General features: G+C 53.2%; 1 protein-coding gene across 1 annotated transcript; it reads right to left on the bottom strand.

Moving 5' to 3' along the window:
* Nucleotides 1–10,812: 10,812 nt before the first annotated feature.
* AKNA (AT-hook transcription factor) lies at nucleotides 10,813–52,637 on the bottom strand. The gene is made up of 21 exons (XM_065418910.1): nucleotides 52,286–52,637; nucleotides 47,226–48,460; nucleotides 46,352–46,426; nucleotides 35,140–35,296; nucleotides 34,109–34,260; nucleotides 33,799–33,858; nucleotides 32,203–32,330; nucleotides 30,666–30,882; nucleotides 30,047–30,201; nucleotides 28,999–29,172; nucleotides 26,238–26,505; nucleotides 25,513–25,619; nucleotides 24,737–24,987; nucleotides 23,456–23,606; nucleotides 16,444–16,614; nucleotides 15,476–15,588; nucleotides 14,494–14,604; nucleotides 14,141–14,239; nucleotides 12,700–12,825; nucleotides 11,857–12,022; nucleotides 10,813–11,104 (listed from the first exon to the last, which is right to left on the bottom strand). The coding sequence occupies exons 1-21, from the start codon at nucleotides 52,635–52,637 to the stop codon at nucleotides 10,813–10,815; spliced, it is 4,560 nt and encodes a 1,519-aa protein (XP_065274982.1).
* Nucleotides 52,638–56,799: the final 4,162 nt, after the last annotated feature.

Genomic DNA, 56,799 nt, shown 5'->3' with positions numbered 1-56,799 from the left:
AACCAAACGCATTTTCAAATAACCCATTTATGCATCGCTAAAGAAGAATTTTCCAAGCGTTTTTCCAGGCTGGATGGATGCACATGAATTATTTACAGCTATGTGATCTTGTACCTAACCCAGATGCAAACACAACTGCTCCATGTAGGGATTTGCTCGAATGTGGACTTGGTAGAGTTCTTTCCGTTACTGCTGTCATTGGGGTTTTTTCTCAGCTTTTTTGGGGGGGGAGGAGGGGTGTATGTGATTCTTAAAGGTGTAGTTATTTTGTGTTTCATGGAGGAATATGTTAAATTGGGGATTACCCATGATTCCAGCAAACCTGTCCTCAAATCTTCTGAGGCATCCTCTGCTGACAGATGTTGACCAGCCCTCCCCTCTCCCCCAGCAAGGTTCAGATGAGCACATCTGGACAGATCAATCAGATTGCTGCTGGAGGGGTGACCTTTCGCTTTGCATGTGTAGGCGGGGCTTCTGAGAACAGCCAATCAGGACTTTGTTTGGGAGGTGGGGGTTAGATGTGCACTGACCAATCAGCTCGTTGGTCTATCTAGTCTGGTAGGCTGACGCTGAAGGTGGCCAATGCTTGATGTTTCAGAGGAAGGGGTAAAAGCCAAACAGTGCAATGCTCTAATTGCGTGCGAGTCGGGGGCAGAGCTGGGGGAAACGGCTGAGCTCCGTTCAATGATTGGCCGGTTGTGACCAGAAACCAGCCCCCCCGCTTTAAATTGGGATCCTAGAGCTATTTTTGCAGGCAGAAAGAAGGGATATTTTAGCACTACCTCTCACCACAGAATATCGCCCACTAGAGGCGGAGCCCAAACCTGCAGGTGCCCAGACATCCTTGCTATACTATACTGCTGCCCATCCACATCCTTTCTCCAATGGTTTAACCCTTTTCATACCCAGCCTCAGTTTGGCATATTCCTTAAAGAAAAAAAAAAATATATATATATATATAGGGACATATTTTTTTTAAATGTGTGGGGTCAAAAAAAATCTCTCTTTGCTTGCAAAAAAATTAATGAAACCAAGGCCGTTTATATCTCTGCATTGAACTTAAGTTAAAAAAAAAAAAGAATAAAAAAATAAGCTAGAGGCCGTCACCTCCTCGGTTTCCTCTTGAGATCCCTTCCGCGCTGGCCCTAGTAGTGTCTCCCCCGTTCGTTTCTGCTGTTGTCGTCCAGTAGTGAAATGTTCATGACTGTGGAAATCGCCCAAACTCTCCCAACCCGGCCTCCCCGTGTCCCTCTTTCACAGCGGACTGTGTGTATATTAGTTACGGTGTCTTGTGATGTTCTTACAAGCTTGGCGTATAGTGGTTAAACTAGACCTTGTTACTTTTCTTTAAATTATTTCCTCTTCCTTCTCCCACCACCACTGCATTGCGATAGTTTAGGGGTCCTTTCCCCCCCGCAAGGACTTGAACTCCACTCCCTCCTCCCACCCTGCCCTTCCCAAATAGATCTCTCGGTTTCATAGGTGTTTCAATTTTTTCCTTGTCATCGCCCCTGTTCCTGGCCCAGAACATTAGATAAGGGCAAAGTCTGTAAACATTTGCACTGATATTTGTTAGTTATTCCTTGCCCCTTCCCCTCCTTTTAAATTTTTTTTTAAATTAGCGTTGTACCTGATTCAGGATCTTGTCTGTTGGACATTTATTGCTTTTTTCTGTTACAGTTATTTATATAAACAAATAATTTATCAAAAAGGAAACATTTTAAAAGCATCTCGTCTTGGAACTTGTTTACCTAGAAACTTACTGGAATCTAAGTGTTTGAAAAGTGTTGAAGCACAAACATATATCATCTCTGTATATCTGTTCTTCTGTACGAAAGCACTCAAGTCAATAAATAAATACGCTCCCATACATGGTGCAAAAGGCTGCCTAGCGGGTCTTCTGTTGGGGGTGGGTGGGAAGGAAGGTTGGTTAGAACATTAAGAGAGGGCCCCCCCCGAGCCCCATGCTCAGAAACGGATCTGGTTGCAAAACAGAGGCTGGAAAATATTGCAACTTTTTTTTGGTTCATTTCTTCCCCCTTTTTTTGGAGGTTGAAATTTTGATCCACTTTCATCAATTTCAATGAATCCACAGCCGATAAAAAAAATAGGTAAAAATTTCACAAATATCATCAATCCCCCCAGACCTGAAGAAGAATCATAGAATATCAGGGTTGGAAGGGACCTCAGGAGGTCATCTAGTCCCACCCCCTGCTCAAGGCAGGACCAACACCAACTAAATCATCCCAGCCAGGGCTTTGTCAAGACGGGCCTTAAAAACCTCTAAGGAAGGAGATTCCACCACCTCCCTAGGTAACCCATTCCAGTGCTTCACCACCCTCCTAGTGAAATAGTGTTTCCTAATATCCATGTAGCACCAAAGCTTGTCTCTCTCACCAGGAGAAGTTGGTCCAATAAAATATATTACCTCACTCCCTTGTCTCTAATATCCTGGGACTGACACGGCTACACCAACACTGCACCCGTCAGTCCCCCGTCTCACTCCCTCACTTGCCCCAGCCCACCTCCTGCCTCCCCATTGTCTGTGAAAGTCAAAATGTTGACAGAATAACATGGAGACTTGCAGCAGCTCTATGCTTCGCAGAATTTTCTACTTGGAGTGCAGGATTGGTCACACTGGGTAAGACCCATCACGGTTGGTACCCAGCCCCCAATCAATGCTTTAATAATAATAATACCTTGCTCTTTTATAGGACCTTGCCTCAATAGATCTCAAAGTGCTGCACGAGGGAGGTCAGTATCAGGTGGGGAAACTGGGACAGAGAGGGACCGTGACCTGCCAAGGTCACCCAGCAGGCCAGTGGCCAGCCAAGCCTAGAATCGATGTCCCCCAAGTCGCAGTCCAGTGCTCTAGCCACTAGGTCACACTGCCTCACCTTCCCATAAGGACACCAAGCCTTTGTTACAGTGCTGAATGTCTGGTAGGGACTAGAGGACAAATTTCTTCCGCTCCCTGCGGACAAAGAGCAACGGACACAGAACTGCGTAGCGGCTGAGTTGTGAGGAGCCCATTTGTTGCAATGGGGCTGGGGAGGCCTCCCTGGGGTGGGGAGTGTGGTGGTGTTTCTGCCCCCCACCCCATTCTGCTTCCCTCCCCTCAATCTCCCCTCGCAACACTCATTGTGCTCATCTGCACATGCCCAGAGACCTCGCGCTGGTCGCCACAGAGGGGGCGGGAGTGGGCAGCCGGGAAGCTTGGAGGGGTATCTGCAGGGGTTCTGGGGCAGGGGGATGCTTGCGGTAGCTGGGTGCAATGGGGTTGAGCATCTGAAGGAACAGGGCCTACAACCAGTATCGGGGTCCTTCCAACAGGGGCTGCTGGTGCTGCCACCTCCTCACTGCTGCCACTGGCCGGCTCTGAGCTAGCAGGGAGAGCCGTGAAATGGAAGGCAGAGGGCCTTCGAGCTGCCCGTTCAGCTGGCACCACAGTGGCACCAGTCCCCGTGGCGGCGCAATGGCCAGGTAATGGCTGCTGTGTGCCCGGGTGTGGGAGAGCAGGTGGGCAGGAGTGACAGGGGAGTGTCCAATGCCATGCCTGACACTGGGGCCAGGCCAGCACTCGGAGAGACACTGTGCGCTGCTAGCAGGCAGCCCACACGGCGTTAGTCATTACACACCTGATCAAGTCATTGGGAGCTTTGCTGAATTCATCAGGCTCATGCCCTCTGCTATTTACAATGGAGGCCTGCTCCATCCCTCACAGAAGGGACATTGCCGTAAGCACATAGCTGAAATCAGTTTCCTCACCTCAAGTAAACCACCACACCCACACACACGCTCAGGGGCACTGGGCTCCGTGCACAGGTTTGTTTGATAAAGAGCATGACAGTGTTTGCTATGGGAAAGAGTTAAAGAAACGCACCGTGTGCGAACAGATGCACGGAGTGGGGAAATGCAGAGGTCGTGGAGCGTGTCTCGGTAGCCGTTCCAGAGCTCCCCAGGGCAGAGCTGTTATATGGCGAGTCCTAGCTCCCATCTGCGTGAGTGCCAGAACTCCCAGGGCCTGGTAAGTCTTTTGTCTCTGCACACGCGATCCGCTAGCTAGAGGGCTCCCCGCACCACCTTCCTGCCTGCCCCCTGTGCTGCGGTGAGGCCAGTTCATCTTATTAGAGCTGGTTGGAAAAATTGATAAACAAAGTTTTGATTACAAAATGTAAGGCAAATTTTGCCATTTTCCCTGCCTCCCCGTCACCATTTTCCAGCCAATCCCCTATGGTTTAACAGGCAGAAGGGCCTGGGGGATCAACACACACTGGGGTTGTGGTAGTTTCTGATCCGAGATGAGGTCAGGATGGGCTTAGCTGTCTAATACAAGCCCCTGGTGCTGGGGGAAGGGATCTGTGGAATCTTTCCAGCTGTACGATAGGGACTGGACGTCTTGGCCACGTGCTGCAGAATTAGGCCCCTTTATCCATTTGCCAAGGTGTTCCCCTAATGTGCTGAGGAGCTGGTGTGCCCCAGGCAAGCACCCATGCAGATGAGCAGGATATTGGTCCAGACTGAGGGAATCATAGTGCAAGCAGGGCATGGCAGCTTAGCCCTCGTGCCTGCACATTTCAAGGTATTGGCAGAGCTGGTGGAAGCCTCACACCACCCTTGCAGCTATCCTAATGTACGATGAGACCAAGGGACATTGCCACCCCACGCTCTCAGCATCCATAAACCTCTGAGTGCCAGAAGCTGGGACTGGACCACAGGGGATGGATCACTCAATCATTGCCCTGTTCTGTTCATTCCCTCTGAAGCACCTGGCACCAACCACTATTGGAAGATGGGATATTGGTCTGGATGGACCATTGGTCTGACCCAGCATGACCATTTTCAGGTTCTTCTACAGCTGCATAGGGGAACCTTCCACAGCTCCTGGCTGCCCCACATTTCCAGGCATTGCTATTGTTGGGTTACAGTCCAAACACACCATATCCTGGCTCTCCTGAACATCTGCAGGTTTCTATGCCCTCAGCGACCTCTGGATAATCAGGGTGGCCTGGTGTCCTTTTCCATCCCTTTATCTCAAGGGAGCATGGTTAGTTTTGAAACAGTGGCTGCATGGAGGATGTTGGGAGCGATGGAAAAGTCTGCACCAGAGTACCTCCAATCCCATCCAGGAACCTACATACCATAGGCTTGCCTTTGCTTGCGCTGTCTCTTTAAGAGATACCAGCCTTGCAAAGGTGACTGGGTGGCTCAGATTCTGATCTCAGCAGCAACGGGGAGAATTGGAACAAATCAAGAATGGCCCCTTGGCCCGCAATCAGGAGTCGGAAGCAAAGTAGCCTTTCCACTGGTGACTCCAAACTGAAGCTAAAGCTTGGAAGAGAGGTAGCATGGTCTAGTGGTCAGGGCATGGACTACACGCCAGATTTTTAAAAGTACTAGTGAGATTTTCAAAAACATCTAGGCATCTACTTCCCATTGGAGTAAAGTGCCTAGATGCTTTTTAAAATCCTAGTCGGTATCTATTTGCTTCCTTAAGCACCTAAATACCATGAAAAAGTTGGGCCCTTAGATTCAGGAGCTCTGGGATCTATTCTCAGTTCTGTGGCTGACTTGCTGGGTGGCCTTGGACAGTCACTTCTCCTCGCTGTTTCTCTCGTTTCCCTCCCACCCACTGTTTGTCTTAGCTATTTAGGTCTTTGAGGCAGGACTGTTTCTAACTATCTGTATGTACAGCCCCAAGCACAATGGGGCCTCCCAGCCACTGTGGTAATATATAAGTAATAGCTAGCTGGGAAGGCTGGGTTCCCTGAAGCTCAGGGCTGTATCCAAAACACACAAGAGAGACTTGGTTTGAAAAACAAACACATTTATTTCATTAAAAAATAGGCAATTATTTCATTACAAAATACTGTCAAATGGCTCTGCTAGTTCATTACAAAACCGGGAGACGCTGCAAATGTAACCGTCACTTCTTGTTATTGCAGTTCCGAGAATTAAATACACACACGCACACACCTGGACTTCTTGTGTTCTCCCAGCGAGGATGCATTAACCACAGTGTCCTGGTTTCAAGAGCTCGGGGGCTCTCGGCCACAGTACAGCCAGCTTTGCGATAAGAAAACAAGTACCTGTGCAAAATTCAAAGCTGTGTGTGCAATTCCTTTATAAGTCAATGGCATTGCACCCTTAAAAACCAGGCCTGAATTTGGTCCATCAAATGGAAGCCTCTTCGAGCAGTCTTTAAAAAAAAAAAAAAAAAAAACCCTCACACAGAACAACTTCATTCTAAGCAAAACTTTCACATTTCAATATTGCTCAGTGAGATGGGGCCTCTCTTTATCCCTCACTATATAGCCGAGGTTGTTGTCAGTGGGTTCCGCTGTCTATATGGACAGAGGTTCTCACACAAACACACTTTTAAGAAGTTAATCTTAAGAGACTGCCCCCAAAATATCCCCCACTGAACAAAGCTCAGTTCTGCCCTCCATCTTTAGTAGAAGACCAGCTCTGTTAAGCTACTCCATTTTTTGTCAGCGGTTGTTTGAGATGAGTTTCACGATGCAAGCTCTGAAGCTTTATGGATCGACCACAGCTTCCCCTTGTTCCAGGGCTCGGTCTGTGATGGGACATAATTTCAGTGGCTCTGTGAGGTCCCTGAGAGTGAGACCCGATAACTTGCCTTGTGCATTAAAAACAGCCACAACCCGATTATAATAATATTTAAAAAAATGAAGCAATAAATAATTTTTTAAAATGGGGCACTTGGGGTAGGTCCTACATATAAACAAAGTCACACATGCAGGATCAATTCCAGAAACCCTTTACGTCATGATTTTTCTCAGATTAACCCTCTCCCCCAAGAATGTTCCGATTGAAGTCAATGGGAGTTTGGTCTTCAGCAGGGATTCTGAGATATGGCCTGATGACAGATGGTTTGTGTGCACAGTTACATTTGTGACATGGAGAGAGGTACAGACCCTAAGCGGAGATGGGGAAAGACGAGGTTATTACCTCACAGAGGCTAAAATGTTGACTCTTTCTGTACGCTGTAGCCCAGAGGCTAAGGCCTGGGTCAAGATTTGGAAAAGCAACTAGTGCTTAGGAGTGCCTTAAGTTTGGGATGTTCAGCTTGAGCCATCTGAAAGGGGGCTGATTTTTGGAGGTGCTGATAACCTGCCCTCTGACATTCAGCCGTCTTTAAAGGGTCTCAAGTTGAGCACCAAAAATCACTAGTCACTGTTGAAAATCTTGTCTGCACCCAAGCCTGCACTGGTTTGATTAAAGGTGTGATTTTAAACTAAGGCAAGGGTGTGCATGTACACACACACACACACTCTTCTAATCGGGTTACAACTTATTGTGATTTACCTGGCACCTCTAATTTACCAATACAAGCCTGGTTCAAAATCAATGAGTGTCCACATAGGGATTTAGTTTTATCTAAAGGGGGTTCCAAAGAGGATGGAGCTCGGCTGTTCTGTGGTGGCAGATGACAGAACAAGGAGTAATGGTCTCAAGTTGCAGTGGGGGAGGTCTAGGTTGGATATTAGGAAAAACTATTTCACTAGGAGGGTGGTGAAGCACTGGAATGGGTTATCTAGGAAGGTGGTGGGTGGGTCAGCTTTTGTGGCCTGCATCATGCGGGAGGTCAGACTAGATGATCATAATGGTCCCTTCTGACCTTAAAGTCTCTGAGTCTATGAGTGGTGGAATCTCCTTCCTTAGAGGTTTTTAAGGTCAGGCTTGACAAAGCCCTGGCTGGGATGATTTAGTTGGGGATTGTGGTCCTGCTTTGAGCAGGGGGTTGGACTAGATGACCTCCTGAGGTCCCTTCCAACCCTGATATTCTATGATTCTATGGTGTTAAACCAGTGCAACGTCTGTGTGCGGACAAGCCTCAAGTGATCTTAACTCCCACGCCCAGGCTCCATCTCCTCGTGGGCTTTAGATGGCACTTGAGGGTCAGACAGTTCAGTGTTTAAAGTGATGGTCAAACTCTCCCTACACTGCTGATTTGGAAACTAGAGTAAGTACCACTCTTGCTGGGAGAGTTTGATTGACCCATTCAAGAAACAGCCATCCAAGCTGGAATAAGGAAAAGGCCCTGCTAGGACAGCCTTTGAGAGTTAAATCTAGTCTGTGGACAGCCAGCTCCATTTTAAATTCGACAGCATGACGTACCATAGGGAGCAATGTCGGGATGTACCTTCTCTTCAAAGTTTTCCTCCTCTGTCCAAGCACGTGCTTTGATCCATGCTACCTTGCAATAGGATACAGCCTCAACAGTACCTGTGCTATATTCTCCTTCTGATCAAGTCCTATTATCAGATCAGCAACTGGCTGCTACTGCACTGTAGACGGAGCCTGTTCCTACCTTTACCAAGGAGGCTTGATTGGTTGGGTGACCCTCTGACCCCAGCCCATATGCACCATTTGCACAGACAAGGACCATTGTAGGCTGGAGAGGAATTTGCTCACTACCCCTCGCAGATTTAAAAGCACACACACACTGGGAACAGTTTTAAAAAAAACAATAAATTACATGTAAAAAGTGAAATGCCCTAAGGATTATGTTGAAAAAATAATTATTTTATATATGTGTATATATACACACACACACACACACACAACCAAAACCTGAAGAGAGAGTGATTTAGCCACTCATCAGCTACCACAATGAGAAATGTTCCATTACAAATATCAACATGCAAACAGGCGCTTCTTTAAGGGGATCAAACAGCTTGATAAAAGCCAAACCCTAAACCTAAGTTGGCAGAAAGGTCTGTGGTTTTAAAGGGACAGTGTCCAATTTTGGCTCAAACTTTTTTTTTTTTTTTTAAGAGGGGATTTACAAACCTAGATGACAATCCTGAAATCAGATGATAGTTAGATAGAGAGATGGTTATTATGGGAATGGACGGACAGACTGATGGACAGAAAGACAGACTCCTACACCCATGCAAAAACCTTACTGATGTCAATAGAGTGGCTGAAATTTTTTCATCTGAATTTTTATTCCAATGAAAAAATCACCTTCTCCCCCTCCCCCCCCCAAAAACTGAACATTTTTGCAGATATGTGGTGGTTGTAATTTTCCAACTTTTGAACAAGATTTTTTTTTTGCTTAAAAATTTTCAATTATTGATCCCTCTAGCGCTTGCTTTCTTTTTTCCTTCCTCCTCTGCCTCTTCAGTGGCAACACAGAAAGAAGGAGAAAGAAAGAGGGAAGAACCAAAAACTGAAAGATTTCCGGCTGTAGATTTTTTCCAGTGAAAAGTGGGAAAATGTTGACATTTTTCACTAAAAAATGTCGAGAAAATGAACACTTGCGTGACACGTACTTACATATTTTTCTACCAGCTCTTGTCACGGGGGGGGAAGGGAGGAGGGGGCTGCACCCTAGTGGATCTGATTGCAGGTTCGGGTGTTCATCTCCATAGAAATGGTTGTGAGAGTTCAAAATAAGTGCCAATGAAAACAAGGTTAAAACAAAAACTAACGCCGCATTGGCCAGCTCCCGGACCAGCAGCATTGGGCTAGCCCAGGAGAATCAGTGCGGGGACCTAACCGCGCGGCTGACCTTCAAGAGGTGCTGAGCTCCTGTGGCTTCTCTCAAATTCAAGGAGAAGCAAGAGTGCTCGATGCCTCTCAGGATCAGGCCTTAGAAACAGAAAAGGAAACTGACCGTTTGTGCTTCCTCTGCCCTCCCAGCAAAGCCAGAAACGGCAGACAGGGAGGAGAGATGATAGAGAAAGAGGAGAAGGTGAACAAGCCTCTTGAATCCCCAGCCAAGCTGAGTTCCAGACTGCGGAAACAAAGCCCTTTCGATTCTCCCGTCCCCTCCGATGCCAACATAACACCAGCAACAACAGCCAGAAAAACAATAAAATTCCACATAAACACCTGATCCTCCTCTATTCCCCTTTGCGATGAACGTAGAAAAATAGAGATCTGTACCCTGCCCGTGGCACAAGCACTCTGAGGTAACCTTTGCTGCAAAGGGAGCTCCACCCTTATTCTGATAGGGCCTACACAAAACAAGAGCGACGCTAGAAAAGACTCGGCTTGTAAACAGAGCTTGTCCCAGCTAGGCTGTGCCACAGCAGCCCTGTGACGTGGTGTATTGGGACAGAGCCGCAGGGAAATGGATTGATTTAGCAACGCAAGGTGGGGTAAGGCCCAAGTGGGAATTTCTGCAAGGGCTAGGGGAGGGAACTCACAGTGCGATGGTAAGCCATTGGCCGGGGTCCATCTCCAAGCTGGCCAATGGGGAGAAGGGGAAGGGGAGTTAAAACGTTACTTAAAAGTAGAGCGCTCTCTAGGGACGAGGCCGGGGGGATTCTAAAGTGCGAGTCTCAGGGCCCTGGGAGGCCAGGGCAGCTGCCTAGTCACGTGTCCCAAGGTTTTCTCTGTCTTCCTTCATCTTCAAATTTGATCCTTTAAGAAAACCAACAACCACCGAAAGCTACTGGCCAAGCAGAGAGGGGCAGGTGAGATCCCCAGTGCAACCGCAGCTCTGGTCCTGCTGAGCAGAGAGGCTTGAGGCTTAAGGCAACTGTAACATGCGGGCTGAGGGGGCTCTGGAGAAGGGTGGAGAGACTCTGCAGGTTTAGCTTCCAACGCGGATCCCGCGTGGAGACTCCAGTGTGTCACAGGCTCCTCAGGCGCCGGCGGACGGCTCTGCAGCCCCACGGGAAGGAGGGGGAAGCTGAGGGACAGTCTAGTCATTCTTTGGCAAATCAGTTCCCCAGATGTTTGCTGGGGGGCTTATCTCCAGATGTTTGGAGAGGCTCAGCCTGCCGGCTCAAACTGTTCCCGCCAGGCCCCAGAGGAAGCCGCCCCCAGGTTCTGTCAGAAGAGGCAGGATCCTCTCAGGCACCTGGCCTTGCTCAGTTCAGAGGTCAGCGACCTGTTCATTTGCTTGGTGGTGAACTTCATGCTCTTGGCGGCTTCCATGGCCCGGCTCAGGGACCAGTTGAGGTCCTCCAGGTCGTCAAAGTCAAGCATCAGGGAGTGGTGGTGACCATGGGCTTGCTGCCGGGTGGCCCAGGGCTTCAGCTCCGCCACTCTGTACGGGCTGGAGTAATGGGCAGGCAGGCCATCTGGGCCAGGGACTGAGGTAGGTGCTGGTGGAGAACAGTAGCTGGAAAAAAACAACAACAAAGACTAAAGACAGTGCGCTGAGGGAGGAACAAGCAAACCTAGATCATCCCTGACAGGCGTTTGTCCAACCTGTTCTCCAAACCCTGGGGGTTCCATAACCTGTTCCAGAGCTGAACTACCCTCAGAGTTAGAAAGTTTTGCCTAATATCTAACCTGAATCTTCCATGCTGGAAACTAAGCTGACTACTTGTTGTCCTACCCTCAGTGGACCTGGAGAACAATTGATCACTGTCCTCTTTATAACAACTTTTTCCATATTGGAAGGCTTATGCCCCCCTCAACCTTCTCTTCTCTAGACTTAACGTGCCCCCTTTTGTATCCTTTCCTCAGAGGTCAGGTTTTCCAAACCTATCACTTCTGTTCTCTCTCCAGTTTGTCCACATCTTTCTTAGAATGTGGTGCCCAAAAGGGGACACACCGCTCCAGATGAAGCTCCTAAGTGCCTAAATCACTTAGGCTTGGCAACGCTGCGTGGAGCAATACCTAAATAGCTTTAAAAATCTGGGCCTAAGTGATTTGACCAAGGTCACGCAGGATATCTGTGGAAGAGCAGGGAACCAAAACCATTCTCCCAAGTCCCAACTTAGCGCCCTAACCGCTGGACTATCTTTCCCCTCCACAGGCTCTGCTTTGGCCCTAGAGATCCTAGGCTGCCTCCCACAATCCCAGAAGGAAACTCTGAACACCCCTCCCCATGGTAACCCCAACCAACGTGGCGTGGGCCGCTCTTACAGCACAGAGGGCGAGTAAGGCACCAGGGGCACTGTTGGGATGTAGTTGACAGCTGTGCCAGGGGGTGGGGCCGCCAGGTACCAGAGGCCAGGCTGCTGCGGCTTCTCGGGTTTGTGACTGAGGCCGGAGCCTTGAGGTGAGGCGCTCTCTGTGCCGCGGCCTGTCGCTGTGGAGAAGAACGACACACGGTAAGAGACACCCTGGTATTCGGCATGAATGGACAGGAAACCCACGAGGCTACTTCCATCCCTGGTGCTATGCTACTGACTCCAGGGGCGAGTTTGGCCTGAGGACAAAGAGAGGGCAGGGGATGCACCCCTCAATCTACTGGAATAACTCCCTGGGATGAATCACACCTGCAAGCCGCTGTGCTGGAAAACCCTGCCCTGGGATCTGCAACTGCAGCAAGTGTCAGGCCCTCCACTGTCAGTGCTCCAGTCCTTACGCGGACGCCTCTGAGCTCTCCCAGACAGCACTCCATTCCCTCCCAGCCACTGCAGCAGCTGTGAGATACAGCCAGCGTGCCAATACTATTACCTACAGTGACTCCTACTGGCAGAGGCTGGCGCTGCAGCAGCTGTGCGCCATAGCCAGCACTCCAATTCCATTACCTATAGCAACTCCAGCTGGCTGAACCTGGAACTAGCGTGGCTGGGAGCTTCTCTACTGCTATCCTCTGCAGACACTCCTTTTTGGAACGGCAGAGTTTTGAATTCAGCTTTCAGTGTGGCCTTGGCCAGTATGTCCCTCTGCTAGATGGGAACCATTCACCAGGGTCACTCCTCACGCAGAGCAGCTCGTCATGGAACAGAAACATTCAAACAGAGCAAACTGGTCACCCACCATGTGCTGCTTTGTCCCTGGTTTTAGAAACAGGGGTGCTCCTGGTCCCGTTGCAGGTTGGACAGTGCGTCTTCCTTGGAGTGCTATGCTGAGCGGGTCTCACGGTGTCCCCGGATGATGCATTGCCTAAAAAACACAGAGGACAAACAGTGAGTAAAGTAACTCCACAAAGATCTAAACTCCAAACGGCAGTAGAAGTACATAGGAGGTTTCAGGCTGTTTGGATTAAGGCAATTTGCAGAAAGTAAAACTTAAAAAAAAAAAAAAAAAGTTGATTGCAAAGAATGCTGGGTCACAACATGCAAATGGAACCGTACCCCTTTAGCTCAGCTGTGGGGTCCTATCAGCGACAGGACTGCGCCCTCAGCAGCTGCAGGGAAACAGCCTCGGATGTGCAAAAATTCAGGCAAAGCACCTGAGGGGATCACAACTTGCATGCAATGTACTCAAAATGCTGGGTGCTAAATGCAAGTTAATCTTTAGCCAAGTTAAATGGTTCAATACAGGCGGCTGCTAGTCCGGAAAGCTGGTCATTTCTTTATGGGCCGTCTGCTGCTAGCATTGGGAAACAAGACGAACAAAGCAGGTTATAACACAGAGCTTGCGAACCATAACAACTGGCTTTGGCACAATGGGAAAACTGCAAGATTGTAACAAAGGCCAGAAAAATCCAAGGATTAAGGCTGATCTGACAGCCTCATCTTGACTAGGGTGACCAGATGTCCCATTTTTAAAGGCACAGTCCCGTTTTTGGGGACTTTTTCTTATATAGGCGCCTATTACTCCCCACCCCCGTCCCGTTTTTTCACAGGGGCTATCTGGTCACCCTAATCTTGGCAATGTCACCCATCCTGTCGATTATGTGGGGTGCTTCCGTAATAATGAACAACATCCACAGGGTCACATGTAACAAAGGAGAGAGCAAGCGACATATGTGCAACTGGGCTGAGTTAACAGTCCAGCAGTGTAGGACGCCGCATGCTTTGATCTGTACTAGCCTGCTCTCTTGTGGTAGGGATACAGCCTAACCCAATATCTGCAAATCTCACGGTCAGAGTGGCTACTGGCCAGTCCTGCTTCTGCACAATCAGCAGAGGGAGCCGGCTCCTACCTTTTCCAGTACGAAGGAGGTCCCTCCACCCCGAGGTTGGCTCTGAGTCCCTCTCACCACTCTCAGAGCGCATTCCACCCAAAACACATCTGCATGATCTCTGCAGCTCTCTCATCAGGGTGGTGTGAGGCTTCGTTATTTCATTGGTTCAGGCCTTAAGTAACTAATGGTTTCGTTAGTGGGTATTTGCGAAGCCCTCAGAAATCTCAGGGAGCAGACACTAATGAAGTGCAAAATCTTGTTATTTTACAGGTTGTAAATACTAAGTAAAGCAGCTCCGAGGTGTGATTCCTTGGGGTCTGGCCCAAGATGAGCAGATGGGATATTTACCAGCTTGTGTCCTGGTCCCTTGGCAATGGAGGCAGGAAGTGGGGCCCATGTCTTCCCTCCGTTCTGGGGACACAGGGGCCGATAAGTGGTAGCGCGTCCCTGCAGAATGCAACAAGAGCTGGCTCAGCACCCTTCGCGGAGGGCACCCAGCTGGGAAGAGGGAGAGGGGGGACTGAGCGGTGGCGCTCACATGGCTGGGAGAGGAAGCTCCCTCCTGCCTGGTAAGCACAACATCAAGTCAGCGTGTGCATGGGGCAGAGAGCGGAGATCCAGTTTAAGAACACAGGGTGGCCCATGGTGTTACCAGAGAGGCGGCACCAAGGCCGAGCAGGGCCTGGTTCGTGCTCACCCACCTGTGTAATGGCCCTTGAATGTCAGCGGCCTCGGAGAGCTTTGCCTGGAGGAGAAACTTGTCCTGGGCTTCCCATCCCGAGCCCGCGGCGGGGGGCAGTCTGACTCCGACGCTGCAGAACACCGAGAACACCCGATTAGACGGTCAGTCACGTCTGCTAGACACCTCCCTAGTGAGTTTCTAACCAGCGAGTGCATTGCCCTGCGTGCTGGGGGTGCTGCTCCGTGCGCCTGTTCTCTAGGCACTATGGGATAGCTGACTCTCTGTTGTATCAAGCAGGCAAGGTACTAACAAGCTTCAACAGGACTTTATTTTTACAGTGGAAACCTCTTTTCCAAGCTGCTGCTGCACACTCTGTAACCCTCACTCAGCCTCCTCCACTCCTCCCCCCTGTTGTATCATCCTTTCAGACTCCCAACAGCCAGTGCTCCCAGTTCTAATAATACAAGCAGCATCTAAACACCACACTCTCCCAGCATGCACTGGTACAAGAGCTATTAGGGGGCGGGGTAGGTGTGGTGCCATGGTGCGAACCCGACTCAAGCGTGTGTTGTCATCACCAGGTCAGAGGAGGGAGTCGCAGGCGGGTCGCGCAACCACAGTTGCGCTTGTAGCAACCACCGGCCCTCGTGTGAATGAAACGCCACAGGATCTAGGGTAATGACCGTGAAGAGCTGGGCACAAGTTTGGATCCAGGTCCAGACTCCAGCTTTCCGAAAGGTCAGGAGGGCTGGATCTGGGCGTGAGCCTGCCTGTCACGAACGTTCCCAGGGTGCTGGTATCAGTGCCCACTTGTGTGCACCACAGAGTGCCCATTCTCACCTCCTGCACGCATAGGAAGGGCGCCTGAAAATCCCTTTTAGGAGGGGGAATTCAAAGACAGAAAAGCAGATCCTGCTGCCTCTGCAGTCTGCTGCCCCCAAGTAATTGCTCCTGGATCTGGGTTGATCCCAGAGGGGGTAGGTTCCAACGGGTCTACTTACTGAGGTCCCGTTCAGGCCCATCCCGAGGGAGCGATGCCGACCTCACCCGCCTCGCTGGCTTGATCACTGGAGCCGGCTCCCCAAACTCACCTGGGCTCCTCTCCGCGGATTCGCTGGGAAAGGGACAGACACAGAGTGAAGTCGAGGGCTCAGCACCCCGGTTCTGGGTGCAGGGGGTTTTAACCACCCCCTCCACCCGGCCCTACGGGGGCTCTGCTTGCACCGAGTGACAGTCACCGCCTCTGCCTTGAAGCATGGAGAGGACGAGCTGCCATGTGCTTAGCAGCCTGCAGACGGGGTCCGTGGGGAGACTGGCAGGACTGCTGGGGGGACTCAGGGCACTAACGCAATCATCTGTCACCCTCTGCGGCTCTGGCTGTCCGTGTGGCTCTGCACATGGGTGAAATGAGCCTGGCCCACTCCTAGGATCCAGGGGAAGCTTGTCAGTCTCCCAGAAAGCTGCATGGGAAAAGGCCCACACCCCACCTGGCCCCTGTCAGAGCTACTGGCCCGTCACCGTGCGATAAAGGGCCCGATTCGGTCAGCATTACACGAGCCTAACTCCCACTAGCTTCGACAGGAGCTATACGGCCCCTGTGTCCCCAAAAGCGCCAGCCGAGGCTGGGACCCCCCCTGTGCTGTCTCACACCTGGGGTTCCCTACTCCCCACTTCCACCTGCCTGGCACTACTTCCTCTCCAACCTGTCACACCCCCTCACCACTGCTGGAGCAAGAGCCTTCTCCTCACTCAGCTCCCACCGGCTGGAACAGCCTCCCTGTAATGTCTGCAAGTCTCAGCAGAAAACAGGTCAGTTCCACCGGGGGGCAGAAATCTCCCTGGGCACCGGGGAGAACCGGAGAAGGAGGCAGCTGTCGGCCAGCCTATGTCACTGAACTCCCGCTGGCAGAGTTTGCAGGAAAGGCACAATAGGCAACAAGGCCACGTTATGCCGCACACTGGCACCTACCCAAAGGGGCCTGAGTTCCGGACTGAGGGGCCGTTCCCCACGGGCTGCTTCCTGCTCCTAGCGGTGCGTGGGGATGACTTTCCCTCTGGGTAGCTGCGGGATCGGTGCAAACTCTCCTCCAGCCGCTGCCGAAGCCGCGAGACCTCGTCCTGCAGAGCCCGGATGGCCTGGCTGGGACAGGAAGGGGAAAAAAGGATTAATAAGTGCAGGTTACAAGAAAAATGTCCGATCCAGAAGGAAAATGGGGAACACTCCATTCTCTCCGCCTGTCTGAAATCACATGGCCAGTCCCATCTCTGCTCCTCAGACTCTTGCAGAAGGGACACCATTGCTCATCCCCCTGGAGACTCGAGAGTTAAAAGTAACCACATCTATAGGCATGTCTCCCAAGAGGTGTGACTGCAGCGCGTAGACACACCGAAGCTAGCTTTAATGTAGATCGAAGCTAGCGTGAGTAACAACAGCAGTGACGCAGTGGCAGCATGGACTAGCCCCACCCACCCAGGACCTGGGGTAAATACTCAAGCAGCTGACATGGCTTCCCAGCTATTGGCACCCAAGCTAGCTGGTGCCCCTGTAAAATGCCACAGATGGTACTGGACATGGCGAATGCAGGCTGCAATCAAATAAACCGGTAGCCAGTTACAGCCTAGAGGGGCACGGGATTGCCCTTCCAAAGGAACTCTGGAAAGGTGGCGAAACCATGAGGGGTCAACAGCATTTGCTAAGAGACGGAACTCCGAACTTAAACCTGCATCCATGTGTGTCGCTCTCCTCGTTACAATTCTGCACCAGTACGCGCATGGCTCGCGTGGATGAGAGAGTGGGACAGGAACTGCGCACACATTTTCCACTAGAATCTAATCCCAGTGCAGCTTGAGTCAGCAACGCAACTCCGATCCGAAGTGCTGGACCAGCCTGTGCTAGGGGACGTGCACGTTGACCCAGTCCTGGAGATCAACCACGCTCTTCTCAGGTCCGTGGAGAAGTTTTGCTACCTAAGGAGTACGCTGTCACAGAATGCCATAATTGAGCGTGGGATTCCCCATCGCACAGCCCACGCCAGTTCTGCATTGGGAATGCCGTCACACTGCCTCTGTCGAGGGACGCACCAAACTAAATAGCTATCGGGCAGTCATGCTTACGATGCTTACCCAAGGCCAGATTTTATAGCCAGCTAAAGCAAAGCACTGTTCTCCTGGTGACCAGTACAAACGATATAAAGACACACTGAAGTCAAACTTGGAAGCCTGTCAGGTTGACCCCAGCCGCTGGAAAGCAACAGCCCACAGCAGAGCAAGGTGGCAGCAGATTTGTCCTGTCACTGTTAACTGTTGTGAAGCAAGATGCAGCCTGCAATGGTCATGGACAATCTTGTCTGTCCCACATGTAACTGTGTTTGTGGTTCTCGCATTGGTCTGACCTCGCGTATCCGTAGTCACCTTTAGTGTTGACTGAATTCTCATATGTCAACATTGACGTGAGACTCCATCGGCATCAGACATACCCTAGAAGGTACTTTCAGGATGCACCAACAGCGGCAGCGGCCGCACCCAAGTTGTCTCCCTTCAGAGGCTTCTGCTGTTTGACTACAGGGCAAGCTAATGGTGCCACAGCTACGTGACCCAGCGTGGCGGCCCAATCCCAATGAGCCCCGTCTTCCACGTCAGAGGCTCCCAAGGCATTTCACAGTCTAAAATGGATATGCAGGAGTCACTGATGTGCAGCCATCCCTGGTGCAGGACAAGACATGAGGAAGACTCCTGTATTCAACTGAGACCATGGGGGAATTTATGGAAGCAGAAGGTACTTGGCTACTCTGGAAACAGGCCAGGAGATGGGGTAACACGCCTCCTCCTGTGAAAAGAGCCATGGGGCCTAATTGTTTAGAGGTGCTAAGCACCTAAGCTAAGGGGGGGAGGGATAGCTCAGTGGATTGAGCACTGGCCTGCTAAACCCAGGGTTGAGAGTTCAATCCTTGAGGGGGCCACTTAGGGATCTGGGGCAAAATCAGTACTTTGGTCCTGCTAGTGAAGGCAGGGGGCTGGACTCGATGACCTTTCTGGGTCCCTTCCAGTTCTAGGAGATAGGATATCTCCATTTAAAAAAAAAACCCAGCTGAAGTTAACTGGAGCTCTGGGAGCTCAATCGCCTCCAGCAATTAGGCCCCGTGGAAGCTGCAATGACCACGAATGGTCAGGAGAAGGACATGGTGAGTCTCGGGGAAGCAGCATCCATCTCACACTGACCCCATCAGCAGGAGGGAGTGAACACCCATGAAGAATGAGCACTGGAGATGGGCAGGACATTTTCAATGCAAGGACATTTTGCCAAAATGTGCTGCTTCATCGAAGCCAAAATGTTTTGTGGCAACGGATCGGTTATGACGATGTTTCTGTCAGGAAACGAGAGAGGTGGACTCTCTCCGGGGCTGGCCTTAGAGATGGGTGACCGGGGTAGCTGCTCTGAGTGCCAACGTTCAGGGACACCAAATCCCTGGGGTTTTTTTTCAGTTGTTTAGCTTAGGCCTTTTGAGTGGGGGAGGACCAAAAACAGCTTCCACCAAAGCACCCAGGGCCGTCCCTGACTCGCTCATGTGCCATGTGCGGATAGTGGGTTTTGGGTTGAAACCTGAGCTTTTCGAGGGTGTGTGATGGGGCGGGGAGAGGGTGCTTGGTGTTTAGGGCACTGGCTTAGGAGGTGAGAAATCCAGGATGATCTGGGACGAAAAACTCTACTTTGAATCAGCCAGAGCAGGGACTTGAACACAGGTCTCCCAGGCCTGCGCCCTGGCCACCAGGCTACCATCCCCCCTTCCCTGCCTTGACTCACCCCGCCAGCCCAGCCCAGCGCTCAGGTTTCAATCCCAAACCAGGCACTTGGACACAATTCTGTTTTCGCAAAAATGTTTGCGAGGTTTGGGGTTCATTCCACTGGGGAACAAAAACAAACGTGCAAACCCTGACCGTTGCCAAGGCGGAATTGCTGCCCTCCACGAGCCCCCTTTGCCCCCAGGGTTTGTCCTTTGGAGGGGAAATGGACGATTGAGGCATGTTGGGAGGGCAGGGTGGGGGAAGCCTGCACTGCTGCCCAAGCAGAATCAGTTGTGCGGCTAGAGAGGGGACCTCCTTCCCCAGGGCTCTTCCGCAGCCCTTCCACTCGGGGAATAATGGGAGGGAAGCAGGGTCTGTTTTGCTTTCGAGAGGACCCTGGGGGAGAATGGGAAGGAGCGGAACTATGGGCTTTACACACGGAGCTTTTCTGAACGTCTGCAAAGATTTCAAGCCGTTAGGGATCACAGTGCCCAGCCGGGTTCTCTGGGCTCTGGAGTTGATTCAGTGCTGCTCCAGCGCTGGCCGGGAAATTTGATATTTTTGTCTATACATTCTAACTCGGCTAGGGTTACCATATTTAAAAAAAAAAAAAAAAATGAGGACACTCCACGGGCCCTGGCCCCGCCCCTTTCCCACCCCCGCCCATTCCCCGCCCCTTCCCCAAAGTCCCCGCCCTAACTCCCCCTCCTCCCTCCCAGCCACGCTAAAAGGGCTGCCCGAGCGCTACCGGCTTCACGGTTTGCCGGGCAGCCTCCAGACCCTGCGCCCCCGGCTGGCGCTTCCCCAGCGCAGCTGGAGCCCGGGAGGGGAAGCGCCCGGCCGGGGGCGCAGGGTCTGGAGGCTGCCCGGCAAACCGTGAAGCCGGTAGCGCTCGGGCTTCGGGCAGCCCCCTTGCCTCCGGACCCTGCGCCGCCGGAGCAGAGCAGCTGGAGCCCGGGAGGGGAAGTGCCCGGCCGGTATTTTTCCCGGACATGTTCGGCTTTTGGCAATTCCCCCCGGACGGGGGTTTGATTACCAAAAAGCCGGACATGTCCGGGAAAAAATGGACGTATGGTAACCCTAAACTCAGCCCCTCTGACTAAATGCACAAGACAGCCAGCTGCAGAAGGAACGTTTAAACTGCTACGTTACTCTGCTAGCTACCATAGCAGCTGGGGGGAAAATACGCCTGGATTAATACTTACTGTGGTGGCATTTTCCAGACTGCCAGGCACATGTATGCTTAGGGGAAGCGTGTGGCTTTCTTTTCAGGTCACCAAAGGGTTAACCACCTCCCTTTGGAGAGTGCCCGTCCTTTAGTTTTGCTTTGCCACGGGAACTAGAAAGATCCCTTCTCCTTAAGGAATTGTGTCACCTAGTCTTTCTTGAGATGCCCTACAGGGGTCTGGTTTTCAGACAATGCTCCACACCCGGCCACTGCAACTCAGGCCCCTTTAAGGCACTCAGGCCGGGCACCCAGATCACTAGTCCCTTTTGACAATCTTGGCCTGAAGGTTCCACAATGGAACGTGTCCTGTGAGCGGCGACAGGAGAACCTCAAACCACGTGGAGGTTCAGGCTGGATACACTCTGGAAGCATGGAGCCTTCTCCAAATGAGCTGGGCCTCTGGGTTCTGCAAAGGCAGGTACGAAACCTCCCGGGAACTGGCTCTCTCACCAGATAGCTGCAGGAGACGCAGCGAGATCAACGCTTTCTCCTTCCTATTTGAGCCCCATACAGCATAGCAGGGAGTGGGCTAGAAATACCAAAGAAGTTACCCAGACTAAGGCGACGCAAATTTGACTGGTCAATTCCAGCCTACTCATAATCTTGGGTTCAATGTTCATTGAAATCCGTGGCCACCTCAGGCCTCTCTGACGTGTCACTAAGCTGCACATCACAACGTCTCTCAGATCTTCATGGCGACAGTGGGGGAAGGACTCGGATCTCCCTGCTCCAAAAAGCACATGGCCCTGCCAGCGGAGCTGAAGGAGAATCTCCAGCAGCAGGATGGGATCGGAGACAACCCCAAGCAGTGCTGACTCCACCCAGTAGGAGGCAGTGGGGCGCAGACACACACTGTCCACTTCATTACAGGATGCAGGACACCTACTGATGTCAGCTCAGCTTTCGGGGGTGGCCCCGTTATCCCTAATGCACAGCACAAGCTGCTGCCCTTTAGCTAGGCAAATACATAATCACCCTCAGGGAAATAAACACCAGGGTCCAGATCCTTAGCCAGTGTAAACTGGTGTCGCCCCACATCAGCGACGATGCTGATTTACGCCAGCTGAGGATCCAGCCGCGTCAAATTAAAACAACAAGGAGAAAGGTTTGGGAATTCACACTAGGTTTGCCAACCCCACTGAAATAGTTTGCAAGGTTCTGGAAACCTCAGACTGCCCCAGGCTCTTCTCGCCCCAAGCTGGGCAAAGGTCTGGCTCCAATCGGGGTCTAACCAGACGCAGGTTTGTGAGAGAGCAGAGGGGGCAGGTTTCTTACTCTGTCATTCCCCTCCCTCCTCTCGTGAGTGACACGAGCGTTAACACTTTACCTGCCAGGCTGAAATGAGGCAGCCAGGCAGTGAGCAGAGGGACAGCGAGGCGAACCAGATCACAGTTTGCCTCAAGAGAGGCCAGTTCTCCTGGCTCTATCCCCCTAGCTACGGAAGGCACCTGCATTGAACTAAAAGCTTTCAGTCCAGCTCACAGCTCCACCCAACCACTCGGCTAGCGAGGGTGATGGGAACTCCCTGACCCTTTCCCACCAATCTGCTCTTGCTACAGCCCATCCCCGGGGCAGCGATCACAGAGGCTGCCCTGACTTTGCTGTATAGCCCGGGACTCACTGTGCGGGATCCTCCCCCTGGTTACGCACTCCTAGAACAGCTGCCTCCAAAGACCACTTTGTCCCTGGTTTGCCCAGCAGGATCCGATCTGGCCCCACTCTGCTTCCCAGTCCCAGACACTGCAAAGCCTTTGACCGAGGGGCTAGTATCCACCTGCTAGAATAAGCCTCCGACCTGGCCTCGCTGTGGTGATGGTGAAATGAGTTGGATGGTCTCTGCCTTGACCCAGGGGGCGGCCTGCGTACGGGGTGCAGCCCCCACGCTGAGGCCACACAAATCGGAGCGATACGCACATGGTGGAGAAGGGCAGGATTGGCGCTGTCATATCGAGTGTTTCTCCGCTTCCTCCCTCCGGCTAGCCAGCTCCAGTGACACCCCCGTATTGGTGAGGCGGCCTCCTGTGGCTTTGAGATCTCTCATCTCCACGAGGGAAGGGGAGCTGCCTCTGGATTCACTCCCATGGGAGAGATCTATTGTACCGAGGTTCCCAGCCTGCCCGTCCCAAGGCCTGGTCCCTCTCAGCACGTCTGAGCCCAAGGAAACAAGTGAGCGGCCTTTCTAAAGCAACATGCGCTGGAACCATTCCATCAGCCCAGTATAAACCAGTCCTAGAGCAGGGTGGAGACTGGAGATAAGGGATCTCGCCTGGGGTGGGCACTTTAAGACGCGGAGTGCTCGGATCTCCCCAGGAGCTTTAAAAACGTCCCTAGTCCTCCATGCACAGAAACCAGCGCAGTTTCCTCCCGGCCCCACCCCTGCCACACTCGCGTCGGAGAGAGACAGCGTCCTAGCAACGCTCTCAGAAATGTTTGCTGACATTATGCAAGGAGAGGGCACAGAACGGGCAGAACACCCCACCCTCCCAGACCTCCCCTGCTCAGAGCAAGCAGATAAACAAGCCCTCCCCCCCCCCCCCCGCCATGATCGGGGGCCGCTTGGCTCGCTGGGAGCTAATGACGCTCCAGGGAAATCTAATGACAGTGCTGGATACAAAGCTCTTTCCCGAGAGGACAGCTCCAGGGATTGCAGAGTTGACACCACTGACAGAGAGCCCAGGGTGTGACTTAGTGTCACATATTCACGTCATAATGCTCCATTGGGAGATCAATTCAGGGCTCTTACAGCCTAGGACCGCAGCAGCCGGGCTCAGAGATGGAGCTGCCACTGAGGAGGCTGGTCACCACAATGGAGAAATGCTGCAAAGATTCGTGCACAGCCAAAGGTGCAGAGGGGCTGTTGGTCTCACCCCAGCAGCCCATCCCTGCAGCAGATGCTGGTACCCCAAAGGGCCAGGGAAAGTGGCTGCTGTTGCTGACACAGCCCTGCCCCCGAAGCCGAGTTCACACTCACTCTCGTTCCACGCGGGAGCCCAGAAGGCCGTGGTGAGCCCGAACTGGGGAAGGTGATGTGGTGGTGGAGCTGGGTGGGCGTCTAGTTTTGCTGGGACGGTGATCAGAAGTGCTGGCCCTGCTGTGCCCCTCTGCCTCGGAGTCCGTGTGAGCTGGGGACATAAGGAGACAGTGCCAGACGTTAAATGGCCGAGACCTTTGGGTGCCTCCGTTTATTTCACCGGCGACCTGGACCTGACCCAGACACCTTCCCTCCCCGCTAAGGTGGCTCTAGGTGGGAGAGGATTCAGTCTCCATGGTCCAGTCAGTCCTTGACCTCTCTGCCAACACATGCACTGTGGACCTCTGCTCACTGGAATGAGACCTTCCCAAACTCATTTCACCCAGGTCACCCAATAGCCAGGTTAGTCACTATCAGCTTGAGCGGCATTCGAACCAGTACCCAGGAAGTGAAAGGCTCCATTTCCCATGTCCAGTCTCCAGAGCCACCCACTGTCAAAGGAACAGGACTGAGTGAGTCAACCGACTGGGTGATGGAGGCTCCCCGGTACATTACCGGTTTCCCTCCGAACCATGCGCCTGAGGAAAAAGGGGCCACAGGCTGGATTTGTCTCAGGCCATAAACCAAAGGGAGGATTTAAGATTCTGGGAGCCCTGAAATCTAGTCTGCCTGTGAGCAAACTTCAAGCCAAATCACAGAACCTGTGTCCAAAGGCTGTGGGTATGAGGGGGCGAGAGATCTCTGGGTGATGGGAATTGAGGGTGAGGAGAGGTCACTAGCTGGTACAGCCTTAATTTGGGGGACCAATACAGCTCCCCCAAGCGATGTGGAAGTGGATACTCTCTGTGGGCTTTTCTTATGTCTCTCTCCCTGGCTGTCTGAGCCCCATCATCCCCCTTTAAAGCACCATTTCCCAAGCAGGCACACGGGAATGACTAGCACTGGTCCAAATCTTTTAGATCAAAAATGAAAATTTGGGTGGAAAAGTTTCATTTTGGGCCATGTTTTCCCAGTTTTCTATTGAAACACCAAATCCCCCCAAATTTTGGTTTTCAAAACACGATTTTTTTAAACTAAAAATAATTTTTGAAAACCATGAGATAGGTGGGGGGGGGGAATGGAAAATGTTCTAAAAAAAAAATTTGATATTTTTTGTTTGTATCAGCAGCAGCTCCTCTCACTGTAGGAAGACGGGAGGAGAACTCTGCCCCCTACAGGAAACAATGCGTGTCTCATGCTGGAGGTGCCCAGACACCCAGGTGATGGGCGCTTTCTACTCACTGATGTCTGCGTCTGGTCCCACCTCGCTGGTGATGCTGTTTGTCCACTGGGGAGGGGAGCTGATTGGGGAGGGGCTGCCCCGGGGCAGGCTGTGTCTCCGGGCACTGCCTCTGGGGGGCGCCTGGCTGGCGGAGGTGTACATGCCCAGCAGTTCCTGTTCCGACGGCAGGGGGGCTGCCTCTTTCCGCAGGGAAGTGTGAAGGGCAGCAGGGCTGGATGTGGGGCCAGATCTTCCCAGCATGCCGGGGGTCCTGGGAACAAGGCAAACACACAGGCCTCACTGAGGGACTCTATCACCAACCCGGCTGCTACTGCGCTTCACCCATCTGGCTGGTTTCCTCTGGTCTCTTCCTTCGTAAGTCTTTCCTGGCACCCCTGTCCCAGCCACTGCTCAGCCCACACATTCTGTAACTACCCTCCCCCTGTTCACTAACCATCCCCTTTGCCATTCCATGTGCTCCAGACCCCCTCGCCCCATTCACCTTAGTCCCCAATTCACTGCTCACCCCATGCACCCCATTCACGCCACTTCCTCATGCGCCTCTCCCCCAGTCTGATCATCTGCTCTAGTCCCTCCCGTTTTCTCTCACCCCCATTCACCAATCACCAACCCCCACTGGGCCCCATATACTTAGCCTCCTCCCCATCCATAGGCTCCATCACATCACACATTCCTTCAGCCCTGGACCCTTTTTATCAGCCCCCCCAGGGCAGGAGAGGGGACGAGGGCAGGTCATAGGAGCTGGAGCGGGGAGAAGAGAGACAAGGGTCCATACGCAGTGCGAGAGGGGCGATGCTCCGGGGTGCGCGTCAGCGGGGACACCCTGCTGGCCTCTGACCCCACAAACCCGCTGTCCGTCTCTGGAGACACGATGCGTTGATCCTGCAACAAAGGGAAACTTGATCCAGTTCAGATCAACACAAGGGATGCTGGCCATGTGACCAGGCCGAGCTGGTCTGTAGCTGGAAGGGAGACCACCAAGTACAAGCATATTGGTGGATGGTGCTGGTCAATCAGTAAGTGGTGTTCCTCCCTCGTAATCAGCACTGAATAAATGCCTCAGCATGGTGTTAGGGGGTGCTACGTTGCTGGAGCCATTGTCTTTTATGGGAGAAAGAAGACTGAAGTTCTGAAGCACATGGTCATTAAACTAAACCCCATGGTCCATTCTGCAGGAATCAGGGTGTTACCTCCACAGGCAACGGGCCATATTCCACGCTGGAGAATTGCATTCTGCCCTGGCAAACTCTCCTGCAGCTTCAAACATGGAAATGATCCTTCCCTTCCTTCCTAAGAACCTGCTGGGTGGTGTTCCAGTGTGCTGTTAAACAGCTGCGGTGGACCACACACCAGAGATGGCTGCATTTCAGCAGCTGAGAAGGCAATTTCTGTATACATAGGGCCTTATTTTCAGAAATAGCTTCTGGATCTGTGCCCCAAATTTAGTGACCCTGAGTAGATGGGAGCCCTGCCCTCCATTTCACCCTTCTGGGCGCTTACCTCGGACCGGGAGGATTTTGCCTGACGGAAAGGCTTCTGCGGAAGGTGCTCAGAAATGGCGCTGCCCACCATGGTGCTCTGGCGGGATAGTGTCTCCTGCTGCTCCCCGAAGGACGGCTTGGGGATTGCATCCTGGGGCCTGGCTTTAATAGCCATGTTCCGAGGGAGGGACTCCTCGCCCTGGACAGAGGACAAGCGACTGCTCTTCCTGACCAGCTGCCGGCGTTCCCCTGGCTGCAGGGCGTGCGACCTCCTCTCCAGGGGCTGCCTGTTAGGGTGAGAAAGCACCACCAGTCAGAACCCTCCATCAAGATGGGGCAGTGCCCCCTTGTCATAGCTCTGCTGCCATCTGGTCTCCCAGTCCCTGCAGCACCACCAGGTCCAGGGGCACAGCCGCCCGCCATCTCACAGTTCCTGCCAGCAGCGGCTCAGGGAGCTTTCGGGGAGCACTGAACCTACACGGCACAATAGGCCTGCACCTGCTCCCACTGGAACCAGTGGCGATGCCCCCATTGTTGCTGTCAACATCGTTCAATGGGAGCAGAGTCAGGCCCACCAGGTGCCCAGCTAGTCAGGTGTCTGCTTCCATGCCCAAGGCTGCACCGCGAGAGCTGGGTGGAGAAAGGTCCGGCCGGTTCCCAGAGGATTTCCAGAGTCGAAATCTGGGTCAGTTCCGAATCGAAATGAAAATCAGAGTGCTCCACAAAAGGATGGGAGACCACTACCCCTGTGGGCTGTTCCTGGGAGCCCCGATTCCAGGGTGCTCTGACTGGAGGGCTGCCCCCAGAGACTTGGAAGCCCTAGGCTGCTGAGGAGCCGGGTGGGCGCGCTGGCAGGAAACCAGGCAGGATTCCATTTCACTCACACACACACCTCTCGACAGACTGGGCTGTTGGAACTTTGTTGGCATCGCAACCGTCTCTGCGAAACATGTTGATTTCCAGCAACCAGCGAAGTCAGACAAAAAGGTGTTTCCTAGGAACCTCTCTGACCAGCTCTATGCAGCACTCTGCTGAGAGTCTGGCCCCGGTGAGGAAAAGCACCGTAAATCACAGGCCCCAGGGCCTACACGTGTGTATTGCAATGATGTGGGGAGTCAGCAACCAGATGGGTGGATTTATACCTTAGCTTGTGAGCTTTATTCAGGGCAGGGACGGCATCTTCCTTTACATATGTACAGCTCCTGGCACAGTTTGGGCTTTTACTGTGGTCTCTGAGTGCCTTACAGACATGATACAAGTAAACAGCCAAAGCCTCAGTTTCTTGGTTCTCTCCTAGTCAGTAGAATGTGTTCAAGTTTGCATGCTCAGTTTTCTTCCCCCCTTCCCACCCCCATTTCTTCCTCCTCTTGGCCTCGCCCTCCTTCTCCTCATTATTTACTCTGCAATGGGCTCGCCCCTGGGGGACAGAGTCCTCTTTGCTTCCGCAGCCAGCTTGCCCTCCAAAGCGGGGTAAGAAATAGCTGAAGGCTCCTTTGTTCTGCTTGTGACTTGGAGAGATAGAGAAAGAATGCGTCTTTGTGCGCCTGGTTTATTACATTTTACCCGAGTAAAGCGAAAGTGGGACTCACTTCTTATTTAGGCCACCCCCAGACACCCAGACAAAATACCCTGGTAAATGTAACACAGCAGAACAGCATGTAGTGGGGTTAGACTGAGTCCATACTGGCCAATACACCATCCTAACACTGCCCTGCTGCTACCCTCAATTTCTGCAACATTGAAGATTTCATTTAAAAAAAAAAAAAATGAAGGTGAAAAATTTCCAAAAGTGACCACTGATTTTGGGAGCCGAACTCGAGAGCATCCAGAGGCAATTCAGATTGTGAGCTCTTTGGGGAAGAGAGCATCTTTCTGTTCTGTGTCTGTACAGCCTAGCACAATGGCGTCCCTCTTCCATGACTGGGCTCAGAGGCACTACCACAATACAATCCAATCCAATCAGTAAGCAAGTCCATTTGAGCACCTAAAATGCAAGCATTTTGCAGAGGGTTTAACAAAACTCCTGACTCGCCAATCCTATGGAGTCAGTTTGTGGGATGGATGATTCACGGGGATAAATTTTCGACATTACTTTTTCCCTTTTTATGCTTAAAGATCTTGCATGCTGTGAAGGCTATTTGTTTCAAATCTCTCTCTCTCTCCCCATGAAATACTGAGGAACAACAAAGGGCTGATTTGCAGAGATCTCAGGAGAAGCACTAGATGAAATGACAGGGAATTACAGGTTCCAGTCCCACACAGGGCCCTAGATAATTGAGACACACAGAAGCAGTGGCCACCTTTGAAAATCTGGACCTGTCTAGCCATCATGGCTGCAAAGAAAACTTTTCAAATGCAACGTAATGCTGTGCAACCTTCCTGAGAAACAACAGTCCCGGACAGCCGTGAACTACCCCATTCCCCTGTGGGTGTTACCTCTGAACCCTAACAATGGCAAGGCAAACACCAGTAATATAAACTATTTCACAGCTGATCAGTTTAGCAGGAACATAAAGCCCTGCACTTTAGCCTTTGGGTTTCCAACACGACAGGGCATTTAAACAAAGAAATGAAAATACAACAGTTTTTAATAGACATTTATTTTTTAAATAACAAAAAAGCTTTGTAACGATTTCCCCTCCCTTCTAACAGAGCCGAAATTTTGGGCCTACAGTCAGTTGGCGCTGTCCCTTTAAATTAATCTCTGGTCACTTCCCCTCTCCCCCCAATTAGTGCAGGATATTCACAGGGCATGCATTTTGTGCTCCTGAATTACTTACGGCTGAGTGGTCACATGGGTCCTCTCTTCCTTTAATGACAGCATCCCGTGAGGGCTCTCAGCCATCCCAGCATCTTCTGCAGCAGGGCCATCCACTTCCTGTGGGGAGCCGTTCTCTTCCAGGCCCAGCTGTTCCATGCTCAGAGATTCAGGCAAGGACTTGAAGCTATTGTAGCTGGTGGTATGAAAGAGATTGAGTGTCTCTCCAGCCAGCCAGAGGTCCCCTTCCTAGTGGCAGCAATACCATGTTCCAGCACCCAGACCCAGTTAAAACACCAGGGGCACTCGCACCTTAGGATGATGCGCCAGCTCCCGTTTGATCTGGATTGACTGGCAGCAGCCAGTTTCGCAGGACAGGTTAGCAGCCGGATGCGTAAGCAAACAGGGCACTGGCAGCACTATCAGAGCAAGGGATAGTATGGGCAAAAGCTCCCTCACTGCTCTGCCAAAGCACCTCAATCCTACCTGGCAGAGGCTCTAGTGATTTCAGCACCAAGCTCCCACACACAGCTTTAGCAATGCAGATGTGGCTGCCCCTGCCAGGCTGGTATCATGTGCTGGTCATTCCAGGGGACAAGATTGAAGCTACTAAACTCATGACACGTGTGTCCATGGCCGGGTTGGACACAGGCCTCCAGAGATGGGAACCAATTGCCCTTTGTGCCATGAGAAGTCGATGCTTGAACTCTCGGCCGGAACGAGATCAGTTTCCCCTTCCCAGTTACGAACACAGCGATGAGGCCAAATGCACCTTTCCTGCCTGGGATGGGCAGGGAAGCTATTCTCAATGCAGAGATCGATGCTGTGTTTTCAGAGCCCCTGACCTGCAGGCCCCTTTGTGTGACTGCCTCAGAGAGCTGACATCGGCAAAGAACTGAAGTCGAAACACATCCCCCTCGGGCACAAAACTGCTGTACTGCATGATCACTGCATGCCGGGCACTTGTGTTGCACGAGTGCTGGCTGTGAGCACGTAACGTGGAGCGTGCGTGTCCATTTCAACACGTCAGCATGCAAGGGGCTGGCTGGGTTAGCAGGGACAACACTTACTGGTCCAGCAGGTTACCGAAGAACTTCTCCACTTGAAGCTGCTTGTGCCGAAGGGGCTCGGGAAGCTCTTCTCTCTCCTCCTCCGTCTCGCCACTCGCAGAACTCACCTCTGCGTCCACTTGCACTTGGGCGCGGGCATGCTTTGGAACAGGGGCCTAGGGGGCAGAAAGGGGTAAGGTCAGCCCCCCAACCAGAACACCTCTGCCAGCAGGGGGCGCTGCAGGGAATGGTACCATATGCTGGCTGCAAAGGACCTCAGCAATTTTCTAGTTCAAGCCACAAATGGGAAGAATCTTGAAAGAAGCCAGGGCTTCTACACCATGTCGGGGCAGCTCAGCACTAAGCCAGCTCCAGCCTCTTCCAGCAGGAGGCGCTGTAGGGAAGCGAGTGGGAGCTCAGGCGGTGTGTGTGGATGGGGGATGGGGAGAGCTCACTGCTACTCCAGTTCTGGCCTGACCCCGTAGGAGTCGCTGAGGGAACTAGGCAGCAGCAGTGGCTGCGGACAGGGCATCCCCACTACTCCAGACCCAGGCGTTTTCAGTAGTGTCTTGGGAGTGAAAAGTGTCACCTTGCCTGGGAAACCTCAGGCCACAGAAACCGAGAGCAGCACAGCATTTACCTCAGGGTAGGGAGTGCGAAGGGCCGGGATCGGGGCTTGAACTGACGGCCTTGGGGAGGAGAGTGGCGGCTCTGAGACCAGGGTTGGCAAACAGCTGGGAGGCAAAGCTGGCTCAGAGCAATTCCTCGGGGAGGGCAGGCTCTGCAGCGCTCGGTCAATCCCATCCTTCAGCTCCTCCAAGCGCATTCCCAGGCGGAATATCTCCCCTTCCACCGCTCTGAAACACACCATGCCAGCAACAGAGGGGTGAGGGCCTTCAAAACCATGCCCAGGTGGAAAGAAACAGCCCACAGCTTAGAAAGGAAGGATGGCCCAGCGGATAAGGCACTGGCATAGGACCCAGGCGCTCTGAGTTCAGGTCCCTCTTTGCTACAGGCTGCTTGGGTGACTCCTTGTGGCCCCCTCCCCATCTGGTAACAATCCTTCCTTTGTTTGGCCTGTCTGTTTGGATTGCAAGCTCATGGCTGGGACTGTCTCTGGGTGTGCGTACAGCACCTAGCACACTGGGCTTCTGCTCTGAGACGGGGCACTGGCAATAGAAATAAAACATAACGACTGCCCCACACTAGAATGCTCTGGGCCAGGTTCTGAACCAGGTAAACCGGCAGCAGGGGAACTGCCAGACCAAAGGGTACTAACAGTGGCCAGTAGCAGGTGCTTCAGCCTTAGGCTGGCTTCTCCCCCTTCCGTGTTTTTACCCTATCTAATATACCTGCAGGTGCTGTTATTGTCCATGTCAGTGAACATCAGGACTAACTTCACTGGTGTGGGAGGGGTTGCCCTGGATTTACACTGTTGTGGCTGAGATCAGGTCTGGTCCACTCCCACCAGCTCTTAGAGCTCATCTGTCACGCAGGGTACACATGCAGCTCCAGGTCATTGTCTGCAGCGTCAGAGCGTCCTTTTAAACATGTGAATAATGAGCCAGGAGAAATCAGCCGACAGAGCTGGCTAGTACGGGATTGGAACGCAGCGGGCAGTAATTCACTGCTTAGGATTCACAGGCCTCATCCCTTCATTAACGTCCATAAGTATCACTCAGGAAACACAGGTAGATTAGAATAAAACGGCATAATCGCAACAGGACAGGCCAGTGTCACAAATGTGGCTGCATTAATCACACTGATGGACTGGACTGCGGCTCATCTGCACAGGAGTTAAGCATTCATTCACGCCCCTTTGCGGCTGGCTGCTCAAATAAACCCAGTTTTCAAACTCCAATCCCAGAGCCCCTCTCTGTCCAACCTACATTTTCTTTCTTGGGCTCTAACCCCCTCATGGCAGTGTCTGAGCACCTCATTTATCCTCACGCCCCGGGGGCGGTGTTGTTGTCTGCATTTTACAGACGGGAACAGAGACAGTAAGCAATTTGCCCAAGGTCACAGGGTACCTGTAGCCAAGCCCAGAATTGAACTCCTGGTCTCCAGAGTCCCAAGCTGGCACTCTAACCACTGAGCCATGCTTCCCCTTGATATAAATCATCATTTGAAGAGGACTCTGTTTAAGGAACAAAGGCGGATGGAAAAAAAAAAGCTACCTGTCTGGATCGAAGTCCCCAAGGGGCCCCGCTGCGCCTGGGCGCTGTTGCTGCAGACGGTTCTCTTCCCGGGCCTGCAAATATGCTCGCTCCAGAGCATCCTGCGCGTCCTTGAGCCTCGCAAATCCCTACGAAGGGGGCAGCACATCAAAATGCGTGAGTCTGAGCTTTCGGCCCCCCCACGCTATGGAATCCTTATGCCACATGACACGCCCAGGACGGCGTCTGGCTAGGCCGCGAGGGTGGGATTTTGAACTCCAGCCAGGCTGAACTGGGCCTGTGAATCCTGAGTTTAACAAAGCCAGAACCACACACATGCAGCCATCACGAGTCCTCAGAGGAGATAAACCTGGGACCTTCAGAACCGGAAGCATGAGCCTCTGTCAATTGAGCTAGAGAAAAGCAACAGAGGGTCCTGTGGCACCTTTGAGACTAACAGAAGTATTGGGAGCATAAGCTTTCGTGGGTAAGAACCTCACTTCTTCAGTCTTGCATCTGAAGAAGTGAGGTTCTTACCCATGAAAGCTTATGCTCCCAATACTTCTGTTAGTCTCAAAGGTGCCACAGGACCCTCTGTTGCTTTTTACAGATTCAGACTAACACAGCTACCCCTCTGATACTTGAGCTAGAGAGTTACTCCATTAGCTATGCTTAAGTAGAAGGCTCTTATCCCCTTTGGGGCCAGCCATAAGAGGAAACAGGATCACACACACCAAATCAACATATTACAGTGGTGCTAGGAACTATATAGATATGCCCAGCACTAGCACCCCTGGCACAAGAGGACTAAGTAAGTACAGCATTGCTTAACAACCTCCTCCCTGCTCCGCTGCCCTGTTTGCCTCCCCACCAGGGCCGGCTCCAGGCACCAGCGAAGGAAGCAGGTGCTTGGGGCGGCCAATGGAAAGGGCCGGCACGTCCAGGTCTTCTGGGTCCCTCAGTCCCTCTCTTCCTCTTTGAGCTGCCGCCGAAGTGCTGCCAAAGGGGAAGAGAGGGAACGAAAGACCCACCGCCGAATTGCCGTGGAAGAATGAAGCGGCGTGGTTGAGCTGAAGTACCGCCGATCGGCTTGATCTTTTTTTTCGCTTCGCCGCTTGGGGCGGCAAAAAAGCTGGAGCCGGCCCTGCTCCCGACGCTCAGTGAAGAGCTCTTACACTGAAGCTGTGGCCCGGCTGTGAAACTCCACGGCTGTGACTGTGCCCAGCTGCGGCAGTGTCACAACGTTGGCATCACAGCAGCAGGTTGCCACCTCGCCCTGGCGTGACGCTGCACAGCATCGGGAGGCAACAGTACCGTGCCACGGCACTGAACAGCCTCAGGCCTGGTGACACTGCTTTATTGGGGACACGCGGGGTCTTCTGCATAGAATCACCGGACTGGAAGGGACCTCGAGAGGTCATCTAGTCCAGTCCCCTGCACTCCTGGCAGGACTAAGTATTATGCGCTTCAGCCCCTCTGGGGTTCTCAGTGACCGAATGGGCCACATGCACGTGCCTGGCACGAGACACAACTGCCACTCCACATAGATCTCCTGGAAATTCCTGGGATCTCAGAAAAGGGGCGAATAAGAGAAGCAGAAAGTAAAGCTGGGTGTACCGAGAGCTGGTCCTGCGGGGTCAGTCTTCCCATTTGGATCAGTCCCTCGAAGGATTCCACCTGGATAGGAGGAATAAGGCATTAACTAATGTCCCATGGAGCTGACCTACAGGAAGGTAATTCTAATGGTTGCAGCATTACAATGGAGCTTAACCTCCTAGACCTGCCCCTCTTCCTCATGGTTCCTTTCTTGTCCCCCATCCCTTGCTGGATTCTCCCCCAGAACTGACAAATTCAGCGCCCCCATTCCCCAAATGCGAGTGGGTTTCGTTCCACACACTGCAGTTGGCTCGCTCTGGACCCCACTTGCCTGCATCTCAAATTTCCTCGCCTGACCCGCCAGAGTCTGTATCAGGGGATCCTCCGGAAACGGTCTCTCCATAGAGGTGCAGGCGTCAACCCCGGTGAGTGTGGAATGAGCCAGAAAGGATGGAGCCTGGTTACCTGGTGCTGACGATGGCCCTGGAAGAGAAGACAAATGTAAGAAGATCCCAGCTGTGTCATCTCCAAGACTAAGGGACCACCTCCATCCTGAGCACCACGGCAGGGACAAGCCACAGTCTCCAGACCTGACTCCAGAGCAGTGAGATCAAATATGTTCAGCTCACTCTCAGCAGCTCCCGATGAGTCAGAGAGCCCAGGTGAGAAGCATCTGGGCTTCAGTCTCTGGTGCACGTGTCAATTGGCAGATGGAACTCCTTGTGAATGAGCATCTGCCTTGCGCCGGGATGAAAAGTCAGCCCTGCTTGGCTCTCTTTGCTTCTCCCACTGCTGCTGAGAAGATGGTGGGGGATATTTAGAGCTGGTACAAATGGTGCCAACTCCATTGAGGTCACTGGCATCGTGGCCGCTTGCGCCAGTGATGAATTTGGACCCGGGCCAACATTGGACCACATCCTTCCCGTACAGCGACACGTGGGGACTGCACATGGGCAGCATGGATGCAACTGCAGCAACTGGGCAGGTGATGACAAGATGCTGCATGAGAGGGGTCCCAGCAATGGGTGGGCGGCACAGGCACGGGGTAGGGAGGGCGCAAGGTGCATGGATCCTGCACACCAGAACGAGCAGCGTCTGCAAGAGCACAGCACCCCTACCACCATGGTGGAGTCCAGGGAGCTGGAACATAGGCTAGCGATGATGGACAGTATCTCCAGCTGCTGGTAGGTGGCGTGCATCCAGATTCCTCCATTGGCATTTGGTCTGGAGCTGTCCCCATCCGTGCTGCCCCAGTTGTGAACAGCTGGAGAACAGCAGGCGTAAGGGAGCTGCTTATTGCCAGGCAGGAAGGAAGGGGGCAGCAGAACGAGAGGAAAAGCAACTCCAGTGCCTCAAACCCACCTTCGTCCAGACCCGCTGGCAGGGCTGGAGCGGGGGTGGTGCTGAACTCTGCTGTCTGGATCTGTGGGATGCTGAAAGCCATGACCTTGGAGCCGTGGGCCATGGTCCCCATGTGAACGCTGTGGCTCGGCTTCGGCGGGTCGGCGTACAAGCTCACCTGAGGGGCGGGGAGAAAACAGAGCAGAGAATTCAGGTCACTCCTGACACTGACCCTCAGCACCCAGAGGATCAGGCTGATCCACCGGGACAGCTTGTGGGAAGCACCAGCTCTTTGTGTTGCTTTAGTCTGGGGGATATTCTTACATGCTGGCCTTGGGGTAATGCTCTGCACTGCCGTAAAGGAGCTCCCGCTCCCATTCCCTGCTCTGATCTCCCACTGCCCAAGCAGGGAGAGGCTGAGAGCACCATGCACAGAGAAGGCTCGGCTTGGGGCGTGTCTAGCAGCACCAGCTGTGGGATTCTGTCAAAGGAAGAGCCAGCTCCACCACTAACCAACTGCTCATCCTGCCTCTCACATTGCTAGTGGGCTTTCTGAGGGACAGTAGGAGTCTCACCCAGCCTTCCTGAGCCAGGAGAGCAGAGACTAGTAAACACCAGCTCAGTCTGGCCCTACCACCCCTTACGTTGCCCTAGCAGACCCCGATCTCCACCCCAAGGAACAACAACAGCAGCGTATTCCCGGAACATCAGTGCAGGGCTAATGACTGGGGTGGGTGCATCAGGGTGGATGGGATGGACGGGGACAAGAGTGTAATCTAGCACTCAGAAGATGTGTATCTACATGTACGCTCAAATCCACGCGTAGCCCACATGCACAAAACTGCATGCGCACACACTCAAATACATGCACACACATATCCACCTTGACACGTTATCAAGATTTTGGGCACATGAAGTGCTGAAAGCAGAAATCTCGCCCCGAACTATTTTCCAGCCAAACTCTTTCTTTGGCTCCCTTGTTAGCCCGGAAGGAGCAACAAGGATACCCATACTAGTTGGCACCAGGATACCCGTGTTGGCTGGCAGCGCCTCTTTTTAGTTGCACTTCACGTCCTCGCAATAAAATGCAATCCATTCAGAAACAGTATCGTAGCCTCAGCACCAAGGCACTTGTCTCTGCCTTCTTCCTCCTGGGCCCCTTTCCCAGCTCTCATCCCTCCTCTGCTGGCAGAGGACTTGGCTGGATTTCAGTAATCCCCACCATCTGCTCGCTCCCGCGCCGTGAAGCATGGCTCAGAACCCATCTCCACCTGCCCCGCGTTAACCAAGATCTGGGAGGAGTTCCCTCCAAATCTCTTCCTTTCATTCCATTTTTGGTAGCAAATTCTCCCCCGCCCAAACTCCCAGGAACCCAGGTGGAGACAGAGGGCAGAGCTTGTGCCCATCTGCGCTCTTCTGAACTGCTTCTTGCCTTATTGTTACCCCCCATCCACATGCCCTCTATAAGAACGGCCATAAAGCGTCAGATCAAAGGTCCATCTAGCCCAGTATCCTGTCTTCCGACAGTGGCCAATGCCAGGTGCCCCAGAGGGAATGAACAGAACCAGGTAATCATCAAGTGATTCATCCCCTGTCACCCATTTCCAGCTTCTGGCAAACAGAGGCTAGGGACACCATCCCTACCCATCCTGGCTAATAGCCATTGATGGACCTATCCTCCATGAACTTATCTAGTTCTTTTTTGAACCCTGTTATAGTCTTGGCCTTCACAACATCCTCTGGCACAGTGCGTTGTGTGAAAAAATACTTCCTTTTGTTTTAAACCTGCTGTGTATTAATTTCATTTGGTGACCTCTAGTTCTTGTGTTATGAGAAGGAGTAAATAACACTTCCCTATTTACTTTCTCCATACCAGTCATGATTTTATAGCTATCCTTCAGTCATCTGGTACAGAAGCTGATTTAAATGATAGGTTACAAACCACAGTTAGCAGTTCTGCAATTTCACATTTGAGTTCTGGTGACTTCCCCAGATTTGTCACCTAAAAAGAAGGGCTCAGGTTTGGGAAGCTCCCTCACATCCTCAGCCGTGAAGACTGATTCATTTAGTTTCTCCGCAATGGCCTTATCATCCTGGAGCGCTCCTTTAGCATCTCGATTTTCGAGTGGCCCCACTGGTTGTTTAGCAGGCTTCTTGTTTCTGATGTACTTAAAAAAATTTTTGCTATTACTTTTTGAGTCTTTGGGCTAACTGTTCTTGAAATTCTTTTTTGGCCTTCCTAATTATATTTTTTACACTTCATTTGCCAGAGTTTATGCTCCTTTCCATTTTCCTCAATAGGATTTAACTTCCACTTTTTAAAGGATGCCTTTTTGCCTCTCACTGCTTCTTGTACACGGTTTACATTGTTTACATTGGTGGCACTTTTTTGTTTCTCTTACTAAGTTTTTTACTTTGGGGTATATTTACGTTGAGCTTCTATTATGGTGTCTTTAAAAAGTTTCCATGCAGCTTGCAGGGATTTCACTTTTGGCGTCGTACCCTTTAATTTTTGTTTAATTAACTTCCTCAGTTTTGTGTACGGTAGTTCCCCTCTCTGAAATTAAATGCCTCTGTGGTGGGCTGCTGTGATGTTTTCCCCACCACAGGTATGTTAAATTTAATTATATTATGGTCACTATTACCAAGCGGTTCAGCTATATTCACCTCTTGGACCAGATCCTGTGCTCCACTTAGGACTAAATCAAGAATTGCCTCTCCCCTTGTGGGTTCCAAGACTAGCTGCTGAAAGAAGCAGTCATTTAAGGTGTCAAGAAACGTTATCTCTTGCATCCCGTCCTGGAGGTGACATGTACCCAGTCAATAATGGGGATAATTGATTATTGAGTTTTTTATTTTAATAGCCTCTGGAATCTCCCGGAGCATTTCACAGGCACTATCACCATCCTGGTCAGGCGGTCAGTAGTATCTCTCTGCTGCTATATTCTTATTATTCAGGTATGTAATTACTATCCATAGTGATTCTATGATACAGCTGTATTGGCCATCGACCATGACAGTGCTGTTGTGAGCAGCTTGCTCGGAACTCGTCGGGTTTCTGCTTCCATTAGCAGCCACCCAGGAGCCTGCCCCACAGAGCAGAAATCGACGCATTTCTCTCCATACAGAGTTGGTGGCTAAAATGCAGTTTGCAGGTCAAAACTGCTCCAAGGAGTTCTCCAACTGGCTAGTGCGACAGAGTTTCAGCAGGAGATGTTTCATTCCCAGCCGGACAGCCTTGTTGCTGGAGAGGTGCATGCTGGGAGCTGGAGCTAGAGCTGGGCAAAATGTTTGCAGCAAATAGTACATTTGCTGAACAATGCATTTTGGGGGGTATTGAAACTCTTCGCAAATTCAGGTCAAATTTGACTAATAGTTTCAACCAAAAATAAAAATAAAAAATGAAGAATTCCGAAATGTTTGTGAAACGAATCGTTCCCACATGTAGTTTTGAATCAAGAATGAAAAGTTTTGTTCAACCCGAATTCATTTTTTTTCTTTTGGTTTTTCATTTCAGCGAGAAAAACTGAAGGAAAAAAAAAATCAGTTTTGATTAGAAACCAACCAAATTCTTTTTCTGTATTTTTCAGTTTAGCCCCCAAACCAAAGAATCAGTTGTTTGCCCAGCCCTCTCCTCTTTATACGTTTTAGCCAAGGAGTGTTGCCTGGAACCAGCAACGCGAGACAGCAGTCACTCAACACGCATGTCACACACGAAGGACGACGCACAGCACCAAACCTAACTACTGAGGGGAATAAGAGAGTATACAGGGCATGGATCTGCATGGAAAAGGAATGTATCCTACCCCAGGAACTCATGCAAATACATACCTGCATGTGAATCCTCATACAATTACCCATTCACAAAAACATGCACATGTGGCCCTCGACGGGTCTTTCTGGCCTTGAGAATCATTCATTCAGGAGGCAGGAATAGTACCATGTGATATAGGTGACCCCCCCACAGCACAGGCAGTGGATTACAAACAGCAAATGTTTTGCAGCAATAGTCGCGTTAGGCAGTTTGCGAGCCACCCATCGGCTCAGCTCATCCCTCAGATAGAGCGTGCAGCTGTACAACCAACGGGTTTGGGGATAATGCACAAACCCAGAGGGGAGGTGAATGTGCTGAATGGATTTGTCCTTGCGAACAGCCTGCCCAGCTCTGTTCCATGTCAGTTCGGTGCCAGCCAGTTTTATGCCAGAATGCAGCAAGAGACTGGCTCTTGGGAATGGAAACGGAAAGAATTTGTGACTTGTACAGCCAGAAAACATATTTACCGCATTTATTTATAACAGAGACTGGGGGACTTGCACGCACCTAGCAAGAGACGTTGCCTGGCTCAGAGATTGCACAATCTAAAGAGACGAGACAGACAAAAGGTGGGAGATTATTATCTGCACTTTACTATAGGAAATCGAGGCACAGAGAGATTGAAAGTGACCTGCCCCTAGTCACGTGGTGAGCCAGCGTCAGAGCAGGAATTGAACCCACAGCTCAGTGCCTTACCCACAAGACCATCCTTCCGCCCCAGTCTGCCTCTAATTTCAACAGCTGACTTCTATTCTAATTTGGGACTGACTGGAAGGATTGTTTAGTTTTAAGGAGCGCCAGCATGAGACCCGTGGACAGTCACGGTGTTGGGAGTAGAGGGAAGGCCCCTGTCCCAAAGCCAGCAGGACAGCCCCGATTCGCAGCCTGCAAGACAATTAGAGTCTCGAGTTCACTTGGGCACCTGCTTCACACAGCACCACAAGGTGATGGAGGGAGGAAGCGCGGGTCAGTGGTTACGACACGAGCAGAGATGCGGGAGAACTAGGTTCAAGTCCCTCCTCTCTTACTGACTCTCCTGTATGACCTTGGGCGAGTCACTTAGCCTCTCTGTGCCTCAGTCCCCCATCTGTACAATGGGTATAACAGCCCTGCCCTACAGGGGTGTTGTGAGGATAAATACATTAAAGATTGTGAGGGGCATACTACAGTGAAGGGGGGGGCATGTAAGTACCTAAGATAGATGATGCCAGTGCACCATCGACACCACATCAGCGTCGAGATAACAGAGTGTGATAACCCGGGACACACCACATTGTGCCATCGCTTGGACACAAACACTGCAGGGCCCCCCCCACTCTGAGCAACATTGTGGTGTGATGACTGCATCCTGTAATGCACAGTCCAGCGTCCCTGCCCACAAATGCATGATGGCTGCTCTAGGCGATCCATTAGATGAAGAGGGAGCCTTCATGCTCTGGTGATCAAAGATAAGAACTTGAAACAGAAAGAAAAGAAAAGCACTCTGGAGATTAGAGAGATGCACATTTGATTTGCGGGAAAAGATCCAGGAGGGAGCACACGACCAAGATACTTGGTGACCTGCCTGCAAATGCTACAGCACTCCCACCATATAGCCTAAGGCTGCCAGCAATTGGAAGTTCCAGCCATCCTTACAGACTTTCTGCCACCGGAAGCAGAGGGGGGGCGTGGGCCTGGGAACGTGCATGTTTTTATATATAAATACACACACTAGCTAATCGCTTGCAATGATTCAGAAAGCAGCGGCTGGTGCCAGCAAGACCTTTTGGGCTAATAAAATAGTCACTGACTATGATAAGTCACAGGCTTAAGAGCCTAATTCTTTCTTTTTTAAAGACACACTGCAGTGCTTCTCCAGAAGGGGTCCAGAGGAAACGCATAGCAGTCCCTGTTCTCTGTTAGTTTCGGCCAAACCTTCAATCTTAAGCAGGCTTCCATGTTTGCATTCACGATCAGGGCCTTAGAGCTGTTCAGGCATTTATATTACACTCCTCACTGGTGGAGCTGAGACCCCTAGCTATCTACCTGACCTAAACTGCCGGCCCAGAACACTACCCCTCTCTACACATCCCAATTATTTTCATCTGCAATTTGTGCGCCCAACAAATGGAGGCCAGCGTTCGTAAATCTGCCTCTTTCTGTCTTACTTCTCCTAACCAGCAAGCCCTTTCCCTAAGGGGACTAAGGACTGGCTTCCCCAGAGGGATGGGCTGGCGGTACTGATCCTATGCAGAATTCTGACAAATAAGCGATGCTCTCGGCTGGTGATTAGTTCTGGTCTATACTAAAGCTAATGCTACTTTCCCTATATTGAGGGTTAGTCTTTCCTAATGGTTAGAACAAGGAATTGGGAGTCAGGACTCCTGGGTTCTTTCCCAGCTCTGACTTGGCTGGGTAACTTTGGGCAAGTCACTTGACGCCTGATTTTCAGAAGCGCGGAGGACCTGCAACTCCGATGGACAGCTGGAGGGGTGGGGTGTTCAGCTGTTCCGAAAATTAGGTCCTTAACGTTCTCAGTGTCTCCGTTCCTCTGTGTGTAGAGTGGGGAGAACCCCTACCTCAAGAGGGGAGGTTTAATGTCTAATGTGCTTTGAGATCCGCACGGGGCAGGTGCTGAAACAGTGCAAAGCATTATTCCAGGCCACGTCACCTCGAGCAGAGTGGAGCTGCTCCTTCATGTTTGTAGCACAGCTGGAGCCTGCACTTCGGACCCCCCGGCCCCTGAGTTCACCAATAAACCTTCCCCGTGTGATGCAGAGGAGAGTGTATTGCTGAACAACCGGAAAGCCTGAAGAACAGCGCTGGGTGCTGCACTGTCGCTTTAAGAGCTGGATGGATTCTTTGGGAAAAAGAGGTTCCACCCCATATCTACAGGCTGCCAAACCCATTATCCTAGGGGGACCCCCAGGCTGGGCTCCAGATGGGGGGGGGATCAGCCCTCACCCACACCTGTCTGCCTGCAGGGCCATGGTGCTGAAAGAGGCCCCCTCTCTCCCCAGCCAGCCGGGACCTGGGAGCGGGTACACAGCGATCCTGCAGCTGGGAGGCTGTAGTGCAGAGTGACAGCGCCCCCCCTGAGCCCAGGGAGCTCCCGGCACGTGAGATGTTGCACTGAGACGTGTCAACCCCTGACACGTGCCAGAGGGAGATGTGCCGTGCCAGCCAAGATGACAGCCCCAAGCCCTGCAGGGGAGCACGGGCCTTCACCAGGCCTGGGGGGGGCCTTGCAGACAGGGGACCAGACACCGAGCAGGAAGAGGGAGGGACGTGCTCTGCTTAGGGATGGTCCCCTGCTCCCACTTCCAAACCCTGCTCACTGATAGACCCTTCACCCCACAGAGGCCCCCACTCCCAGAGGGTGTCTCTCCATCACCCCAAGCCTAGCTAGACCCTTGCCCTTCTACCCCCAGGCCTCATTCCCAGACAACGACCTGTCCATGCCCCACCTCCCTGCACATGGCTGGGCTCCCCATCCAAGCTGCATTCCCAGACGGACCGCCCCCCGCCAGACACACACTTTGTTCACAGACAGCGCCTCCTCCACGCTGAGCCCCAGTCACTCCTCTCACCGGGGCCTCCCCCCAAAGCCCTGCTCACAGACCGACCCTCCTCAGCCAGCCCCGCCACATCCCAGACAGACCGTCCCCACTCTGAGCGCGTCCACACAGCCTCCCCCTGCTCTGGGTTGATCACAGCACGCGGACTGCTGCCAGCTCTCTCAGCCGCGGCTTTTCTCCGGGGCGTCCCGCCGCACTACCTGCTACAGCAGCGCACGGCAAAGAGCGACTGGGGCCCCAGCTGGCGTGTGCGTAAGGCACTGCATGGGAGGCTAAAGGGGACAGATGGGCCCAAAGCTAGGAGGACAGGGTTGCTTGGAGCATAGCTACACCCCAGAATGCCAGGGAGCAGCAAGAGGAAGGATTGCCCAGTGGTTTGGGCGCTAGCCTGGGACTCGAGAGATCCAGGTTCAGTTCCCTGCTCTTCCGCCGTGGAAGTTCTGTGGCCTGCGTTATCCAGGAGGTCAGACTTGACGGTCACACTTCCGGCCTTGGAATTTAGGACGTGGGCAAATCACCATTGAAGTGAATGGAGCTGTAATAATTTGCACCCGCTGAGGATCTGGTTCTCTGTGCCTCAGTGTCCCGTATGTAAAATGGGGATAACAGCACTGGCCTGCCACCCATGGGTGTTGTGAAGACAAATACATTAAAGAGTGTGAGGTGCTATGGCAGGGGTGGGCAAACTATGGCCCGCAGGCCACATCCGGCCCATCAGACCTTTTAATCCAGCCCTCAGCTCCAGCCGGGGAGCGTGGTTGGGAGCTTGCCCCGGGAAGCAGCTGGCATGACCCCCTTCCGGCTCCTACGTAGTATGTGGAGGCATGGTCAGGTGGCTCTGCATGCTGCCCTGTCCGCAGGCACCGCCCCCATAGCTCCCATTGGCCGGGAAGGGCGCCTGCAAACGGGGCAGCACGCAGAGCCACCTGGCCGCGCCTCCGCATAGGAGCCAGAGGGGGGGACATGCTTCTGGGAGCTGCTTGAGGTAAGCGCTGCCCGGAGCCTGCACCCCTGAGCCCCTCCTGTGCCCTAATCCCCTGCCCCAGCCCTGATCCCCCTCATGCCCTCTGAACCCCTTGATCCCAGCCTGGAGCCCCCTCTTGTACCCCACACCCTTCATCCCTGGCCCAACCTCAGAGCCCGCATCCCCAGACAGAGTCCTCACCCCCCCGTGCCCCAACAGCCTGCCCCATCCCTGATCCCCCTCCCGCCCTCTGAACCCCTCAGTCCCAGCCCGGAGCACCCTCCTGCACCCCAAACCCCTCATCCCCAGCCCCATAGAGCCCGCACTCCCAGCCGGAGCCCTCACCACCACCTCCCTGCACCCCAACCCCCTGCCCCAGCCCGAACTCCTCATCTCTGGCCCCACCCCAGAGCCCGCACCCCCAGCCGGAGCCCTGACCCCCTCCTGCACCTCTACCCCCAATTTCGTGAGCATTCAAGGCCTGCCGTACAATTTCCACAGCCCGATGTGGCCCTCGGGCCAAAACATTTGCCCACCCCTGTGCTGTGGTGATGGGGGCCAGAGAAGTACTTTAGACAGAGCGAACGAGCCGGGCTGCACCTGCAGCAGACCATTTGCCTAATCGATGGCAGGAAAGACAACTCCCACCTGTTCATGCTCTCTGTATGTGTGTGTATATATATCTCCTCAATATATGGTTCACTCTATATGCATCCGAAGAAGTGGGTTGTAGCCCACGAAAGCTTATGCTCTAATAAATTTGTTAGTCTCTAAGGTGCCACAAGTACTCCTGTTATTTTTGAGGAAAGAGTGTGTATTCCTCATTGGTTCCAGCTACATACGAAGCAAAGAAACAACTGCAGGGGGCAGCGCCCCCCCCCCCCCCCCGTCTTAGTGCATCTGCACACAGCACGTGCCTTGCAGCTGCGGTTTCACCCAGGCCCAGCACCACCAGGTGCAGGGGACCACAGAACCAGCCCTGCCATCTCTGCGAAGGTTCCCGACAGCAAACTCCTGGGCCAGAATATTGATGGCAAGTGAACCTACCAGAGGCAGGCACGCAAGAGCCACTTCAGAACGCACATGAACGGTCATGGGGGGGGGCGAGGGAGGGTTGCAACACGCACCCAGCTTCAGCGGCGTCTCTTTTCTTGCTGGACACGGGGAGCGGGGCTTGGCCTCGAACAGGAAGGGAAGGAGGAGGGGTGTGTAGCGGGGTGGTTACCCCGCTCCTGCCCTGAAGGGCTTAAAACAGCCCTGGGAGAGGGCTGTGGCAGGGGAAAGCAGCCCCCGCTGTAGCCAGTGCAAACAGGGCCCGGCTGGCCCTTATAAGAGAGCGGGGGGCCAGAAGGAAACAGACACACTCTCTCTCGCCTTTTGAGAGAGAAGGACCTGGCTGCCTGGGAAGCTGAGGAGGGGACCTAGGGTGGAGAGGTGCTGGGGAAGGGCAGAGGGAGCTGGGGAGCTCCAGCCTAGCACAGCGCCAGGCTGCAGGCCGAGTTAAGGGCCCACAAAGGTACTGAGGCTGCAGAGGGGCAGCCCAGAGATAGGCAGAGGCAGCTGGTCCAACCCCCCTTGCCGGCGATGAGTGGTTTATAGACTGCAGTCTGCCCCAGTGAGCGAGGGCTAGATGGTGACTGGCAGCAGCCACTGAGGCAAGGTGGGGATAGGAGGGTTGAGGGGGTTCCCCTGAGAGGGGAGACCCAGAGACAGAGGGGGTACTGCAGTGGGCAGAACCCCTGGGCAAAGGGCACCGGGGTCCGGAAGGGACACGGGGGGCCAGCGGCAGGCGAGACCTCAGCCAGCAGAGGGCGCTCCGGAGCTGGGAAAGAGCTAATTCCCTGGACAACCAGCAGGAGGCGCCGCGCCGGTGAATCGTCGCCCCGCCACAGGGAGACAGCGAGAAGCTTCGCAACGTGACCTTGCGCCAGATTTCGACTTCCCTTCCCCCAGCGCTGCGCTCGCTAAACCGCAGCTCGGCAGCTCCCCAGAAAGAGGAAGGAAGCAAGCGGCAGCGTGCGAGGACGCTGCGAATTCAAAGCTTGGGCCGTTGGAAGGGGAGTAGAGATGGAGCCTTTTGCTGGGAGCCAGGCTCCTATTGAGCAACTAACCCTCCACGTGCGCGTGTGCTGTCAGACTCGCCAAACCTGGGATGGAAATCAGACTGCTACCCTCGCTGGGGTGTGGGTATGAATCCATACTGCTCAGATTGATATTAACCCTGGAGACAGACAGCCCCCCTCACGAGCAGACAGGCTGAGGGGGCAGGTTCTGAACCTTAGAGACAATCCAAGCTTCAACCAGGGACAAGCCACTCTGGCCCTTTGGCAGGAGCTCGATCCTCAGAACTGCACCTGAGTTGCATAAACCGGAGCAGCTCTCTGGTTTGTGGGAAGGCTTAAGATCCCCACATGCAGCGCCCCTGCTTGCTCCTCAAGCTCCCGCATCGACAAGGGAAAACCTGGCCGGATGAAACGGGAACCAACCACGACACTCGCCCTGCTCTCAAACCACAAGTGAATCTCTTCAGAAGCTCCAAAGAGCTTGGGTAATTTATACCATGAAAAGGGCAGGTCTTGAGCAATCTCCGGCCAGAAGGCAGTGCGGCCCAGTAGCTAGAGTCCTGGACTGAGAGGCAAGAGACTAAGGTTCTATTCCCTGCTGCGTGACCACGGGGAGTCACTTCACCTCTTTGTGCTTGGCTTTCCCTAGCTGTAAAATAGAGATAACGATCCCTCCCCATCTTAAATACTATTACTATTGTAAATCTCACACACAGCCTGCTCTTGAGAGTCTGCCGGCCCAATGTGACAGCCCCCAAAGCATCTGGAAGAAACATCTGCAAGGAGGGGTGCGTTCCCAATCTCTGGCCTGTTTCAGACTCCCTGGCCATTGTACCTTTGCTCTCAGCCGCAGCCGGTCAATGGTGTTCTCAGCCTCAGCGTACTTGGTCAGCAGTCTGTGGTAGTCCTCCTGGAAGGAGAAGGAGGAGAGCACACGTCAGGGTCACGTAGGGGTGTTACTGTCACTGAGTATTTATATAGCAACATAAATGTCCAGCTGGGGGAAGGTGGATGCTGAAGGAGCAGTTAGCCACCGGGTATGAAAGTGCCCGGTGCATGTGTACAGACACACATACACTGCACATGTAAATGCCGCAGAACCATGTGCATCCAGGGCTTCAGATAATAGGGACTTCAGAATTTCGTCTGCAAACCAAGAATCAAGACATCAAAAATTAGTTCCCCCTCCGCACACATGCGCACACAATATTCTACCTGAATAAGTGACTGTGGTTTCCCTATGGTTAATTCTAATGCCCAGTCATTAACACGCCATGCAATGATCTGCCCCGTGGCAGTGCTGACCGGAATTCCAGAGGGATGAACGTCCCCAGTCAGCATTGTCTCCTAGTCCAGAGGCAACACCGTACAGGTGAAGGTGCCAACATTTATTCCCTCCATGCTCTGTGGCCCCTTTCTGCCCAGCTTCTTAGGGGAGAGGGATAGCTCAGTGGTTTGAGCATTGGCCTGCTAAACTCAGGGTTGTGAGGGGGCCATTTAGGGATCTGGGGCAAAAATCTGTCTGGGGATTGGTCCTGCTTTGAGCAGGAGGTTGGACTAGATGACCTCCTGAGGTCCCTTCCTACCCTGATATTCTATGATCCTATGCTAGGAGTGAAAAGGGAGGGCCCTCTGATTTCAATCCTGCATAGAGATCCCTGGTCTCTCTCCTAGTGAGGTTTCCCTGGTTTGTGAGAGGTGGAAGTTACCTGCAGCTGCTTCACCAGCTCAGTGGCTTGCTGCGGGGACTTGAACTCCTCAGGCACCATGGTGGTGGAAGGGGTAGGGCATTTTTGCGGGGACCCCTCCGCGCTGCTCAGCAACACCTCCCGGACGATCTCCGCAGGAGACTTGAAGACCACGGGGCTCGCTGACCCCCTGGCCCTCATGGGCAGAGTCCTGCTCCGCGGAGGGCGGTAACTCTGATCGTCCTTTGGGAACTTCACCCGCGGCTCCACCTTGGACAAATCCGGCAGCGGGTAGTTGAGCTGGCCTCGCCCGTATCGCGAGACTTCGGCTGCAGCCAGGGACGGCCTGGCGGGGCCTGACTTGGGCGAGCCAGACCGCTCTGCCTGCTTACTGGCGTTCCCCCGAGGGCTCAGGGACCTGGACTGCCTGCTGAACTTGGAAGGGAGTGCTGGGGAAATGGCCTTCTTCAGCTTCCGAGCCCTGTCCTGCTGCTGGCTGCCAGCCTGCCGTAGGGAAAGGGGAGTCTCTGTTGCCTTGAGCCTTAAGCTCTCCGAAGGCTCGGCTGCAGGCACAGGGCGGTGGTGGGATGCCCTAGCTCGAGCAGCAGAGGTTGCCTTGGAGATGGTTCGGGGAGGGTCCTCCACGCTCTCAGTATAGGAGGATTCTGGGAAGGTCTCCGCGTCGATGCTCGGGGCATTCTGAAGGTCTTCCACAGACAGGTGGTGCAGGAGGCTCCGGCTCAGGCTCCAGTGTCTGGAATCAGCCAGCGGGCTCAGCTCAGGGCTGTCCAGGTGCCTGCTTGAGGGCGACGAGGACTCCGTTTCTGCGGGGAACTCCAGGCTCTCTCCGAGTTGGCTCTGGCTTTCAAAGACATCAGCTCTGGTTCTCTGGCTTGGCTTGTGGGAGCACTCCAGCAGGGTGCTGGAGGGGGGCGGGCTGACGTCGGAGTGTCCCGAAAGCTCCTCTCTGCCGTCCGTGGTGAAGCTGAAGGATTTGCCGTAGTCCCCGTACAGAGCCTGGGCGTCCCGCAGAGCATCGGGGCTGGCGCTGTACTCTGAGCCATACTGGCCCTCGAAAGAGAGCTCCCCTTCACTCCCTGCCTCCCAGTCCCCCTCCTGTCTCTCCACGTCCCCTGAGCTGGCTCGGTCCTCATCCTCTTCAGTCATGTCTAGCTGCCTGTCTCTCTGTGGGTGCCAGTGGGCTGGGGAGGTTGGGTCCTCCTGTGTCCCATCATGCTCTAGCTCCTCACCATCATCTGGAAAACAAACAATAGTGCTACCATCACCAAGGGCTCTATGGTGTCTTTGTTCATTTGATTTCTCCCCATGAACCCAACCCCTAAAACTGCTCAGGAGAGTTGGGTTCTATTCCTAGCCTGCCACTGGCCTGCTGAGGGACTTTGGGCAAGTCACGTCTCCGTCCTCTGCCTCAGTTTCCCTATGTGTAAATGGCAGTAATGATACTGACCTCCTTTGTTAAAAGTGCTCTGTAAGAACTAGGCGGTGGTATTATTATTCCTACAAACATGGGGGTTTTTGTTTTGTTTTTTAATAATAATCCATGCTTTTTGCCCCCATATTCTCCTGCTGCAGCGAGTCCCACAGGTCATGTTACGTAGAGAAACAGTGATCACACCTACGTAACTGTAATTCTTTCCAGTTCTGCCGTTTTAAAATATACTGCCTTTTAACCCTTTCTGAGCACCCTCTTGTTCCATTACAAGATGGGAGCAGCCCAAGTGGCTTTCTCTGCACCATGCATACATTTCTAGACCTCCAGCATCTCTCTTTTTTCTATTCTCCAAGCCAAGCCACCTAGTCCTGGGGTAAAATATTTAAGAGTGGATGGAACCCAGCAACCTAGGTTCCATCGACTTCCAGTGAAGCTCCCAAGTCACTTTAGAAGATGACACTTTTGAACATTTTACCCTTAATTTTGTCAATCTGGAAAATCACATGGAGCTTCCCTTGCCCAACGGGTCCAATTCTCCTCTCATACCATTTTAACGTTGATGGAACTCCATCAACTTCAGTGGAGTTTCTCCTATCCTGCTGGTGTGCATCAAGAGTATCAGGCCGAACGTCCCTAATCGTTTTTATTGTCCCTGCTTTGGGATGTTTCTATTTCTGTTACGGCTTTAAGGGGAGATGGCCAAACCTTGAATGCTATCCATCAGAGGACGACGTACCTTCAGTATATATGTAACACTGAGAATATATTAGGGGTCATCATTAACCACATGAAGATATTTGCATATTATCCTTGGCCCTCAATACAGGCTAAGGATACAATTACCCGGCAGTTGGGAGGGACGGCTGAGCTAGCAGAGATCAAGTTAGTTCACTAAACAGAGCTGTAGCTGCACGGGCAGTGGGATGGGCTAGTCACCTGAGTACAATCCCGACCTGGTTCCCTAGGTGCATAGTCAGGCGGCTAGTCTGGCCCTCCGCCTATGGCCCCCCGCTCACCATACGTCCTGCAATCACCCTTCCCAACTGCAGCGCAGACGTACCCTGGATATCTTCTTGACTTTTCCGGCCACCACTGAGCAGATGCCTCCACGGAGATGTTGGCAAGGACAGCTCGATCTTTTACAACTAAATCCAAACCCACCACTGCATCTTACTGGCCTTAAGGATTTCTTCCCAGACCCATTACTTTGCCCTGGACTGCACTGACATTCACCCGCTCAACTGGCTCCCACCCATTTGCACTGCTCAAACACCTCCTCTTTTCAGCTCCTTCCAGAGTTTCTCACAAAATCTTCCTCAGTCTCAATTCACTGAAATGTTGGTACCATCAGGAAATCTTGCTGCTTCCACTGTTCCCTTCCCATTCCAAGGTCTTAAACTCCTTAGCATTAGCCTGTTTTTCATTTTAACCATCTTACACATTAACCAGTCAATCTCGACATCCCTGGGAACAATCACCATCCCCAGCCCATGGAACGCAAGGTGCAGAGATTAAGGGTAACATTTTCTGAAATGCCCAAAGGATTTAGGTGCCGACGTCCCAATCTGGGCTGCTTAGTGAGTAAGGGTATGTCTATACAGCGAAGAAAAACCCTGCAGCTGGCCCGTGCCAGCCAACTTGGCTCAGGTTGTAGACGTCTGAGTTTGGGCTGGAGCCCCAGCTTTGGGACCCTCCCACCTCTCAGGGTCCTAGAGCCCAGACTCCAGCCCGAGCCCAGACATCTACACAGCAGTGAAACAGCCCCACGAGCCTGAGTCGGCTGGCACAGGCCAGCCGTGGGTGTCTAGTTGCTGTGTAGACTTGGTCTTAGGCACTCGTGAAAATTTACCATTGGTGACTCGCCCCAAGACACAGCAGCAATCTGGTGTCAAAGCTGAGAATAGAAATGAAGAGTCTCCTGGCTGGGGTTTCAGACTTCTAGACTATGTCCTGACCAGCACTAGTCCTGGTGTTTGCTCCCCAAGGACACTCCAGCTGTTAACATCTTTCCATGCTGCGCAATGGTCATTTATTCCAACGCTGGGCTTCCTAGTTAGCACCATGCTGGGACTTTGCCTCTGACCATACAGTTCTAAAGGTTCCTTCCCAGAAAGCTGACTTCTACCAATACGTATGAGGAGAGATTAAAGAGGCTAGGACTTTTCAGCTTGGAAAAGAGGAGACTAAGGGGGGATATGATAGACGTATATAAAATCATGAGTGGTGTGGAGAAAGTGAATAAGGAAAAGTTATTTACTTGTTCCCATAATATAAGAACTAGCAGCCACCAAATGAAATGAATGGGCAGCAGGTTTAAAACAAATAAAAGGAAGTTCTTCTTCACACAGCGCACAGTCAACCTGTGGAACTCCTTGCCTGAGGAGGTTGTGAAGGCTAGGACTATAACAGGGTTTAAAAGAGAACTAGATAAATTCATGAAGTTTAAGTCCATTAATGGCTATTAGCCAGGATAGGTAAGGAATGGTGTCCCTAGCCCAGTGGGTCTCAAACTTTTTTACTGGCGGCCCCCTTTCACATAGCAAGCCTCTGAGTGTGACCCCCCTAATAAATTAAACACCCTTTTAAATATATTTAACACCATTATAAATGCTGGAGGCAAGGAGGGTTTGGGGTGGAGGTTGACAGCTCGCAACCCCCCATGTAATGACCTCGCGACCCCCTGAGGGATCCCGACCCCCAGTTTGAGAACCCCTGCCCTAGCCTCTGTTTGTCAGAGGGTGGAGATGGATGGCAGGAGAGAGATCACTTGATCATTACCTGTTAGGTTCACTCCCTCTGGGGCACCTGGCATTGGCCACTGTCGGCAGACAGGATCCTGGGCTGGATGGACCTTTGGTCTGACCCAGTATGGCCGTTCTTATGTATGGTCTGTAGGCCATATCTGCGACCACACTGAGAGGTAGCTGCAGGTTTCTTCTATATTCCCTGCACAACACCTGATGCACCTGGCACTCCCCTCTTGTGCGTCAGACGCGTCAGGAGAAAATCTGCTTGAGTGAATTTCCTGAGAACTGGCCCTTCCCAACAGGAGGGCTTCTCTAGCCTGCAGCCTTAGCACCTTCAGCCCAGATCCTGCCAGGTCTCATAAGCGGATTAACATCAGACCAAGTCAGTGCTCGGGTGAGGGACCTCCCAGGAAAACATTAAGGCGTGGCAAGCATGGGCACTGGAATTTCAATAGGTAGCGTTCTCTTTGCCCCAGTGCTGTAATGCTGAATGAGACTATTAGACGCACGCTCTCACCCCTTGTGATCATGAAAGACCACATGCCAACTGCGGTTTCAATTGGATACAGACTGGCTCCTCTCTTCCAGTACTAAACTGTTGTGATGCGCACATCTGATGGGTTCAGTGTTCTACCCCAGAGGTAGCTGCATTTTAGTGGCAATACCTATACACTTAAGCTCACTGGGATTTGTGTTCTTCAAGGCAACTGAGCTGCATTTCCCAGGTCCCAGCAGACTACTGGGGTCTGGAGAAAACACCCAATACCCTGGCATCGCCCATCCCCCCTGTGGCAGTCACTCTCTGCTCGGAGATATCTGTGCTATCTCCGTAGTACATGCAGGCTACCAGAGGAAGAGGACAGAAGAGAGAGCTGACTCACCAGCGGGTGGGCTCCTGGCATTGTCTCCTTGGACACTGCTCCACTCAAACTCCTGCAGTTCACTAAGGTCGAAGCTCCTGTCACTCTGTGCCAAGAGCCCCTGGGGGGAAGATGGCCCCTTCATAAGCCTGACGTTCCCCAGGAACTCCAGTTCAGTGGGCTCCTGGGCCGGGGACTCATCCCACTGGCCAGCGCGACCCACCAGTCCGTTCTCGTCCAGTCCAGCAACTCCATTCTCCTCCATGTACCCCTCAGATCCCTGCTCCACCGCCTCCTCCCAGCGCTGCCGCTGCCCAGAGCCATGGCCAAGGCCCGCCTCTCCCCAGTGGGCCCACGGCGCCGAGCTGGCCATGTCCTGCCGTCCCCGACGAAGGGCGTGAGGTGAGGCGGCAGGGCGAGAAGCCTGGCTAAGGAGGCACCTGCCAGGGCAGAAGGGGCTTCACTTGCATCATTTCATGGTGCAGGCGCCGAGGAAGCTCCGGGGGCTGGGGGCGCTTTGCTTCCTTGGGAAATGTAGGTCACAGCGCAGCTCCATTCAGCGCTTCAGTATCCTGCCTGCAGCTAAGAGGAGACAGACAGAGAGAGGGAGAGATGCTTAATGGCAGCCAGGAGGGACACAGTGGGTTCTATTCAGACAGTCCCTCTCCCTGTGTGTCCCCCCGCCCCAGCCCAGAGATGTCAGCTGCTGCCTGAAGCTTTCCCCACCAGCTCTCCCCCTCCCCAGCTCCAAGGGCAGCCAAGTCACCTCATGGATTGTACCCTCCCCTCCCCAGAAAGGGGTCTGACATCCAGGCTAGGCGCCACACAGACGCCGTCGTGACATGGTGCTGCCTGGACTGGGGCATCGCGACACGGGCGCTGTCACGTCGCCACACGGCGACGTCACATTGGCCTGGGCCTCTGTCCAAGGTAACGTCCCATGTGGAAGCTAGGAAGGTGGACTCCTGCTGAGCCCGCCGGCCCCACGTGGCGCTCCCCTCTCGACACTGGGCGTGCTGCTGGGAGCGGCGGCCCAGTCAGACGCGCTCTGGGCAAGTGGCAAAGAACTGCTTAGTGGTACGTTCTGCTGGGCCACAGCCTGAACCCAGCACCACGTCCTACTCAACATCAGCAGGACGGGCCAATGGTTTTCACCTTCCCACACAGCTGTCTCCCTGCCCTTCCTTCCACCACAATCCCTCCCTGCCTCTTCCCAGCTACAATCCCTCCCTGCCTCTTCCCAGCCCCGTCCCAGGATCACAGCCGCTCTACGAGCAGGCAGAAGGGGGCGCTGTGCCATAATACACACACACCTCCCCATTCCCAAAGCCTGGCTCATTGTGATGCCAGCCAGCATGGACAGTGTATTCAGCAGCTGTTGGTCCTCAAACATAAGTCTCACCTGTGAGCAGGCTGGCCATACCAGCCCTTCAGCGAATGCAGCGCCCCTTCACCTGGGCATGCAGACAAGACCTGCCATGAAACCCAGCGGGCCCATCTGCCATCTGGGCCAGGCGTCCGGGTGGGAGTGCCAGCCATGCTCAAAGTGGGCATTAGGACCCGTCCTCCTCCATCCTGGAGCAGACGAGGCGGCGAAGGGTCTGCCAGGGAGGTCACGCACAAACATGGCATTGCTCAGAGCGCCAGGGAGGCTTCCCAGCAGCAGCAGCTGCCCAGGCTGCATATCTCCTACAGGGGAGTCTATTCAGGGCAAAGACCGGCTCCACCCTGCCCCCTCTTCAGTGCAGCTGGAGATACACTGACCCACTGTTACAGGCCATTCCCTCACGGCGAGGAAAGCAATCAATGGCTGGATGGGCACATTGGGCAACATTGCAGGAGCAGTCATGGTGGGGGTGCCCAGGAGGTGCTGCAGGGAACGGTGAGGGGCGCTGGGTGTGGGGGAGCTCCCAGCCGTGCCGGTCTCCGTCTCAACACAGCATTGGAGAAATGCCAGTCCGGCCCCAAACAAGTCCGTTCACCTGTCCCGCTGGAGCTCTGCGATGGGGTGATGTGCCACAGCCCATCTCTTCCAGTGGCTGGGGTGAGGAAAAGGAAATTCTCACCCCCTAGGGGAGAGCTGCCCGGTGTGCTGGGCCTGGGGAGCGGAGCCCTCGCCCAGGGGGGCCGAGAGCCCCTCTGCCCCCAGACTGCACTCAGCGGCAGAACTTCCTTGGCCTCCTCTCTCCAGCCCCTCCCCGTATACTCAGCCTCAGCCAGAGGCGACCGCAGGAGTCTGACCCACCCCCCCCAAAGGAAGGGAGGTCAGTGCTGCTCAGGGCCATTGGGGTTTGGAGCCCGGAGCAGCTGGACCTGGAGCTGCCTTGCGAGGCCTCCATTAGCAGCAGCTCCCATTGTTCCTCGGGAAGCAGCTCCCAACAGCTCGGGGATGCTCTCATGCAGCTGAGCTGGTGTTTATCCTCCCCCCACACCAACCACCAGCCCTGCTCTCTCCCTTCCTGTGTCTCTTTGCTGCAGGGGCCTTTCCCCAGCCGCTTCACCCTTGCTCAGCACTCGAGAACCCACTGCAGGAGTGCGCAGGCATGGGGCCATTGCTCCGCCAGGCAGGGGGACCTCAGTACATCTGCATAGTGAGACGTCTGCTCTGCTGTCCTCTTCATGGGGCCCCAAGGAGCAGGTGATCTGCATGCACCCTCAGTGCAGGCTGCCTGCCGCCAGCTCCCACACCAGGTTGCTGCTCTCTCGCACTGAGGTGGGATTGGGCAAACTCCCCCAAGTACCCGCAAGGCTGCAATGGAGGGATCAGAAAGCAGGCAGAGGGCCCCAGGAAACTCCTGTCTGGCTCAGATCAAAGCTAGGCGCTCTCTCCCTCTCTGCACTGGACACTGCCCCTGGCTGTGCCAGGCACTGATCAGCCCCGCTCCTTGGGAAATTGTGACCTGCGGAGCCAGGAATTGGCACCACTATCTGCACGGGCAGACCCTTCGCCAGCCAGGGACGCCTGCATCCCCGGCGCATGCTGGATACGTTATTGGACTTGACACGGTCTTGCAAACTCCTGCCGTGTGCCATCAGGGAGCAGCGCGCGCAGGAGTGCATGTACAGAGAGCACATCGGCCACCCTGTCTGTCCAATAACAATCGCCCTTTTGCCCTGAAACCGCTGAGCCTTGAGCCGCCTCTTTCACTTCACTAGCCAGTTTCACCCCGTCTGCCTCTTTTCACACGTCGGCCTTCCCTTGGCAAAGGGACCTTCCCTTCCAGGGCGAGGTGGCACAAAGCCAGTGCAGGCCGTTTGCCCGATCCCGGCTGCCGTGGACCAAGCGAAGCCGCTTAGCAGCCAGGCCGCTGTACTGGCGAACAAACCGGCTGATGTTCAGTGGTGCGAGCACCTGCAGCTCCAGCTGGAGTCAATGGCCCTGGGATGCCGGCAGAGGTCCCTTTGTGGTGGACACCAAGCGGCTTTGGGGACACGGTGCCCATCAAGGCCTAGATCACTGGTTTGAATCTGGTTCCAGGAGAGTAGCAAGCAGCCAATCACTGGTGGCCTCTGTGAAATGAGCTGTTGGGTCTCAGCCTAGTTCCCATTGGGTGGTGTCCACATAACAAAACCCACCAACCCAAATCATCACACGATGAAGAGCAGCCAAGGACTGAACAGGCCCTGGAAGCCCAAATGCCCTGGTCTCCCCAGCAGCGATGCCTCCGGAGGCTGAGGCTCCTGGCGTGGGTGAGGAAGCTTGCTCGGCTGCAGACCCAGCCGTTCCTGTCCTGTGCCCCAGCAAACGACTGGCCTCCAGTGCAGCATTCACCTTCACTCTTAATGAGCAGCACCCAACACAGCCCCTCCCGCTCCACCCTGCCAGGCTCCGATGCCAATGGGCCGCTCCGGAGCGGAGAACTCACAATTCACCTCAGTTTGGTCTCAGCCAAATTCAGACTCAAGCTTGGGAAGGGAAAAAAAATGAACTCAAAGAATAAAACAGCACTATCCCTCTCTTCGGTGCTTGGCTGGCAATCTTGGTTAACACTCCGCTTCCATCATTAACCCCTAGAGTGCCGGCAGCTCCAGCTTGCCAGCCCCACGAATGCTCTGGAGTCCCCAGCATTAGCCCTGCTGCTCTCAGCTCTTGTTCCTGTACCAGGCCCTGCCCCAAGATCGCTTCCTCCCATGTACTCCCACCAGGAGCAAAATCACACCCCAGCAAACTGCTCCTCTCTCCTGTCTTCCTTGCTGTGGAACAAGGAAGCAGAATGTTCTCTCAGCTCTGACCCCAAACACTGGTCTCCTCCCACACCCGATGCCTCACCCCAAGAAGGTATTATAACAAGTCCACAACCACCTGGGACTTCACTGTCACCACTGCTGTGGACTGTGGCCACTCAAACCTTCAGTGCCATTGAGGTTAGAACTGAGACCCCCTGTTAAAAAAAACACAGGCCCCCTTCATTTGGGCTACTGGAGAATCACCCTCAGCTGTTAGCAATATAGGGCCAATGACACACAGCTGGGCAGTTCTGCACAACTGGGCACACATCATCCAATACAGGGCATGCACACACACATCTGGTCAT

This window comes from Emys orbicularis, chromosome 18 (assembly GCF_028017835.1).
Source record: "Emys orbicularis isolate rEmyOrb1 chromosome 18, rEmyOrb1.hap1, whole genome shotgun sequence".
Classification (NCBI taxonomy): Eukaryota; Metazoa; Chordata; order Testudines; family Emydidae; genus Emys; species Emys orbicularis.
The sequence above is the reverse complement of the archived record's forward strand: the minus strand, read 5'-3'. Positions and strand labels throughout refer to the sequence as shown.

Bases quoted from the DNA above. Each gene is read 5' to 3' on its own strand.
- AKNA (XM_065418910.1), bottom strand. From the start codon at position 52,637: ATGGCCAGCTCGGCGCCGTGGGCCCACTGGGGAGAGGCGGGCCTTGGC. The intron at 46,427-47,225 runs GTAACTTCCACC...TTCTCCTTCCAG, and splicing joins AGCTGGTGAAGCAGCTGCAG to GAGGACTACCACAGACTGCT. The intron at 23,607-24,736 runs GTGAGTAGAAAG...TTATGTCCCCAG, and splicing joins GGGACCAGACGCAGACATCA to CTCACACGGACTCCGAGGCA.